Source organism: Saccopteryx bilineata, chromosome X (assembly GCF_036850765.1).
Source record: "Saccopteryx bilineata isolate mSacBil1 chromosome X, mSacBil1_pri_phased_curated, whole genome shotgun sequence".
NCBI lineage: Eukaryota > Metazoa > Chordata > Mammalia > Chiroptera > Emballonuridae > Saccopteryx > Saccopteryx bilineata.
Window position 1 is genome coordinate 82,309,029 of NC_089502.1, and position 72,089 is coordinate 82,381,117.

A 72,089-nucleotide genomic window follows, 5' to 3' on the forward strand; every position below is an offset into this window, starting at 1 on the left:
TTTAGCAAAAGGCCAAGGTTCCCTGAGTACCCATCCTCCTGCAGCCTCTGTCTGCTGTATGTTTGTTGGGCTTGGCCACTGAAATAAACCTCAGGTAGAGTCTAGATCAGGGATAGTCAACCTTTTTATACCTACTGCCCACTTTTGTATCTTTGTTAGTAGTAAAATTTTCTAACCATCCACCAGTTCCACAATAATGGTGATTTATAAAGTAGGGAAGTACCTTTACTTTATAGAATTTATAAAACATAGTTACAAAAGTTAAAGCATTTAACAATGATTACTTACTTTATGTTGGATTTTTGCTAAGTTTGGCAGAATAAATCTTTATAAAACAATTTATTATAGTTAAATCTATCTTTTTATTTATACTTTGGTTGCTCCACTAATGCCCACCATGAAAGCTGGAATGCCAACTAGTGGGTGATAAGGACCAGGTTGACTACCACTGGTCTAGAGCTTGAAGCAATTCAGGGATTAAGAAGGTTGGTAGGTGTGGATCCCAAACCTCAGCCCCAGGTGTCAGTATATCCAAACTATTTTTACAAATCTCCGTAAGATGTGGCTCCCAGGAGTATAGTGGGTGTGGCCTCTGAGACCTAGAGACTTGGTCTGTCTGAAGTCCCTACAGTTTCTACTGAATCTCCCATAAAATGGAAGCACCAATAATAGACTCGACAGCTTGCAGGGTCTGAAAGCTCAGGACTCAACACCAGAAAACTGAGTCATTGACATGCCTCTTGCTTTCTGGCTTTCTTCTCAGCAGGGCCTATTCTCCACTGAAAGGAGAGGAGAGACTCCTGAGGGTCTCTCCTGAGGGCAGCTTCTTTCTCCCAGGCTGATGCTGCATGGAGGGGACTGCTTTGCCCAAGAAATATAACAACTGAGGTATTCAAGAATGACTCAGCATAGTGTTTCTAATGGCTTTTCCCCTCAGTGTCTCTCCCTGGGCCACCAACTTCACACTAAACTTATGAAACTCTAGTCCTCTCAACTCTTCATCCACCAGAGCACCAGATAAGTGGCTCTGAATAAGATTGTCTGTGCTGGCCCTTTAAGGAGGAGCTTATGACTCCGAAAGCTCCCATCTCTCACAGACAGAAACGTCAGCTCTTTTCATCTCAAATACTATGTGGTTACCTTTTCTAGGCACTGGGGATTTAGGCTAGGGTGGCCAGCCTGAGGTTTAGGACCCATACCTCTCAGGGAGAACCTTTCCACAGTAAGTGTCCTTCAGGACTCTCAGACATCACTCACGTTTTGGGATTGGGGCTGCCTTTTCCACATTTCTGCTCTTCTTACTCATATAGATGTGATTTCTTCTGTGATTCTTGATTATGTATTCCTCTTCTTTTAATGCAAAGTTAGTTTATGGACAGTGGCCTCCACTGTCATGGCTATCTATGTGTTGGTCAAATAAGTTTGCAAATATAATATATATGTTTGCTTGCTTATAGTTCACATTCGGTATGGGGGACAGGCTGTATGCAGGCAGGGTTGTTATAGCCTAAGGCTTGGTTTTAAGACTAAGCTTTTCCCCACCCCCTTGACTGTTGCATGATGTGGGGTGGTGCACTCTTATGAGGAATCCCATTTATGCCTCAGATAAGTTACTTTGTATCAGAGACTTCTTTGTTTGTATATTGGATTAAAGGTTTTGATTTCTACATTACAAAATGGGGCAGAAGAGCCCATGCTGGAGGAGAGCAGAGAAAGACCATGTGGAAGAGAGGAGAAGCAGCTAAGATGGCAGAGTGCTGAAGGAGAAGCCAATTTGTGTAGAGTTTGTGCAGAGAGAAGGAGATAGGGAACAGAGGTGAATAAGGCTGGGTGAGGTAGAAACCTTTGATTCTAGAAAACTCGGGTAAGTCAGTAGCTTTGGGAGCCCTAAATGGAAAAAGAAGTGTTTTCCCACTGTGTGTATTTCTTGCCCACTGGGTGCAAGCTAAGATTAAAGGTAATGGGTTGGCCCTGGCTGGTTGGCTCAGCGGTAAAGCGTCGGCCTGGCGTGCAGGAGTCCCAGGTTCGATTCCCGGCCAGGGCACACAGGAGAAGCACCCGTCTGCTTCTCCTCCCCTCCCCCTCTCCTTCCTCTCTGTCTCTCTCTTCCCCTCCCGCAGCCAAGGCTCCATTGGAGCAAAGATGGCCCGGGCACTGGGGATGGCTCTGTGGCTTCTGCCTCAGGCATTAGAATGGCTCTGGATGCAACAGAGCAATACCCCAGAGGGGCAGAACATCGCCCCCTGGTGGGCATGCCAGGTGGATCCCTGTCAGGCACATGCAGGAGTCTGTCTGACTGCCTCCCGGTTTCCAGCTTCGGAAAAATGAAAAATAAAATAAAATAAATAAACAAAGGTAATGGCTCACCAGTTCTTGGCTCCATTGTTTCATTACCATCTGTCCAAATCAAATGCAAACCTGCACAGTCCAGGCAGCTATATTGGTGGCTGCAGCTACTGACTTTACACCATACAACTTCTCACTGGTTTGGGGCAGATGGTGTAGAAACAGTGGAGCCAGCAATTGGTGCCCATTCTATTTACTAAAGTCTCATACCAGCAGATGAGCAAATAGGCAGGGAAGACTGCTTCCTTCTCATTCTGAGCTCCCCAAATCTGATGCATTCTACGGTTCCACAACCTGGAAAATCATCCTTGGTTCCTCCTGTAATCAAAGGGCCCCATCAACCTCAGAGAAGCTACCAAAGCCCCTTACCTCCAGTTCCTCATCTCAGTCCTTCTGTTCCTGAAAAACCCCAGCTCTGAAAAAAATCTCTTCTCCTTCAAACATTACCAGTACCATGGTTCCTCTCAACCAGGACAGTAATTTCAATTTGCAGTATGCTTCCCTGAGGGCAAGCACCACAGCCTTTCACAGACTGCATATACATGGTGCTGCCCAGGCCAATGCAAAATATAAGTTAGCAAACCTAAAAATCACATTTTACAAACTTCCTTGCCCAACAGTTGGATTGTTTATTTCTGTTTTTTTTGGGGGGGTTGTTTTTTTTTTACAGGGAAAGAGGAACAGATAGTGAAAAAGAGACAAGGAGAGAGAGAGAGATGGGAAGCATCAATTCTTTCTGGCATCTTACTTGTTGATTGATTACTTTCTCATATGTGCCTTGACCAGGAGCTACAGAAGAGTGAATGATCCTGTGTTCAAGTCATTGACCTTGTGCTCAAGCCAGTGATCTTGGGCTTCAAGTCAGTGACCTTTGGGCTCAAGCCAACAACCCTACACTCAAGTTGGTGAGCCTGCACTCAAAATGATGAGCCTGTGCTCAATGTGTTGGCTTCGGGGTATTGAAACTTCACATCCCAGTCTGATGTTCTATCCACTTCGCCACTACCTGGTCAGGGAACATGATCATTCTTAAATAAAGTTGTAATCCAATTTGGTCCTGGGAGGTGGCAGTTGGAAAGTCTGCCTACTCAGACACTATTTTCAATAGTTTCTGTTGTGTACATTCTAAATCCAACTGTATTGCAGTAGTTGTGCAATTTATACTAATCAATTCCATTGGAGATTTTGGATGAGTAAAATGACCTTGCTGATTGTCAATAATAAATGCTGTTCATTAAGGATGCTCTTTTATTTCAAATGCACATCATTTCATTATTCATCTTAATTGTATGCACTATATGTATTTATCTCTTCAGATTAAACTACTTGGACAACATATTTGTAGCTTTAAATTTTTCCTATCACTGAATATGATTTTTCTTAAATTTTTTTCTCTAAAGATCCATTTACCATCTTGATTTTGCCAAGTGAAATATTAAGAAAGTAATATGAACATTTATTCAATACTTATCATGTTATAAATAACTACACACTAAGTGCCTTTTATGTGCATTGTTTAAATCCATCCAGTAGCTTATGAGGCCAGAAAGATTCATACCCTCAATTTGTAGATGAGAAACTGAGGCTTGGACTTCAAAATAAGTGATTAGACAGTCTCCATGATTAATAGTAACTATAATATTTATTTATTTATTATATATTTGTATTTTTCTGAATTGAGAAGCAGGAAGGCAGAGAGACAGACTCCCACATGGCCAGACTGGGATCCACCCAGCATGCTCACTAAAAGGCAATGTTCTATCCATCTGCAGCACTGCTCCATCACAACTGGAGCCATTCTAGTGCTTGAAGTAGAGGCCATGGAGCCATCCTCAATGCCTGGGCCAACTTAGCTCCAATGGAGCATTTGCTGTAGAGGCGAAGAGAGAGATAGAGAGGAAGGAGAGGGGGAAGGATGGAGAAGCAGATGGGCGTTTTCCTGCATTCCCTGGCCAGAAATCAAACCCAGGACTTCGACACACCAGGCCCACACTCTACCATTGAGCCTGCTGGCCATAGCCTTAGTAAGTTTATTTTTTTCTTTTTTTATAGAAAACTGTTTTTTTTTTCATTATACCAGATGCTCTTTCTATCCTTAAAAGTCATTATATTTTGATGGCATTATTAATGGAAACAGTGAAAAACTATCATCTTTTGCAGTCTCCCAAGTCTGTATAGAGTCCCTTTACTTAGTACAGATTTTAGTATGTCCTCAAGCAAACACCAGAGAATGGTTTAAATATCCTCTTTGGCAAACTTATCATTCCCTTCTTCTGACCATGGAGAACTTACATTCTTGGAGTTCTGGTTTGCTCACTCCCTCACTCAGCACTAAGTATTTTCTAAGCTTGTTGTCTACAGAATTACTTTAGAGATACAAAGGAGATAATGTAAAGGGCAGGTACAAACATACTTTTATCATTTATAAATAAGGCTACTGATGTCCACTTCACAGAATAGTTGTAATGTCTAAATTAGAAAACATTTTTGAAGTTTATTAGTCTATAAGTTTTGGAAAAGTAAAAAAGCCACTCATTTTAATGACACAACATGAGTTTGTTCAAAATGACATTAAATGCTTCTTGGCACATTTTCTTTAAAAAGTGACCATGTTTTTAAAACAAATCTGGCTTTTTTCTTAGGGTAAATGTTGAAAATAGTATCTATATAATGAAATAAAAACAGATTGCATTTAGTTAAGCAATTACATGAAAATTAAGATACAATATGCTTTTATATTGCTATAAAGTTATTTGCAACATTCATTTTGAAAAACAATGTAGCATTGAGTTTATTAAATCTAACTATCTCTGATTTGTTTGATAATTATGAAAATACTGTTTAAGAGAACTTGTAATACAAATAGATTTTCATTACTCCTATACCTTGTAGAAGAACAGTTGCTGATATAATTATTTACATTATTAGAGTAATTAGTATATGCCAGGTACTATTCTAAAGTCTTCCTGCTTATTAATTTCTTTAATAATTAAAACAACTTGTCAGGTATTGATCATTAGCTACATTTTCCAGACAGAAATAAGGAAGCTTTAAAAGTACTTAATACAAAAGTCACTCTAAAAAAAAGTGGCAAATAGAACTAAATTATATTTCATATTATTCCAGAACTCATTAACTACTAGATTATACTATCACTTAGAATTGATGAGTGGAACCCCTCCCATAATTTATTCCTTGAGTAAGTAGCAAGTTTCTACCTTTCAATTAGATCTTTGTCCCCCCATAAACTAAAGTAGAAAATTTCACTAAAGGTCAAATAAAATGATAACTTCTTCCTAAACATTTTTGAAGAAAATAAACTGAAAAGGCATGAGTCCTTACTCAATATAGCATAAGAAATATGTAGCCCAAGGAATATATATAGCCTATGGGAGAGACGCAGCCAAGAAAGATACGGGGTCCTTGAGAATAAGGAGCCCAAAGAATATATGTAGCCCATGGAAAATATGTAGGCAAAGAGAATATGTGGCCTAAGTGCCATTAACCAGTCCAACCCCATGCCCATGGCCAACATCTACTGTGATCGTGAATTTTTTCCACCAGAATCTGAAATTAACTTCATAATATTTCTATACACAGTGTTCCTAGTAAGAACTGCTGTTCATTTATTTAGATATAGTGAGGAGCCACTGAGCCATTTCACCTGCAGGTGTTGTAAAGTACCAAAAGCTGCAGAATTAATATTAATATTTTAAGAGGCTTGGAGAACATTTTATTAATTTGGGTTAAGGTGTGCAGAGAAATTGTGAGAATAGTCTCTGTACTGTGTGATTGGCATAACCAGGATGGCCCTTGGCATTGTATTGTAAATGCAAAGGGAAGGAAAACATGGATTCCCAGACATTCCACCACACCTGTGAGGAAAGGAGTGAATGGTGCAGGAAGCCAGGTGCAGGAAGGGAAAAGCCAAAATAAACCTTTTCTTATAGTAGTGAGCCATTTGCAGGCATTTGTCCCCATGGAAACTACGTCTCCTATGTATATGCATGTGGTTAATACGTCTGACTCTGGACAGTGAGATGGCACACTAGAAAATATAAGAAGGCCTTTTAATATGTAAAGAGACATCTTTCTACCATTGTGTTGACTTGTAAATTTTGTTTTCTCCAAAATGATGTATGGCTTGCAAATTGAACATGGTCCTATCATGTTAAAGGACATATGACTATAACCAATAGTGGTAAAGGGCTCCTAATTACAATTTTTGCTTTTGTACTTCCCACTTACAAAACTATAAAAACTAGGTAGAACAAAGGGCCGGCGCACTCTCCCTCAGATTTCTGTTGGAGGTGTAGCCGCTTGGCCAAGCTAGACAATAAAGCTTGATGTATAAACGACGGACCTTGTTCCTGTCTTTCATGTTTTGGGTCCCTCCGAATTTGACTTAACAATAGGATGACCAAGTATAAGTCTCTCTTCTCAGAGTTAGCATGTGAAATGAAACTATTTTCTTATTCCCTATAAAGAACTGAAAGTTGACTTAAGCAGTGTACACATTTCTAAGTTACAATGTTTCTTTCCAGAGTTTTAAGGAAACTATCAATTTTATTTATGGAGATAGAACCAAAACCACACCTTCTAAGTAAAAAGTAAATTTGTTTTATTCTTTTTTATTATTATTATTAAATTTAATGCAGTGACATTGATAAATCAGGGTACATATGTTGAGAGAAAACATCTCCAGATTTTTTGACATTTGATTATGCTGCATACACCTCACCCAAAGTCAAATTGTCTTCCATCAACGTCTATTTGGTTTTCTTTGTGCCCCTCCCCTCCCCTCACCCCCTGGGGCAAGGAAGGAGAGAGAGGGGATGGTCCTTTCTTTTAAGCAGTAGTTGGTCTTAAGTCCATGTTATCTTGCACAAATTATATTATTACTTTAGTTTGATCAGTTGGGTCTCTCTCCAGGTTTTGTCCATTTTGGACATTGGAAACCACTTGTCACCAGTATATGCCCTAACTTTTATACAGCAATTTGTGAGGTTTAAATGGTTACTTCATGGGTGACAGTTAAGCCCATAACAAGTCTATAGGTGATTTTTGAAGTGTAGTACAAAACGGTTCCAAAACTATGCTAAAATTTCAAAAAAAGAGGACGCATAGCTTCCCAAAGAACCATGTAATTTTATTGCTTTAATCCCACATGAAGCCCCAAAATATGTACTGAATAGATATTGAATACTAAACGTCATACCTAAATCTTTATACAGAGAGATGATTACAAAACAATTGCCAACCTAATGGAGTTCACATATGTCTTGACTCTCTGCTTTGCAGGCTTTGGTTCTCCACTAGCTAACAGTTGTTATTCTCTATGAGGCAAGAGTTTCCTGGAGTCATGTTAAGTTCCCCAGCCCAGCTTCCTAACCAGGCCATAAGAGACATTCTGCTGAGAGTCACTCAATGACATTTTTCTTCAGACCACACAGTCCTAGCTGCTTCTCATGAGAAATGGAAAATTGTCTTTATCTCTTCCTGAAGAGTTGCAGAAGCAAACAAAGCACTAAGTAATTTCTCAATAGGTTACCTTGCCACATGAAATTCTCAATAAATCACTCTGTTATATTGCTAAAGATTAGAGCTTGAAAAATGGTTTAGAACAAGAAGATATTTGAAGCAGAAAGACCAGTTAAGGGGATACAGTAGTAATCCAGGGAAGAGATTATGATGACTTGAAATAAGGAAGTGGCACTCACTGAGGACAAAGAGAAATAAAAGGATTTCCAGAGAAATTTTTGAAGGTAGAACTGACAGGAGCTGTGAGAAATGAGTCTCAAGATGTAGGCCTAAAAGAGCTAATAAAGGATTTTATATACCACAGTAAGGGACCCACTTTATCCTAGAGGAGAGAAGCTGAACTATATGGCACACAATCCTAGTAACCTACAGACATATTTTATTTTCCTTGCACAAAAGGAGTTAAGAAAATGAGTTAGTTGCTAACATTTAAAAATCAAGAGATTTAATACGCAAGTCTGGATTTTTAATTTCATTTTAGTAAAAATGTAAAAGAAATCAGGCGAATGTGACCCATTATTCTGCATGACAATAATGGGCTGTAGCTGAGTGATGACTACCTCCTTTACATAGTGGACTTTCCAGTTTGCTACATTCTCCTACTGGGGCCAGCTTCATTCATTTCTATTGCCTGCTTAATGCCTATAAACAATGGATATTATTCCTTTTTCTGTAAATAATGAAACGTCCCTTGATATTGTTGATGAAGAACAAAAGTGTTTTATGGAAAGTAATCTCACAGGGTGATGTGACCATACATTTTTAACTGAGCACATCACAGTAAGTAGTCACACTCACATAAAACTTCTTTAGTAAAAGGTTTATCTTTGCTTTAAGTAAGCCCTGTCCATTGAGTCTATGCATGTAGGCTTTGAAGTAAGGTATAACTACCCTCAAGATAGTAAATAATATTCCTAACTATCTTGTACTCTAATCTTCACCTTGCTTTCTTCAATCTTTCTTATGTCCCCTCCTTAATTTCAAATGAATAAAAGGAGATGCAAAACTGTTCTTCTCCAGAGCATTTGAAATCTTGTTCCCCAGCATATGTTGTCAGTTTGACTCAAATAAGCTCATAAAAATTCTCTACAGGTTTGGACATTTCTTACATCCACAAAATGTGTCATGAGCATTTTTAAAAAATAGATCACACTGAGTATGAATTGTAAAGACACAAGATTAAAGACAGGAAGAGTCATTCAGAGACTGTGGCAATATTACATCTGAGAGTGGAAGAGGCCTGAGCCAACATATTGGGTAGTCCCAATAAAAATGAGAGGTCAACCTCTAGGGATATTTAAAGAGCTGAACAAATGAGGCTTAGTGATTGAATAGGAGTGGAAATAGGATGCAGAGGAAAGGTAAAGCAGAGTCAAGGATGACCGTCTCTTGGGGTTTCTGGCTTTGAGTATTTATGTTTAGAAATACAGAAGAAAAACCTGGTGAAAAAATACAGATATCTATATTGAATTTTAATATATTTCTTATTTTCTGAGTGAAAACTGAGAGATGCTTAGTGAGTCATGGCCTATAGAAAAAAACTAATCCAAAGTGCTACCTGACACCTCAGAAAAAAAATTTAGAAGCCAACTACTTACTGATTTCAGGTACAACTGGGTGAATAATCAATACCTTTTCCTATATGGCCAAGATAGACATATAGATTTCAAAAGCATAGTGAATGAGGACAAGATAAACACTGACAAAAGGAGAATACAAATTCATACATTTACTCTCATTGTTCATAGTTCACTAAAGAAGCAGCTCTGTACTATCTATAAGATACCGATAGACTTTTATTAAAAGATCACTTACAAAGAGTTGACACATACATTTGATTCTGTTTTCTTCTATGTTAAATACATCTGCCAAAGCTGATAAATGGTATCCTGAAGGGAAGATGAGAGATTAAGCAAGTAAAATTACCATTAAGTCATTTATTTTTTCCACAGAAAAAAATAATATACAGCTCACAAAATTTAGGGGATATTTCAAAATGAATACAAAAGGATAAAATATCCCCTACTTTTTGTACATAGTGTATATTGTTCAGTGAAGATGAATAGTCACAATAATTACAGAAGTTCAAATATTTACCAATATGATTTAAATGTCCTCAGATTAGATGTAAATAAAGAACCTTCAGTCCATTATAAAAGAAAAATAAATCTTAATTTATATTTTCATCATTGTTTACTATTTATAATTTTAAGTCATTGTCAGAAGAAAGGCAGCTATCTAAACCTGAAAGATTTTGTAAAGCTGACTTAAAGTGTAATAAAGTATTTTCCTTATTATGACCTATTTTTCTGTTTTATTCACTTCTCAGAGGAGGAGATGAATGGACGTAGACTTGTAAAGAATTAAACAGATGAAGACAATTTATAGGCAAGTTGCAAACATCAAGACTTGATCATTTATATTAAAAACCAACACATCAAATTCTGTTTCTAAGTTCAATAAGCAACCAGAAAAAGTCACTAATAATTTGTCAGGAATACTTCAGATTGAATTTTTGTAGGTAGCAGAAAATGAAAATCTTATCATGATAAATTGGCAACTGATGTCTCCAAATTAAATTTGCCTCTTTTTAAATAGAAATTATGTGTTTTTGTCTAGTAGTTTTTTTCATTGTTATCTAGGTCTAGATGCTATTCTTTCATTTATATACAGTGTTGCATGTTAAAAGATTATATTGCCAGAAATCTAGCCCTTATTATCACCACCATGATCAACATGATTATGCTAATTTTATGGCTTTTAGATTCCAGAAAATCAGACTGAGGTGATGCAATTATGGCTTCTAAGTATTGACTTTAATTTCTTTCTTCTTATATACTGTATATCAAAACAACATATTCAAGTAAAATTATACCTTTCTATTAACTCTAACGCTTAATCCTTCTTTCACATAGGGTTATTTAACTCCAAAAGAAGTTAAAATTCCCTGTGCATGTGTCATGTTATATTACTTCCATTCAAATTTAATCCACTTTGAGCCACTTGTATGTATTTGGAGCCCTCATACTTTCCCTCAGTTCTCTTCACTAAAATGTTTGTAATATACCCCAAGAAACATCATAGCACTGTTTCGAAAGGAGAAATGCACACCTATGTTTATGGCAACATTGTTCACAATAGCAAAGATCTGGAAACAGCCCAAGTGTCCACCAGGGGATGAGTGGATTAAAAAGCTGTGGTACAATTTTCCAAGTACAAGTCTTTAGTCTCCTTGATTAAATTTACTCCTAGGTACTTTATTTTTTTGGGTGTAATAGTGAGAGGATTGTTCCTTAATTTCTCTTTCTGATTGTTCATTGTTGGTGTATAAAAATGCCTCTGATTTCTGAGTATTAATTTTATATCCTGCCACTTTGCTGAATTCATTTATCAAGTCCAGTAGTTTTTTGACTGAGACTTTAGGGTTTTCTATATACAATATCATATCATCTGCAAATAATGATAAAAGAAATCAAGGAAGATACAAAAAAGTAGAAGCACATACTGTGCTCATGTTTAGAAAGCATAAACATCATTAAAATGTCTATATTACACAAAGCAATCTATAAATTCAATGCAATACCAATTAAAATACCAATGACATACTTCAAAGATATAGATCACATATTCCAAAATATATATGGAACCAAAAAAGAACAGGAATAGCCTCAGCAATATTAAAAAAGAAGAATAAAGTGGGAGGTATTACACTTCCTGATATCAAGTTATACTACAAGGCCATTGTATGCAAAACAGCCCGGTACTGGCATAAGAACAGGAATATAGATCAACAGAACAGAGCAGAGAACCCAGAAATAAATGCACAGCTCTATGCACAACTCATATTTGACAAAGGAGGTAAGAGCATACAATGGAGTAAAGACAGCCTCTTTAATAAATGGTGTTGGAAAAATTGGACAGCTACCTGCAAAAAAAAAAAATGAAACTAGTCCACCAACTTATAACGTTCACAAAAATAAACTCAAAATGAATAAAAGACTTAAATGTAAACCATAAAACCATAAGCATCTTAGAAGAAAACATAGGCAGTAAGCTCTCAGACATCTCTCAGAGCAATATATTTGCTGATTTACCTCCATGGGGAAGTGAAATAAAAGACAGGATAAACAAATGGGATTATATCAAACTAAAAAGCTTTTGCACAGCTAAAGACAATAAGAACAGAATGAAAAGACAAACTTCACAATGGGAGAACATATTTGACAATATATTTGATAAGGGGTTAATAACCAAAATTTATAAACAACTTGTAAATCTCAACACCAGGAAGACAAACAATCCAATCAAGAAATGGGAAAAGGAAATGAATAGACACTTCTCCAAAAGGACATACAGATGACCAATAGGCATATAAAAAATGCTCAACATCACTAATCATTAGAGAAATGCAAATTAAAACCACGATGAGATATCACCTTACACCAGTCAGAATGGCGCTTATAAACAAAACAACACAGAATAAGTGCTGGCGAGGATGTAGAGAAAAGAGAACCCTCCTGCACTGCTGGTGGGAATGCAGACTGGTGCAGTCTCTGTGGAAAACAGTATGGAGATTCCTCTAAAAATTGAAAATTGAACTGCCTTTTGACCCAGCTATCCCACTTTTAGAAATATACCCCAAGAACACCATAGACCTGCTCCAAAAGGAAAAATGCACCCCCATGTTTGTGGCAGCATTGATCACAATAGCGAAGATCTAGAAACAGCCCAAGTGTCCATCAGAGGACAAGTGGATTAAAAAGCTTTGGTACATATATACTATGGAATAATATACCCAGCCATAAGAAATGATGACATAGGATCATTTACAATAACATGGATGGATGTTGATAACATTATACAGAGTAAAATAAGTAAATCAGAAAAAAACTAAGAACTATATGAATCTATACATAGATGGGGCATAAAAATGAGACTCAGACATGGACAAGAATGTGATGATAATGGGGGGGGGGGTGGGAGGGATGAGACGAGGAAGGAGATAGAGGGGGTGGGTGGAGGGGAGGGGCACAAATAAAACCAGATAGAAGGTAACAGAAGACAATTTGATTTTGGGTGAAGGTTATAGAGCATAATCAAATGTCAAAATATTCTGGAGATGTTTTTTCTCAACATATGTACCCTGATTTATCAATGTCACTGCATTAAAATTAATTTTAAAAAAAGCTGTGGTACATATATACAATGGAATATGATGAAGCAATGAAAAAAAATCTTGCCTTTTGTGACAACATGGATGGACATGGATACTATTATGTTAAATGAAACAAGCCAGGCAGAAAAAGAAAAATAACATATGACCTCATGCATTTGAGGAATCCAATGAACAATGTAAACTGAGGAATGGAATTGAGACATAGGAGAGATCAAAGGGACCAGAGAAAAAGAGAACAGAGGGAAAGGGGATGATAGGATGGGATAAACCTGAAAATGAGGGAGGGTACTTTGAGAAGGGGGACAAAGGTGATGTTGAGGGGAATAAGGGGGAAGGAGATGCATTCGGGGCAACACTAGAATCTATGTAATCACAATAAATTAAAATCAATAAAAAATCATCAAATGGTTTCACTTTCACTGTAGTTTGACCTTGACAAGACCACAAACAAATCTGCTAAAATTTTTCAACTAGTAACTGTAGTGCACTTACACCAGGGGTCCCCAAACTACGGCCCGGGGGGCCGCATGTGGCCCCCTGAGGCCATTTATCCAGCCCCACCGCACTTCTGGAAGGGGCACCTCTTTCATTGGTGGTCAGTGAGAGGAGCATAGTTTCCATTGAAATACTGTTCAGTTTGTTGATTTAAATTTACTTGTTCTTTATTTTAAATATTGTATTTGTTCCTGTTTTGTTTTTTTACTTTAAAATAAGGTATGTGCAGTGTTCATAGGGATTTGGTCATAGTTGTTTTTTTTTTATAGTCCAGCCCTTCAACGGTCTGAGGGACAGTGAACTGGCCCCCTGTGTAAAAAGTTTGGGGACCCCTGACTTTCGCTTCATAGTTTTCCTGAATTTCAGATCCAACCCAAACCACAAACAAGAAAGCATAAGTGTATAAGATTATTTTCTCTTGCACTATATGTCACTCATAAAACCATCAACAAAGTCTGAATAAATGTAATTTAAGACATTTGTAAAAAAAATATTCTCTTGATGGCTTTTATTCTGAAACAAATATATTTTTCTTCTCCTATTATCAGAAAAATTTGTTATGCACTATTTAAAAGTTTAGCAAATTAGGTGATTTCTCTCTAACCAACACGTGTCCCTTGTTTCTAATTTATGAAGAATGTTCCAAGGTGTCTTTCTCCATTAAGAAAACAGTTATAGAAAGAACTTGGTAAAAGTAAGTTTACAGTTGTAATACAAAAATAATGCAATAATTAATATATATTAATACAAGAATAAATTCTGTGTTTACTGTACTGTAAAGCTTACATTTGCTTAATCATGTATAGATTGACTCAATGAATGCTTCCCCCCCACTGTGTTTTATTCAGTAAGGACAACAGATAGACATTCAGTGCCATTAGTAAATGCAGACAAAACATAATATGCTAGCTGGTTGACTGACTGATAGGCTAGAAGGCTATCAGGTACATCAGTGGTTTTCCCAACCTGAAACAATGACTTAAGCCAACATGTTTAAATGTTCTTTAAATAGATGGATTAAAACTTAATTTACTAGGTAGTAAACACATGCAGTGTTAACTGGCAATTTATAAGCATTTAATAATCATATAAATCAAATCATTGCAGTTTTGATTTGCATTTCTCTAATAACTAATGAAGATGAGCATCTTTTCATATATCTGTTGGCCATTTGTATTTCTTCCTGGGAGAAGTGTCTGTTTATGTCCTCTTCTCATTTTTTTTTTATTGGATTGTCTGTTTGTTGTTGAGTTTTATGAGTTCATTGTATATTTTGGATATTAGGCCCTTATCTGTGCTGTTGTTTGAAAATATCATCTCCCATCTAGTTAGCTGTCTGTTTGTCTTGTTGTCAGTTTCTCGTGCTGTGCAAAAGCTTCGTAGTCTGATGTAGTCCCATTTATTTATATTTGCCTTCACTTCTCTTGCCTTTGGGGTCAAATTCATAAAGTGCTCTTTATTTCGAAGATCCACGAGTTTAGTACCTATTTTTTCTTCTATGTAATTCATTTTTTCAGGTCTTATATTTAGGTCTTTGATATATATATATAGTATTTTTCTGAAGCTGGAAATGGGGAGAGACAGTCAGACAGACTCCCGCATGCGCCCGATTGGGATCCACCCGGCACACCCACCAGAGGCAATGCTCTGCCCACCAGGGGGCGATGCTCTGCCCCTCCGGGGCATTGCTCTGCCGCGACCAGAGCCACTCTAGCACCTGGGGCAGAGGCCAAGGAGCCATCCCCAGCACTTGGGCCATCTTTGCTCCAATGGAGCCTTGGCTGCTGGAGGGGAAGAGAGAGACAGAGAGGAAGGAGGGGGGTGGAGAAGCAAATGGGCGCTTCTCCTATGTGCCCTGGCCAGGAATCGAACCCGGTCCCCCGCATGCCAGGCCAATGCTCTACCGCTGAGCCAACTGGCCAGGGCCGGATTTTCATTTTTAATACAGTCTGCTACTCTGTGTCTTTTTATTGGTGAGTTCAATACATTTACATTTAGTGTAATTATTGAGACTCGAGGGTTTCCTATTGCCATTTTATATATTGCTTTCTGATAATTTTTATCTTGTTTGATTTTTCCCTTTAGTTTTTCTATCATTTGTTTTTGTTTGGTTGTAATCCATACTTCTTACCTCGTTTTTTTTTTTTTTAAGCCATGTTCTTCTGTGGTGCTTTTTTCATGGTTGGTTACCATTAAGTAATGGAAAGGGTACCTATCATTTTCATTGTAGTACATTATCTCGTGAGTGCTTCTGCACTCCATCCTCCTTTGCTTCTCTTAATTTTTGTCCTCTCCCCCTTTTTTGTTTTTGTTCTCACAGATTAAATTTGATTTTACTGTGTTCTTGATGGAGCTTTTACTTGTGGTTTTGTTTTGTTCTTTGTATCTCGTCGCAAAACCCCCCTTAGTATTTCCTGAAGTGGGGGTTTTCTGGTGATGAATTCCCTCATCTTTTCTGTATATGTGAATGTTTTTATATTTCCTTCATATTTGAAGGATAGTTTTGATGGTTTATAGTATTTTTGTCTGGAATTTTCTCTTTCAGAATTTTAAATATTGGCGTCCACTCTTTTCTAGCTTGTAGAGTTTCTGCTGTGAAATCTGATGAAAATCTAATGAGCCTTCCTTTGTATTCTTCTTTTCCTGGCTGCCTTGAGAATTTTTTCTTTGTCGTTGGTTTGTGCCAATTTCATTATGATGTGCCTTGAAGTAAGTTTGTTAGAGTTAAGATAACTCAGTAGGCCCTGGCCAGTTGGCTCAGTGGTAGAGCGTCGGCCTGGAGTGCTGGAGTCCTAGGTTTGATTCCTGGCCAGGGCATACAGGAGAAGCACCTATCTGCTTCTCCACCATTCCCCCTCTCCTTCCTCTCTGTCTCTCTCTTGCCTTCCCGCAGCCAAGGCTCCACTGGAGCAAAGTTTGCCCGGGCATTGAGGATGGCTCTGTGGCCTCTGCCTCAGGTGCTAGAATGGCTCTGATTGTGGCAGAGCGACACCCCAAGATGGGCGAATCATCACCCCCTGGTGGGTGTGCTGGGTGGATCCCGATCAGGCGCATACAGGAGTCTGTCTGACTGCCTCCCCGTTTCTGGCTTCAGAAAAATACAAAAAAAAAAAAAAAAGATAACTCAGTGTTCTGTTTGCTTCTTGAATTTGAGGCTTTAGTTCTTTCTACATGCTTGAAAAATTTCTCATCTATTATTTGTTTGAATATGTCCTCCATTTCATTTTCTCTCTCTTCTCCTTCAGATATACCCATTATTCTTATGTTGCTCTTTTTGATGGAGTCAGACAATTTCTGTAGGGCTTTCTCACTTTTTAAAATTTGTGAATCTCTCTCCTCTTCTCTCTGTAGTGCCTCTAGTTGCCTGTCTTCTGTGTCACTAATTCTCTCCTCTATCTGGCCTGTTCTATTAACTAAGCTTGTTCTCTCATTTTTCAGTTTATGAATTGACTTTTTTATCTGTTTTATTTGTTTTCATAGTTTTAATTTTCTTGATGAATATTCTTTCTATTTGTTGAATTGTTTTTTGAGCTCCCTAAATTTTCTTTCTGTGCTTTCTTGCATATACCTGAGTATTTTTAGGACTTCAATTTTAAATTCTCTGTCATTTAACTCTAAGGTTTTCAAGTTATTAAAAAAAATTTATAGATTTTTTTCTCATCTATCTGAGCTACATCTCTATTTTTTATCCATTATATTTGATTTATTTTTCTTTAATGGCATTTGAGAGTGGTATTGTTAATAACACTAATGAGAGTTGATAAAAAATAAAAAATAAAGATAAAAAATAAAGAAAAATTTTTTGAGGAAATAGAGTGAAAAACTGAAAATTATATTGTGCTATATGGAACAAAAATGACATAGAATGAAGGGCCTTAGTGGGAGAGAGGTGACAAAGGGGCAAAAAATGAGGTAAAAACCCACAAAATGCTACAAGAAAAAAGTTGAATCAAGAATAAAATAAGATGACGTCACAGTGATGGCACGGTAGGAAGCGATACTGAAAATCTCCCCATAAACTCAACAAGTTCTTCAACCAGAAACAGAAAAACCTATCCTTGGAGTCTTCAGATGCTTCACAACACACCCGAAGGTAGGATCGAGCGAAAGATTGGCTAAATATATGGTCAAACTCCGGGGGAAATAAGGAGTAAGAAATTCTCCACCTTCCTCTCTAATCCAAACAGGATGGCTTTCACTGAGAACTGAGAATATAGAAACTAAGGTGGGCATAGGGAGTGAATAGTTCCAGGCTGCAGTACAAACAGCCAAACCAGGCTGTGGCACGGAGATCCAAGCCGTGGAAAAACCTGGGCAATTCAAGCTAACACGCGCGCGCCAAACCCAGACAAAGAAAGACAAGTGGGGCAGCCATTTTCCGCATCTCCTGGTTGGCGTGGTTAGTGGGCAAGAGATTCCTACGAACACTTCAGGGGTGGGCAAAGCCCATGCTAACCCACAGAGAAGCAGAGTCAGAGGCCTCTGTGTGGGCAAAAAGCAGCATCTCCTAGGAGCCCCAGCACCCTGAGGGGACCGGGCACGGGGAGGGAGCTGGAGCCAACTCCAACAGCGGAACTTTTCTGTGCGGGAGGAGGGCTTTCGCGGAGCGAGAGGCGGGACCTGAGCCTCATAATCTGGTCAGTGTGCACACATGCAGAGTGGGCAGGAGATTCCTCCGAACTCCTCAGGGGTGGGCGCCAGTGTTTTCCCTCAGAGGAGCAGTCAGAGGCCTGTGAGCGGGCCAGGAGCGGAAGCCCCAGCGCCCTGGGAAAGCCGCACGGGGACAGAGCGAAAGCCAATTCCAACCCAGTAACTTTTCCGTGTGGGCAGAGGGCTTTCTCGGCGTGAGAGTCGTCCCGCCTGAGCCTCATAATCTGGTCAGTGCTCACGCAGGAAGAGTGGACAGGAGATTCCTCCAAACTCCTCAGGGGTGGGCGCCCGTGTTTTCCCTCAGAGGAGCAGAGTCAGAGGCCTGTGAGCGGGCCAGGAGTGGAAGCCCCAGCGCCCTGGGAAAGCTGCATGGGGACAGAGCGAAAGCCAATTCCAACCCAGTAACTTTTCCGTGTGGGCAGAGGGCTTTCTCGGCGTGAGAGTCGTCCCGCCTGAGCCTCATAATCTGGTCAGTGCTCATGCAGGAAGAGTGGACAGGAAATTCCTCCGAACTCCTCAGAGGTGGGCACCCGTGTTTTTCCCACAGAGGAGCAGGTCTGTGAGCGGGCCAGGAGCGGAATCTCAGGCAGCCCTAGCCCCTTGGGAAAGCCGCACGAGGATAGAGCGAAAGCCAATTCCAAAGCTCGATCGTTTCCGTGTGGGTAGGGATTTCACTCAAAGTGTGACCTGTCTGGTCTGACATCCTGGTGGGTGCACACGGAAAGTGGGCAAGAGATTCCTCCGAATGCCTCAGGAGTGGGCACTCGAGTTATCCCACAGAGGGGCAGAGCCAGAGGTCTTTGAGTGAGAGGAAGTCACGCCTGATTATGCTGGCAGGTCTGACTGACTGAGCCTTACTCAGAGCCCTGTGCTGAGTGGAAATAGAGTGGGGAGTTGCCAGCTCTTTGAGACTCTTACTATCCAGGCAGAGGCAGCAGCAACCCCATAGCTGGATTATCAGGCTTCTAATTGTGGAAGGAAAGACTAGGAGAGAGGCTCCAGGAACACTCTCACAGTGAGAGATCCTCTCACTGTTGGAGCCTATAAACACTAATGAACCTCGACTGCCAACGAGACTGAAGCCCAATACATGACATTGCCATAGAGAATTATCAACTGCAAACCTCTTCCAGAGCGTGCCACAGGGGCAGAACCCAGGGTACAAAGTCACCGACCAGAAAGACAGAAAAGAAAAAGCAAGACGACAACCTCTCAAAATCAAGAATAATCTGCAGATTTTATAACCTATCCCATTTTATTATATTTGTTCGTCTGTGTCTCTTTTCTTCATTCTTGATTTTTTTTTCTACTCCAATTTGGTCATTTAATTCTCTCTCAGTCTTACTCTCACCTCTCTTTGAACTACACTACCCATAAGTGTTACATCTTCCATTATCTTTTCTTTCCTCCTCCTTTCTCTCTTTGAGGGTTGCAATCCAAAACCCCTAACTCTCTCTTTCTCTCTCCCCCTTTTTCTTTTTTCTTCTTTAAGTTGTTCCATCTTTTCTCTCTCTCTCTCTCTCTCTTTTCTCCCTCTATATTAGATCTCTTCCTCTCTCTTTTACGTCTTCTCTCATTCAAACTTCAATAATGAACAAATTATCTTATCTAGGACTCAAACTTAAGTTTGTGGCATTTTGGAGGGTTTTTACTTCACCTTTTTAACACATTAGCAGTGCTCCCATCCCTGGCTCTCCATTTTATCTAGTTCTTGTTCCACTAAATACAATAGTAATTTTTTAATATTCCAGCCATTTTTCCTGTTTCCCTCTTCTTCTTCTCATCATAACTCTGAGTCAGCCAACACCTAAAAGCAAATCATTTTATTCTTGATCCAAATTTTTTCCTAATTTGCTTTTTGTGGGTCTGTACTGATCCCGCCTTTTTTATATATAAATTTTTTTTCTTTTCTTTTTTTTTCTTTTTTTTCCTTTTCCTTTACCCCTATATTACTTCTCCCCAATTCAGGCCCTCCACTACAGGTATTGTTTGTTCTATTTAGTACAATATAATTCACAGTTCATCACAAGATTTTCTCAAAAAAGAGAGGAGAGGAGAGGAGAGGAAAAAAGGAGGGGAAGGAATTATTCCCTTTTTTTCCTCAAATTTTTATCTTATTTTATTTTTCTTTATTTAATGATTAATTTTTTTAAAAAAACACGCAATTTTTTATTTTTATTTTTATTTTTTTATCCTTTTATTCCTTATAAAATCTCATTAATACTATCAAGAAAACCACCCTCAGATGCCATTAAAGAAGAGAAAATCGAATATCATGGATACAAAAGAAAGAGAGGTAACACAGAGAGATGAGGAAAAATCTATGGAGAAAAAATTTAAGATATTGGAAACCCTGGAGTTAAATGACAGAGAATTTAAAATAGAAATTCTAAAAATACTCAGAGATATACAAGAAAACACAGAAAGGCAATTTAGGGAGCTCAGAAAACAACTCGATGAACACAAAGAGTATATCTCCAAGGAAATTGAAACTATAAAAACAAATCAAACAGAGATGAAAAACTCAATTCATGAGCTGAAAAATGAGGTAACAAGCTTAGCTAATAGAACATGCCAGATAGAAGAGAGGATCAGAGAAATAGAAGACAAGCAACTTGAGGCTCAATGAAGAGAAGAAGAAAGAGATTCAAAAATTAAAAAAAAATGAAATAGCCCTACAGGAATTATCTGACTCCATCAAAAAGAATAACATAAGACTAATAGGTATATCAGAGGGAGAAGAGAGAGAAAATGGAATGGAGAACATACTCAAACAAATAATAGATGAGAACTTCCCAAGCCTCTGGAAAGAACTAAAACTTCAAATTCTAGAAGCAAACAGAACTCCAAGTTTTCTTAACCCCAACAAACCTACTTCAAGGCACATCATAATGAAATTGGCACAAACCAACTGCAAAGAAAAAATTCTCAAGGCAGCCAGGGAAAAGAAGAATACAACATATAAAGGAAGGCCCATTAAATTATCATCAGATTTCTCAGCAGAAACTCTACGAGCTAGAAGAGAGTGGACCCCAATATTTAAAGTCTTGAAAGAGAGGAACTTTCAGCCACGAATACTATACCCATCAAAGCTAACCTTCAAATATGAAGGAGAAATAAAAACATTCACAGATACAGAAAAGATGAGAGAATTTATCACCAGAAAACCCCCACTCCAGGAAATACTAAAGGGGGTTCTCCAATCAGATACAAAGAATAAAAAAACAACAACAACAAAGCCACAAGTAAAAGCTCCAAGAAGAACATAACAAAACCAACTTTAAACTGTGACAACAATAAGAAAGGGGGGGAAAGGATGAAGATTAACAGTAGCAAAGGGCGATGGAGGGCAAAAGTACTCACAAAATAGTGCACTACAATGAACAGGGTAGGAACCCTTTTCATTACTTAATAGTAACCACCATTGAAAAAACCACCACAGAAGCACATGATTTAAAAAAGATAGCAACAGAGGAAAGATGTATGGAACACAACCAAATAAAAACAAAAGATAGAAAAACGAAAGAGAAGAATCAAAGAAGGCACAAAACTAACAGAAAGCAATCTATAAAATGGCAATGAGGAACTCACAAGTGTCAATAATTACACTAAATGTAAACGGATTAAACTCACCAATAAAAAGGCACAGAGTAGCCGAATGGATCAAAAAAGAAAATCCAACTGTATGCTGCCTACAAGAAACTCATCTAAGTAACAAGGATAAAAACAAATTCAAAGTGAAAGGCTGGAAAACAATGCTCCAAGCAAATAACATCCACAAAAAAGCAGGCGTAGCAATACTCATATCTGATGATGCTGACTACAAGACAGCAAAAGTACTCAGAGACAAAAATGGCCATTTCATAATGGCTAAGGGGACACTGAATCAAGAAGACATAACAATTCTTAATATATATGCACCAAACCAAGGAGTACAAAAATATGTAAGACAGCTACTTATTGACCTTAAAACAAAAACTGACAAAAATACAATCATACTTGGAGACCTCAATACACCGCTGACGGCTCTAGATCGGTCATCCAAACAGAGAATCAACAAAGACATAGTGGCCTTAAACAAAACACTAGAGCACCTGGATATGATAGACATCTACAGGACATTTCATCCCAAAGTGACTGAATATACATTTTTCTCCAGTGTACATGGATCATTCTCAAGAATTGACCATATGCTGGGCCACAAAAACAACATCAGCAAATTCAGAAAAATTGAAGTTGTACCAAGCATATTTTCTGATCATAAAGCCTTGAAACTAGAAATCAACAGCAAAAAAGAGGGAAAAAATTCCACAAAAATGTGGAAACTAAACAACATACTTTTAAAAAATGAATGGGTCAAAGAAGAAATAAGTGCAGAGATCAAAAGATATATACAGACTAATGAAAATGATAATACGACATATCAGAATCTATGGGATGCAGCAAAAGCAGTGATAAGAGGGAAGTTCATATCACTTCAGGCATATATGAACAAACAAGAGAGAGCCCAAGTGAACCACTTAACTTCACACCTTAAGGAACTAGAAAATGAAGAACAAAGACAACCCAGAACCAGCCGAAGAAAGGAGATAATAAAAATCAGAGCAGAAATAAATGAAATAGAGAACAGAAAAACTATAGAAAAAAATTAATAGAACAAGGAGCTGGTTCTTTGAAAAAATCAACAAAATTGACAAACCCTTGGCAAGACTTACCAAGGAAAAAAGAGAAATAACTCATATAAACAAAATCCAAAATGAAAGAGGAGAAATCACCACGGACATCGTAGATATACAAAGAATTATTGTAGAATACTATGAAAAACTCTATGCCACTAAATTCAACAACCTAGAAGAAATGGATAAATTCCTAGAACAATACAACCTTCCTAGACTGAGTCAAGAAGAAGCAGAAAGCCTAAACAGACCTATTAGTAGAGAAGAAATAGAAAAAACCATTAAAAACCTCCCCAAAAACAATAGTCCAGGCCCAGACGGCTATACCAGCGAATTTTATCAAACATTCAAAGAAGACTTGGTTCCTATTCTACAGAAAGTCTTCCAAAAAATTGAAGAAGAAGCAATACTTCCAAACACATTTTATGAGGCAAACATAACCCTTATACCAAAACCAGGCAAGGATGGCACAAAAAAAGAAAACTACAGACCAATATCTCTAATGAATACAGATGCTAAAATACTAAACAAAATATTAGCAAATCGAATACAACAACATATTAAAAAAATAATACGTCATGATCAAGTGGGATTCATCCCAGAATCTCAAGGATGGTTCAACATACGTAAAACGATTAACGTAATACACCATATCAACAAAACAAAGAACAAGAACCACATGATATTATCAATAGATGCAGAAAAGGCTTTTGATAAAATACAACACAATTTTATGTTTAAGACTCTCAACAAAATGGGTATAGAAGGAAAATATCTCAACATGATAAAGGCCATATATGATAAACCATCAGCTAACATCATACTAAATGGCAAAAAACTGAAGGCTTTCCCCCTTAAATCAGGAACAAGACAGGGTTGTCCACTCTCTCCACTCTTATTTAATGTGGTACTAGAGGTTCTTGCCACAGCAATCAGACAAGACAAAGAAATAAAAGGCATCCATATCGGAAAAGAAGAAGTAAAGGTATCACTTTATGCAGATGATATGATCCTATACATCGAAAACCCCAAAGAATCCACAAAAAGACTTCTAGAAAAAATAAGCCAATACAGTAAGGTCGCAGGATACAAAATTAACATACAGAAGTCAATAGCCTTTCTATATGCCAACAATGAAACATTTGAGAATGAACTCAAAAGAATAATCCCCTTCAGGATTGCAACAACAACAACAAAAATACCTAGGAATAAACATAACAAAGAATGTAAAGGACTTATACAATGAAAACTATAAACCATTGTTAAGGGAAATCGAAAAAGACATTATGAGATGAAAGAATATATCTTGTTCTTGGTTAGGTGGAATAAATATAATCAAGATGGCCATATTACCCAAAGCTATATACAAATTTAATGCAATTCCCATCAAAATTCCAATGACATTTTTTAAAGAAATGGAGCAAAAAATCATCAGATTTATATGGAACTATAAAAAGCCCCGAATAGCCAAAGCAATCCTAAAGAAAAGGAATGAAGCTGGGGGCATTACAATACCTGACTTCAAACTCTATTATAGGGCCACGACAATCAAAACAGCATGGTATTGGCAAAAAAATAGACACTCAGACCAATGGAACAGAATAGAAAGCCCAGAAATAAAACCACATATATATAGTCAAATAATTTTTGATAAAGGGGCCAACAACACTAAATGGAGAAAAGAAAGCCTCTTCAACAAATGGTGCTGGGAAAACTGGAAAGCCACATGCAAAAGAATGAAGCTGGACTACAGTTTGTCCCCCTGTACTAAAATTAACTCAAAATGGATCAAAGATCTAAACATAAGACCTGAAACAATAAAGTACATAGAAGAAGACATAGGTACCAAACTCATGGACCTGGGCTTTAAAGAGCATTTTATGAATTTGACTCCACAGGCAAGAGAAGTGAAAACAAAAATTAATGAATGGGACCACATCAGACTAAGAAGTTTTTGTTAAGCAAGAGAAATTGATAACAAGATAAACAGACAGCCAACTAATTGGGAAATGATATTTTTAAACACCTGCTCAGATAAGGGCTTAATATCCAAAATATACAAAGAACTCATAAAACTCAACGACAAACAAACAAACAATCCAATAAAAAAATGGGAAGAGGATATGAACAGACACTTCTCCCAGGAAGAAATACAAATAGCCAACAGATATATGAAAAGATGCTCATCTTCTTTAGTTATTAGAGAAATGCAAATCAAAACTGCAATGAGATACCACCTCACACCTGTTAGACTAGCTATTATTAACAAGACAGGTAATAGCAAATGTTGGAGAGGTTGTGGAGAAAAAGGAACCCTCATCCACTGTTGGTGGGAATGTAAAGTAGTACAACCATTATGGAAGAAAGTATGGTGGTTCCTCAAAAAACTGAAAATAGAACTACCTTATGACCCAGCAATCCCTCTACTGGGTATATATCCCAAAAACTCAGAAACATTGACTTGTAAAGACACATGCAGCCCCATGTTCATTGCAGCATTGTTCACAGTGGCCAGGACATGGAAACAACCAAAAAGCCCATCAATAGATGACTGGATAAAGAAGATGTGGCACATATACACTATGGAATACTACTCAGCCATAAGAAATGATGACATCGAATCATTTACAACAAAATGGTGGGATCTTGACAACATTATAAGGAGTGAAATAAGTAAATCAGAAAAAACCAGGAACTGCATTTTTCCATACGTAGATGGGACATAAAAGTGAGACCAAGAGACATTGATAAGAGTGTGGTGGTTATGGGGGGAGGGGGGAGAGGGAGAGGGAAGGGGGAGGGGGAGGGGCACAAAGAGAACTAGATAGAGGGTGACAGGACAATCTGACTTTGGGTGATGGGTATGCAACATAATTGAACTTTAAGATAACCTGGACATATTATCTTTGAATTTATGTATCTTGATTTACTGATGTCACCCCATTAAAAATAAACACAATAAAAACTTTAAAAAAAAAGATAAGTAAAAGGAAAAAAAAAGAATAAAATAATGTGTTTGTAAATGATGGTTGAATGAGAGATATAGTGAAAGAGAAAAGAAGAAAAAAGAAAAAAATATATACAGTGAAAGATGCAAATTCTTTTGTATTAAGTGGAACAAAAACTACATGGAATGGAGAGCCAGGGTTGGGGCAAGTGGTAATGAGATAAACAGCAAAATAAAAAGCACACAAAATGTGCCCATATCTCAACCTATGTGGAGCTAACACCAGCAGCAAACTCTCGCAGAGGTGGGCGAGCGGCCTGCCTGCAGAGTGAGCTTTCCTTACTCCTAGTCTCTGGATTGGTGAGTGTGGGCAGTGCATAAGTGGCTCCTCCTGGCCCCTCAGATGTGGGTGCCCGCATTTCTAGATGGAGGGGCTGGATTGGAGACAGTCAGCAGTGGCCTTCTGCGTGAGTTTTGTTTGATGTATGTGTATTTCAGATGCTCCTGGGATTGTTTCTCTGTCTCTAGTTGTTGAATTTGTTGAAATTTTAGGGAGAGGTATTGGGAGCCCCCATCACGCCATTTCTCTGACATTAACATCAACATTGAACATTTTATTGTTATCTTTAGTAAAGGGCTTTGGAGGCAGAATACATAATTTTTTTATAATTCCATTTGAAAGGATAGAGATCTATTAAAGCTCGTTGAGCATAAGAAACAATCCAATAAAGTGACAACACAACTGCTAATTTCCATAATCTATATTTCATATTCCAGCTTGAATCCTGGACCACAACTTTATTCTAAAATTCTATATTATGATAACCTCAGACAATCTTTCTAAAATATTTCCAGAAACAATTTTAAGGCAAAATGCAATATAAATACAAACAAAGCTTTAGACCAATAAGGATTATAGAAAAATAATGATTGTCTAATTAAAGTCTATTCAAGTTTAACAAATTTAGGCATGTCTATGGTAACTGAGTAGTTAATTGTCAAGGAAACGTAGCATTTCCAAATAAATTTTAGAATTAGGATCTAAAGTGTTTGGCAATACCTCATGAGCCATCATCAGAAGCAGTAAGGTTTTAAAATGAAACCAGGAAAATTCTATTTGAGATGCAGTTTTCTTGATTATTTTTAAATTTTCTACAGTATAATTTTCTTAATGAAAATGTCATGTGAATGAGTACTTTTTCCTTGTTTAGATTTGAAACTGATGGACTGTGACCAAATAACCAGACATCACTTTTTAAACATATTTCTTTTTTTTTTTTAATAAATTTTTATTAATGGTAATGGGATGACATTAATAAATCAGGGTACATATATTCAAAGAAAACATGTCTAGGTTATTTTGTCATCAAATTATGTTGCAAACCCCTCACCCAAAGTCAGATTGTCCTCCGTCACCCTCTATCTAGTTCTCTGTGCCCCTCCCCCTCCCCCTAACTCTCTCCCTCCCTCCCTCCCATGTCCTCCCCCCCCCCCCCCCACCCTTGGTAACCACCACACTCTTGTCCATGTCTCTTAGTCTCATTTTTATGTTCCACCAATGTATGGAATCATGTAGTTCTTCTTTTTTTCTGATTTACTTATTTCACTCCTTATAATGTTATCAAGATCCCACCATTTTGCTGTAAATGATCTGATGTCATCATTTCTTATAGCTGAGTAGTATTCCATAGTGTATATGTGCCACATCTTCTTTATCCAGTCTTCTATTGAAGGGCTTTTTGGTTGTTTCCATGTCTTGGCCACTGTGAACAGTGCTGCAATGAACATGGGGCTACATGTGTCTTCACGTATCAATGTTTCTGAGGTTTTGGGGTATATACCCAGTAGAGGGATTGCTGTGTCATAAGGTAGTTCTATTTGCAGTTTTTTGAGGAACCACCATACTTTCCTCCATAATGGTTGTACTACTTTACAGTCCCACCAACAGTGAATGAGGGTTCCTTTTTCTCCACAGCCTCTCCAACATTTGCTATTACCCGTCTTGTTGATAATAGCTAATCTAACAGGAGTGAGGTGGTATCTCATTGTAGTTTTGATTTGCATTTCTCTAATAACTAATGAAGCTGAGCATCTTTTCATATATCTGTTGGCCATTTTGAAATACTCATAATAATCTTAATACTTCTCTATGTTTAATTGGAATGATCATCTAGGATTCATAAAGGTCATCCCAAGAAGCTTTGTGGCCCTCTACATTTCACACATGTAGGTAAATGTTGAAAGTTTTATGACAGGTGCTTTCTCATAGAAGGTAATGACAGTTCTGAAGAATATCATTGATATTTTTTTTCTGACCTGAATTATTCAAAAGAGTTGAGAAGAATCTTCACAGTCAAAAGACTGAGATCTGGGGAAGGGTCTCATTCAGAGCAGGGCTGCATCAGTGAGAATTAGAATTTGCATCAGATGTCAAAAACCCCATCTCAGAACTATAGTAACTGATCTGCATCCAAGTTGAAAGAACCATTTCATAGGCCCCCAAGGAAATTAGAAATTGACACTGCTTTACTACAGCTGGGCTTTTTTTATTGTCCACAGAAAAGCAGGGTTGTGGTTTCCATTTGGTTTGGTTGTTTCCCATTTTTCTAGAAATAACCAGTTCTCTGTCATACTGACTTTCATAATTTTTTTAAAGGCAGAATAGTGTGTTTTAAGTCACATTATTAGTTCTTAAAGAACATCAGTATAAAAACCTATCTGTTAGAGATGCCCCAGCATTAAGTAAATTGGGAAATTGCTTTCAGGTTCAATGGCCTCAGACTGCTGATTTCTGCTGTTTTGCTTTATGGTCATAATACTTTTTGATCTCCCTCCTCCACAGGACTGACAGAGTTTAAGATTGCATTAGAATTAATTTACCCTTGTATGTTTTTTTTTCTTTTTCTCCTTTCCTGGAAAAGATGATATTCTTCCTATAAGTTTAAAAATATATACATGATAATTTATTTTCCTTTTCCTTAGACTCCAGAAAACATCTGCTTTGGTTCAAAATCACAATGGCCAGGTTGTAGAGTATTCTAAACAAAACAGGCTTCAGTTAGGTAAATATTTTATAAATAAAAAAATATATTTTCCATGTTAATCTTTTCAACAAGAGAACATTTTTCACAAGCCTGTCAATAAATTTAAAAAGGCAAATATCAGAGAACTATAAAATGTCAGAGCTGGAAAGAGCACTTGGGGTCATCTAAAACAATCTCTATATTTTTTCATATGATGAAACTAAGGCCCAGTGAGTGTGGGTTGCTAAAAAATTTATTGAGTTAAAAACAGAGCTGTATACTATTGGTTCCACCGGGTACGAAAACAAACGTTGGAGACTTTCAGGAGCTTAGATCGTACTTTATTGGCCAAGTTTAACCTGCGCAGGGGAGAACTCCCCAGTGTCCTGAGACACCATACTCACAGGGAGATGCAAATGGGAGTCACACCTTGTGCTTATAGCCAGGTCCTTATATATCCTAAGTAAGCAAGCATTCCACAGAAGCAGATGTGGCGGTTAACTATTCGCTAAGGGGTCCGCACGCAGCATAGCAACAGGGGCTGGGTTTAGCTTAGTGGTGAATTTCAAACATAAACTTCTGATAAGGGTCTCTGACCAATGGAATGCAAATGTTTTTCCTCCTTTGTGCTGATCTTCTTTGTTCTCAGCTTCAGAGGGGCTCTATCAGCACCTCCCTGTTCTGGCTCCTTCAATAATTTCTTCTAGCAGTCTCAGCACCCCTCCTTGAATCTAACATATACAAAGTATATAGCAGAAAATATAATAGTATCTGTAACTTAGTTTGAAATTTATCCAAAAATAAGATGGATTAAGCAATGGTTAGAGGGAAAGATATGATAAATCAAGTGCAGTAAAATATTAATGATAATATCTAGTTGCTAAATTTATGATTCTTTATTGAAAAAGTTTTCAACTTTTCTGTGTATGTTTGAATTCTTCTTTCTTTCTTTCTTTCTTTCTTTCTTTCTTTCTTTCTTTCTTTCTTTCTTTCTTTCTTTCTTCTTTCTTTTTTCTTTTTAAGGTGAAAGGAGGGGAGATGGTGAGGCAGACTCCCACATGTGCCTTCAATGGCCAGTAGTCGCAGGCATCATGGCTATGTACATGCAGGTTCTCACTGGATTCAAACAGATGGTAAATAAACAGTGAAGCCAAATAATTGTGGGCTATTTCTTAATTTAAGTCTCACACTGGCCAACAAGCAAACACACTGGGTTTCCAAAGCCACTGACACTTTCTTCAGTCCCACAACCAGGAGAATCTTCTCTGGTTTCTCTTAAAATCAAAGACCCCAAAAACCTCAATAGGGCTCCCAAAACCCCTCAGCTGTGGTTCTCCATCTTCACACCCTCTCTCTCTGCACATGGCTTCTTCAGAACTCTGCATTCCCTCTGCTCTCACTCTGCAAACATGGCTTCTCTCTCCTCTCCTCCTTCTTCTCTCTTTCCTCAAAATATTCTGGCATGAAAACCTGTCCTCCAACAAACATTAGCAAAACAGTGGCCCTTTCCAAGCAGGAAGGTAATTCTCAATTTCACAGATCACATAGACCTAGTGTTGCACAGTCCTCAATGCAAACTATAACTGAGCAAACATAAAAGCTGTATTTTACAAACTTATTTAACCAACATGCCCCAACCAGGATCTACCTGGAAACCCCATCTAAAGCCAATGCACCAGTATGGAGTTATTTTTAGCATCTGAAGCTGACACACTTGGACCAGCTGAGCTATCCTCAAGGCCCTGGACCATGCACAAACAAATTGAGCCACTGGCTGTGGGAGGGGAACAGGGTAATAATGGGGAGAGAAAAGGGAAATAAACAGATGGTCATTTCTTTTTTGCACCCTGACTAGGAACTGAACCTGAAATGTACATATGTCAAGCCAATACCCTACCCACTGAGCCACCGGCATGGTCTTAATACTCTCCTAATAAAATGTTAAGCATTTGAGCATTGCCACAACCTTATAAAGCTAGTAAATCAACAAAACTGAGGATAGAAGATTCATAATTGATTTGGTGAATGTATAGGTGACTGCATCTCAGTGGAGGTGAATTGCCAAAAGTTTCACTGATTAAAAAACAGAACTCTATGCAAAATATTTAGAATTAGGCTTTGCAGACTACTACCAGAAGAGTACATCTCTTAAGAGAGGAAAGAAGACCTGTAGCTAAAATCAGAACCACTGTATGAAAACAGAGGTTTTTGGAAATCCCACAACATTAGAGAAAGAGAGAGTGAGTCATAACTGGGAAATGCTGGTATCCACAGTTAAGATATATAACATAATGTGGACCTTTACTCAAAGAATACACTTCTTTAAGATGCATTGGAGGGATACAAATAGACTACATAGTTTTGATTTAGCCTGACAAGGCAGTGGCACAGTGGATAGAGTGTCAGACTGGGATGCAGAGGACCAAAGTTAAAGCCCCAAGGTCGCTGGCTTGAGCAAGGCTCATAGCTTGAGCCCAGGGTCACTGGCTTAAACAGGTGGTCACTTGGTCTGCTGTAGCCCCCCCCCCCAGTCAAGGCACATATGAGAGAGCAATCAATGGATGACTAGGGTGCTGCAGCAAGGAGTTGATGCTTCTCATCTCTCTCCCTTCCTGTCTGTCTGTCCCTGTCTGTCCCTATCTTGGTCTTTCTCTGTCTCTGTCAAAAAATAAATAAAAATATTTAATAATAAATAAATAAATAGTTTTGATTTAGTTAGGGTTCTTGCAATTTGATTTCTGAGAATGTTGCTTCAAGAGATACTATGATTTTAAGGACCATATGTGATACCCCACATTTATCATTTCTTCTATTTACCATACAAAAATTTATGATTCAAGTATTTCTAAGCAAATTTTAGAATACATAAAAGAAATACTTGCAGAAATAATGTGCTCAAAATTCACTCATCCATTAGAGGACAGAAACAAGATTCTAACTTAGCTTTGCCTGATTGACTTTGCTGCTCCTTTCTTTTACACCATGCTGCCTGCCACAGCCCTAGATAACTAAAATAAAATTCTTCCCTCTTGGAATATGTTCCATGGATTCCAATGTCCTGCCTGGTTTTTGTTCCCTGCTTGGTGACCTCTGAAACTGGTTTAACAAAATTTGAAATTTAACTATGGATAGTTAATCTATAATGGCTAATGAAGGAGAACTTAGTGCTTTCCACATTTTCAACTAGAATCTTTAAACATGACACCTAGAGAAGAAAGTTCTACACATTATTTAACATATTCATTATTTGTCTTTGGTTGGCACAAAGCATCCTTTCTATCTTTACTTGAAGCTGATGAGTCTGTATAATAAAAACATATATATGACTGATCTTGAAGATGTAAGAGTTACTAATTTTGGGTTGCTCTGTCTGTATGATACAGGAGCCTCTATAAACAGACTGAATTTTCTGTTAAGTCAAGTGGTTGGTTTATGTCCAAATGAATACTAAGCAAAGTAGGAAAATTGTTATAAAAGCCAATTAACTTTATGAAAGTTGCAAAAGTTTTATGCAGTTTATAGGAAATTAATCAGTAACATTTGTTTCTTTAATGAACTATATTGCTATTAATGCTGTATGTTAAATATCTATTACAGCCTCATGCTCTTCGGCAAAGTAAGTCAAAGATTTGACTTAGGATATAAAACCAGTGGGGAATATGGTAAAGTGGCAGAAGACTGTAAAACAGTATCGGCAATGCCATTTTCAGAGAAAAAGTCAGGCTTTCTGTCCTGTCCTTTCTGTAGAAAATGGAGGGAGAAGAATATAGAAGTCTCCTGACTTACAAGGACAAATAGGATCATTTATTTTTAGTTCTCTGAAAGAATTAAGGTTATCTAAAGAACATCCTTTCTCTTACAATAAGAGACAAAATTTACATACCACCCTACACTGATTTTAGCTCTCCCTCCCTTCCTGGAATCTTGAGATTAACATATACCTCTAAACACAGGAGAAGAGAATGATTCTGAAAGGTTTGTGAATGTCTTTGATTTTATTACCTTGAAAATTTTAATGTTTTATGAATCCCCTAAACAAAGGTTATAAGCCTATTAATAATTGTCATGATGTCACCCACTCCACAACTTGTATGTAATCAAAGGTATATAACCAGCCTCTGAAATGTATTTGGCACATGATTTGGGTCTGCTATGCCCCTTGTTAGCCATATGCTTCCAGAATATTAATAAATCTCCTCTTTTTAAAAAAACTTCAAAATTCAAAAAAAAAAAAGAAAGAAAGAAAGAACTGCTTAGATCAAGGTAAATATGGAGGGGTATTTTTTTATGGATCAAATTAGATTTATGAGTATGTTGCACACCCTATTGGAAACTGGTCAGAATTTTCTCTTAAATTAGCCGCTTTAACCAGTATATTCAATCAATTGTCAGGAACCTTACCTCTAGTAGTGTACAGAGCACCCTTCTTTGCTAGTCATGGCTCACAGTCTCTTTCTCTGATCTCTATTGGCTAAAATATTTGACTATTTAGTGGTTCTGTCTTTGGCTTCTGGTCTTCCTTCTGAGTGACATAATCTTCTGGTGGTAATTGGGGAGGCATTGTCCTCTGGTAGTAGTCTGGGAAGCCTCTTAAGAAGCTGTTTCATTCTTTTGCATGTAGCTTTCCAGTTTTCCCAGCACCATTTGTTGAAGAGGCTTTCTTGAGTTTGTCCCCTTGTACTAAAATTAATTCAAAATGGATCAAAGACCTAAATATAAGACCTGAAACAATAAAGTACATAGAAGAAGACATAGGTTCTAAACTTATGGACCTTGGTTTTAAAGAGCGTTTTATAAATTTGACTCCAAAGGCAAGGGAAGTGAAGGCAAAAGTAAATGAATCGGATTATATCAGACTAAAAAAATTTTTGCTCAGCAAGAGAAACTGACAACAAAATAAACAGACAGCCAACTAAATGGGAAATGTTATTTTCAAATAACAGCTCACATAAGGGCCTAATATCCAAAATATATAAAGAACTCATAAAACTCAACAACAAACAAACAAACAATCCAATAAAAAATGGAAAGAGGACATGAACAGACACTTCTCCCAGGAAGAAATACAAATGGCCAACAGATATATGAAAAGATACTCATCTTCTTTAGCCATTAGAGAAATGCAAATTAAAACTGCAATGAAATACCACCTCACATCTGTTAGATTAGCTATTAACAACAAGACAGGTAATAGCAAATGTTGGAGAAGCTGTTGAGAAAAAGGAACCCTCATTCACTGTTGGTGGGAATGTAAAGTAGTACAACCATTATGGAAGAAAGTATGGTGGTTCCTCAAAAAACTGAAAATAGAACTACCTTATGACCCAGCAATCCCTCTACTGGGTATATACCCCAAAACTCAGAAACATTGATACGTAAAGACACATGCAGCCCATGTTCATTGCAGCATTGTTTACAGTGGCCAAGACATGGAAACAACCAAAAAGCCCTTTAATAGAGGACTGGATAAAGAAGATGTGGCACATATACACTATGGAATACTACTCAGCCATAAGAAATGATGACATCCAATCATTTACAACAAAATGGTGGGGTCTTGATAACATTATACAGAATGAAATAATTAAATCAGAAAAAAACAAGAACTGCATTATTTCATACATAGGTGGGACATAAAAATGAGACTAAGAGACATTGACAAGACTGTGGTGGTTATGGTGGGGGAGGGAGAGGGGCAGAGGGAGGGGGAAGGGTACAAAGAAAACTGGATAGAAGGTGATGGAGGACAATCTGACTTTGGGTGATGGGTATGTAACATAATTGATTGACAAGATAACCTGGACATGTTTTCTTTGAACATATGTACCCTGATTTATTGATGTCACCCCAATAAAATTAATAATAGTAAAAATTAATTAATTAATTAATTTTTAAAAAGCTGTTTCATTGATGCACTCTGGCTCTTCATATAACAGCTGTGGGCAAGACTCTTTCCTGTTCCTAGAAGCCTTGACTTTGGGACTACCATTACTAAGTCCAATAGTTCTACCCTGGGAAAGTGAATAGAGAACTCTAATATCTTTATGACATTCACAGTTCTGTCTAATTTAATTCATGATTATAAATATATAAATGGTCTTGATTTGAATAGTGCATTTGATTATATAATCACTGAATCTGAATGAGTAGCTCAGATAATGTAATATTATTTAATAAAATATTTCACATCTACTCTTAAATTTATTTAGAAGTTCAATTATCCTAAGATAAGAACTGTAACTGGATTTCTTTCTAATCTAAATTTTTTTTCTAAAACTTGCTTAGAAATACTTGAACCACAAACTGTTGTATGGATAAAATTAGATAACTAAACATAGTTTCTTTGTATATCCATAATGAGTACAAAAGTACCTACTTTTCAGAACCATTTTTCGTTTGAAAGGTAAAATAATACATATAAAATATATGCCACACAAAACAAACAATAATTCAGAGCTATTGAGACAATGGAAATCCCTTGGGCTTGTTCTAAAAAAAAAGGATGACCAGGGGTGGTGCAGTGGATTTAGCATCAACCTGGGACACTGAGGAGCCAGGTTTTAAACCCTGAAGTTGCTGACTTAAATATGGGCTCATCTGGCTTTAACAAAGGCTCACTAGCTTGAGCACAGGGTCTCTAGCTTGATAATGGGATTAGAAACATGACCCGATGGTCATTAGCTTGAGCTCAAAATTAAATAGTTTGAAGTCCAAGGTTATGGAATAGAGCTCAGAATCACTGTCTTGAGCTAGGGGTTACTGGCTCATCTGGAGTCCCCAGCCAAGGCACAAATGAGAAAGCAATCAATGAACAATTATAGTGTCTCAACTACAAGTTGATGCTTCTCATTTCTCTACCTCTCTGTCTGTCTGTCCCTGTCTGTCTCTCTCACTCTCTCGCTAATATAAATAAACAAACAAACAAATAAATAAATAAAAATTCAAAAATAGAAAAAGAAATAATAGAACATCCAAGATAGTAGTGAAGTAAATAGATGTTACAAACACCTAATCCCAGGAACAATCTGGAGTTACAACTAAATTTTAGAACAATCATCTTGAATAACCAACTCATGACTAAATGAGGAGAATTCTTATAACAAAAGATTCACAGAAGAAGCCAAATTGAGACTGGCTGGAAAGGAAGACATGCAAAAAGGGCTGGTCCTGCATGCATAAGTGGTGACTGAGTTTCTGAAAGGATATCTCAACTGCAGATGGTTCCTTCTGAAAAATGTGAGGCCTATACCTCAAGCCGTGCTTCCTGGCCCAATACACCAGGGACAGGAAGAGGCACCCTCATATATTTGAGTGTGAAAAGCAGCAAGGTTTCTGTCTTCCAAAAAAAGAAAGGAGTACACAGAGACATGAACACCCTCATAAATTACCAATGGAAAAAATCTCATTTACAATCATTTACCCTGGGCTCTAGTGAATGGAGGGCTGAATGGGCTAAAGTCATATGAAGTAAATCTGTGGTTTGTGCCTCTAGCGAGAGTCAGGGGGTTGGAGGGTACATTCCCCAGGATTTCTTCATTGAGTCATTTTTGTATACAACAGTCTTTCTTAGGTATAGCATTTTACTCCACTCAACATCAACCTGGGGGAAAGCAATTTCCCCATCCTCTTGACTCCTTCTTGCCCTACCTGCAGAGATTAGGCCCTGCTTAAGGAATCAGCAGCCATGGTGAGGGAGTAGACATCTGGATAGATTCAGGGGGTAACAGGGAATCAGTTGTTTCACTTTAAAGCAGGAGCCATTCCCCTCATTTTCTTGTGAATCTGACTGGCACTTCCCTTTCAAAAGAGATTCCATGGAACCACCCTCCTGGTGATGAGCAACCCACCATTTTGGATCCAGAGGTTTCACCCACAACATTCCTTGTGGTGCCACCTTGCTGAAGATAGTGAAAATCCAGGACAGATTGAGATCAGAGGCTCTAAGGTGGGGGCACTACCACCATCTTCCCTGAAGCCTAACCAACACCTCCCTTTTAGGGGAAAATCACTAACTTCAACCTCCAACTCCATCAGAGGCTCTTTCAGTGACTGAACCTAACAGGCAACCAGCCAGCAGGCAGAACTTGGGTTGCTTGGGGATTTTGCTGACATGAACACAGGCCTGGTGCTGGTAAAAGCCTGCCTTGAAGTGCAGTTTGTCCTTCCAGCACACTCAAAAGGAAGGCCTGCATAACTCACACAAGGAACATTCTTGGAACACCCAGCTCAGGTGATCAAAGAGAGTGCACCACTGACACAACAAAACACCTATTACATAATGCCACCATATGAACACTGAGAGTCATAAAAGACTTATATAATATGGAGAAACAAACAAGAAGAGGCTGTTAAATAGGGAGAAAAAAATGGTCCCAAATGACAAAACAGAAGAAATCTATGTAAAGTTAGCTAAATAAAATGGAAATTTGCAATTTATCACATATAAAGTTCAGAATAATGGATGCTCAAGGAACATAGTAAGAACTTCAAGAAGGAGATAGCAAGTATAGAAAAGAACATAACCATAAAAATTAACAAGTAAGAAATGAAGAATACATTATCAACATCAAGAATACACCAGAAGAAATAAACAGTAGGTTTGATGAGAAAGAGGGTTGATTTAACAATTTAAAAAACATAGTTAAAAAAGCAGCCTGACCAGGCAGTGGTTCAGTAGATAGAGTGTCGGCCTGGGACACTGAGGAGCCAGGTGCAAAACCATGAGTGCAGGTTCATCTAGCTTGAACACTGGCTTGCCAACTTGAATGCAGGGTCACTGGCTTGAGCATGGAATCACAGACATGACCCCATGGTCTCTGGCTTAAGCCTAAAGGTCATTGGCTTGAAGCCCAAGTTTTCTGGCTTGAGTAAGTGGTCACTGGCTTGAGGGGACCCCCCTGGTAAAAGCACATATGAGAAAGCAATCAATGAACAACTAAGGAGCAACAACTAGAGTCAATGCTTTTCATCTCAATCTCTTTCTATCTGTCTGTCTGTACATCTCTCTCTGTCTCTCCTCTCTCTTTCTCTCTCTTGATAAAATATCCAATCAGAGCATCAAAAGGAAAAAAAACATTTTGAAAGAATGAAAATAGTTTGAGGAAACTTTAGGACAACATTAAGCACAAGAACAACCATATTATGGTAGTACCAGGAGAAGAGAGAAAGCAAAAGATTGGGAACTTATTTGAAGAAACAATGACTGATGCTTTTTCTAGTTTGGTTAAAGAAAAAGAAACACAATCCAGGAAGCACAGAGAACCCTAAACAAGAGGTACACAAAGAAGCTCATACCAAAATACATCATAATTAAAATGACAAAATTTAAAGACAGAGAGAATCTTAAAAGAAAGAGAAAAGCAGGTAGTTATTTATATGGGAGATCTCATAAGACTGTCAGATGATTTCTCAAGATAAATATTTTAGTCCAGGAGTGATTGGCATGAAATATTCAAAGTGATGAACAGCAGGAACCTATAAACAAGAATACTTTTAAAACTTAAGAAGAAATAAAGGACTTCTCAGAAAAAAATAAAGCTAATAAAGTTTTGTTGACACCAAACTAGTATTACAAAAAAATGTTAAAGGGCCTACTAGAAGGAGAAAAAAAAGTAAAAAAAAGAGGAGAAAGAGGACAAGGAAAGGGGAAAGAAGGAGAAAGAAAAGGAAAAGGAGGAGGAGGAGGAGGAGGAGGAGGAGGAGGAGAAGAAGAAGAAGAAGAAGAAGAAGAAGAAGAAGAAGAAGAAGAAGAAACTAGAGAAATATAGTTAAAAAGATAAAATGACAATAAATACAAACCTATTCATAATCATTTTAAGTGTAAATGGCTTAAATGCTTCAATCAAAAAACATAGGGTAGCTGAATGGATAAGAAAGCCAGGTCTTTCACTGTCTACAGGAGACCTACCTCAGAATAAAAGATACACAGAGACTAAAAGTAAAGTAATGGAAAATAATATTGCATGCAAATAGAAATGAAAAGAAATAAAACTGAGGTAACAATATTTAGAGCTGACAAAATAGACTTTAAAACAAAGGCTATAGTAGGACAAAGAGGGTACAACATAATGATAAAGGGAACAATTCAACAAGAGAATAAAACCATTTAAACTTTATGCACTTAATTTTGGAACAACTCATGTAAAATTTTTTTTTCTTTTCTTCTCATTTTATTTATTTTTTTATATAATCATTTTACTTTTTTGCTTTTAATATGATATATATATATTTTTTATAATTTTATTTTTTTAATGGGGTGACATCAATAAATCAGGATACATATATTCAAAGATAACAAGTCCAGGTTATCTTGTCGTTCAATTATGTTGCATACCCACCACCCAAAGTCAGATTGTCCTCTGTCACCTTCTATCTTGTTTTCTTTGTGCCCCTCCCCACCCCCTATCCCTCTCCCATTCCCCCCTCCCCCCATAACCACCACACTCTTATCAATGTCTCTTAGTTTCACTATTATGTCCCACCTACGTATGGAATAATACAGTTCCTGTTTTTTTCTGATTTACTTATTTCGCTTCGTATCATGTTATCAAGATCCCACCATTTTGCTGTAAATGTTCTGATGTCATCATTTCTTATGGCTGAGTAGTATTCCATAGTGTATATGTGCCACATCTTCTTTATCCAGTCATCTATTGATGGGCTTTTTCGTTGTTTCCATGTCCTGGCCACTGTGAACAATGCTGCAATAAACATGGGGCTGCATGTGTCTTTACGTATCAATGTTTCTGAGTTTTTGGGATATATACCCAGTAGAGGGATTGCTGGGTCATAAGGTAGTTCTATTTTCAGTTTTTTGAGGAACCACCATACTTTCTTCCATAATGGTTGTACTACTTTACATTCCCACCAACAGTGTATGAGGGTTCCTTTTTCTCCACAGCCACTCCAACATTTGCTATTACCTGACTTGCTAATAACAGCTAATCGAACAGGTGTGAGGTGGTATCTCATTGCCGTTTTGATTTGCATTTCTCTAATAGCTAAAGAAGATGAGCATCTTTTCATATATCTGTTGGCCATTTGTATTTCTTCCTGGGAGAAGTGTCTGTTCATGTCCTCTTCCCATTTTTTTATTGGATTGTTTGTTTGTTTGTTGTTGAGTTTTATGAGTTCTTTGTGTATTTTGGATATTAGGCCCTTATCTGAGCTGTTGTTTGAAAATATCATATCCCATTTAGTTGGCTTTCTGTTTATTTTCTTGTCAGTTTCTCTTGCTGAGCAAAAACTTCTTAGTCTGATGTAGTCCCATTCATTAATTTTTGCCTTCACTTCTCTTGCCATTGGAGTCAAATTCATAAAATGCTCTTTAAAACCCAGGTCCATGAGTTGAGTACCTATGTCTTCTTCTATGTACTTAATTGTTTCAGGTCTTATGTTTAGATCTTTGATCCATTTTGAGTTAATTTTTGTACAGGGGGAGAGACTGTAGTCCAGTTTCATTCTTTTGCATGTGGCTTTCCAGTTTTCCCAGCACCATTTATTGAAGAGGCTTTCTTTTCTCCATTTAGTGTTGTTGGCCCCTTTATCAAAAATTATTTGACTATATATATGTGGTTTTATTTCTGGACTTTCTATTCTGTTCCATTGGTCTGAGTGTCTATTTTTCTGCCAATACCATGCTGTTTTGATTGTCGTGGCCCTATAATATAGTTTGAAGTCAGGTATTCTTATGCCCCCAGCTTCATTCTTTTTCTTTAGGATTGCTTTGGCTATTCGGGGTTTTTTATAGTTCCATATAAATCTGATGATTTTTTGCTCTATTTCTTTTAAAAATGTCATTGGAAGTTTGATGGGAATTGCATTAAATTTGTATATTGCTTTGGGTAATATAGCCATCTTGATTATATTTATTCTTCCTAGCCAAGAACAAGGTATATTCTTCCATCTCATTATATCTTTTTCGATTTCCCTTAACAATGGTTTATAGTTTTCATTATATAAGTCCTTTACATTCTTTGTTATGTTTATTCCTAAGTATTTTTTTTTATTGTTGCAATTGTGAAGGGAATTATTCTTTTGAGTTCCTTCTCAGTTGTTTCATTGTTGGTATATAGAAAGGCTATTGACTTCTTTTTTTTTTTTTTTTTTTTAGAGGCAGAGATAGACAGGGACAGACAGACAGGAACAGAGAGAGATGAGAAGCATCAATCATCAGTTTCTCGTTGCGCCTTGCGACTTCTTAGTTGTTCATTGATTGCTTTCTCACACGTGCCTTGACCACGGGCCTTCAGCAGACCGAGTAACCCCCTGCTGGAGCCAGCGACCTTGGGTCCAAGCTGGCGAGCTCTTTGCTCAAGCCAGATGAGCCCGCGCGCGACCTCTGGGGTCTTGAACCTGGGTACTTCCGCATCCCAGTCCAACGCTCTATCCACTGCGCCACCGCCTGGTCAGGCGCTATTGACTTCTGTATGTTAATTTTGTATCCTGCAACCTTACTGTATTGGCTTATTGTTTCTAGTAGTCTTTTTGTGGATTCTTTGGGGTTTTCGATGTATAGGATCATATCATCTGCAAAAAGTGATACCTTTACTTCTTCTTTTCTGATATGGATGCCTTTTATTTCTTTGTCTTGTCTGATTGTTCTGGCTAGAACCTCTAGTACCACATTAAGTAGGAGTGGAGAGAGTGGACAACCCTGTCTTGTTCCTGATTTAAGGGGGAAAGCCTTCAGTTTAGTGCCATTTAATATGATGTTAGCTGATGGTTTATCATATATGGCCTTTATCATGTTGAGATATTTTCCTTCTATACCCATTTTGTTGAGAGTCTTAAACATAAAATTGTGTTGTATTTTATCGAAAGCCTTTTCTGCATCTATTGATAAGATCATTTGGTTTTTGTTCTTTGTTTTGTTAATATGGTGTATTGCATTAACCGTTTTACGTATGTTGAACCATCCTTGAGATTCTGGGATGAATCCCACTTGATCATGAGTAAAAAATTTTTGATGGACATAAAGGGAGAGATCAAAAGCAATACAATCATAGTTCAGAATTTTAACATGCCATTAAAATCAATGGAAAGTTCTTCCAGACATTCATTCTTTTCAAGTGTCACATTGAATATTTTCTGGGACAAACCACATGTTAGAACACAAAACAAGTCTCAGTAAATTTAAGATGACTGAAATCATATGAAACATGTTCTTTGACAATAATGGTGTAAAATCGAAAACAATAACAAGGAAAAAAACTGAAAGACATGGAAGCTAAGGAGCATGTCACTAACAATGGGAGTACAATAAGATTGAGAAACAAATCAAAACATACCATGAAAAAATAAAAATGAGAACACAACTCCAAATCTATGTGACACAGTAAAAGCAGTCTTCAGAGGGAAAGTCATAGAATTTAGAGGCCCAACTTAAGAAACAAGAAAAATTTCAAATGAACAATCTAACCTTAGATTTAAAGAAACTTGAAAAAGAATAATGAACAAAGATCAATGTGAGTAGAAATCAGGAAATAATAAAGATCAGAGCAGAAATAAATGCAACAGTGTTTTTTAAAAATCAGTACTAGAGTGATGTCAGAGAAATGGCACCCTGAGGAGTGCTCCTGATACCTCTCCTTGAAACTTCAACAACTAGAGACAGTAACACAATCTCAGGAGCATCTGAAATACACATACATTGAACAAAGGTACAATTTGGTGAAAAGGTGGCTGAATATATAATTCACTCTGAAGGAAATAAAACAGAGAATGGAGTATTTTGCATTCCTCACTGACCTGAACAAGGGCTGCTTTCACTTGTAACTGAGAGAACGTGAGGGCTGGGAGTGTTTAAAAAGATGGGCTAGGGCAGAGATGTTCAAGCCAAAGAGAGAGTGTGTCTCAGCCTATACAGAGATAATGCCAGAGGCAGACCCCGGCAAAGGTGGGCGAGCAGTTGCCTTGTTTACTCCCAGTATCCTGGTTGATGAATGCAAGCAGTGTGTGAGTGGATCCACCTGGCACTTCAAGCATGGGTACCCACATTCCCGGATGGAAGGGCTGGGTCAGAGAGTGTCTGTGTGGGCTGTGACCAGAGTTTCTGAATAATCCCAGCTTCCCAAACAAGTGTGTGGGAAGTGCATGAATGTCGGCTTCCCTACACATAAACCTGTCTGGGTGGGTGCCTCCGCCAGCCATACAGGCTAACAAAGCACACTCCTGGGGAAGCGAACTGCAGAAGTGGTGGGGGAAAGGGCATGCAGGCAGCTTGCAGACAGCCCCTGAAGAGCAGACCTGAGGAGTGCTGAGGCATACTAGACATGCCCGGAGGCTCATAGAAAGACATCTGAAAGGCAATCGTTTCCCAGATCTGCCTGATTACGCTGGCAGCTCTGGCTGGCAAAGCCTTACGCAGAACCCTGCATTGACTGGGGATAGAGAGAGGATTTGGCAGTTCTTAGAGCCTGTTGACCTCCAGGAAGTGGCTGGAGCAATATCACAACTGGGTCCCAGTTTGCTGGTTCAGGAAGGAGAGATTTGGGGAGACACTCCAGAAAAACAGACTCTCCCATTGTTGGAGCCTGCAAACACAAACAAGCCCTGCCTATCAAAGGGACTGAGGCCTAGTTTATGTCGTCACCATAGTGACACAACAGCAAATCTCTGCCTAAAAGTGCCACAGGGGTAGAACCTGGAGTACAGTGCCACCAGTCAAAAAGAGAGAGAAGAAAATGGAAGAAGATAACTTCTCAAAACCAGAAAAAATCCAGTCTTCATGACTTTTCCATTTTCTTCCTTGTATTTTTTATCTTTTTTTTCTTCCACCTTGGTCATCTAATCCTCTTTCCATTTTATTCTTTTCATTTTGAACATTATTACCCATAGGTGTTACATTTTTCATTCTTCTTTATTTTTCTATGTGTTACATTCCAAAAAACATAACTCAATTTTTCTCTCTCTCTTTTGGTTTCTTCTTTTCTCTTTCACTTTTTTTCTCATTCAAATTTCAACCACAAACAATTTTATTCTGGATTCAAGTTTTTTCTTTGTGGCATTTTGTGTGCTTTTTACTTCACATTTTATCTCTTTAGCATTTGCCCCAAATCTGGCTCTCCATTCTATAATTTTTGTGCCACTTAATACAATAGAATTTTTTTTATTTTTCACTGTATTTTTTCTTTCTTCTATTTTTCTTTTTTTCTTTTTTAGACTATTTCTTTCATTTAACCATCATTTAGAAAAAAAATATTTTATTCTTTATCTAAATTTTTTTCTTGTGTCATTTTGTGGGTTCTTGCCTTAATTTTTGCCTCTTTGTCACTCTCCCCCCCAACCCAGGCCCTTCATTCTATGTATTTTTGTTCCACTTTGCACAATAGAATTTTCAGTATTTCTCAAAATTTTTTTATCAACTCTTATTACTGTTATTAACAATACCACTTTAAAATGCCATTAAAGAAAAAGAAATTGAATACCATGGATACAAAAGACAGTGATATAGCTCAGATAGGTAAGGAAACATCTATAGAAAAAAATTTCAATAGCTTAGAAACTTTGGAGTTAAATGACAGATAATTTAAAATTAAAGTCCTATACTCAGTGATATACAAGAAAGCACAAAAAGACAATTTAAGAAGCTCAAAAAACAATTCAATGAACAGAAAGAATACTTCACCAAGGATATTGAAACTATGAAAACGAATCAAACAGAAATGAAAAACTAAATCCATGAACTGAAAAATGAGGTAAGAAGCTCAGAAAATAGAATAGGCCAAATAGAGGAGAGAATTAGTGACATAGAAGACAGGAAACTAGAGGTACTACAAAGAGAACAGGATAGAAACTCACAAATTAAAAAATTGAGATAGTCCTACAGGACTTGTCTGACTCCATCAGAAAAAGCAACATAAAAATAATGGGTATATCAGAAGAAGAGAGAGAAAATGGAATTGAGAACATATTCAAACAAATAATAGACAAGAACTTCCCAAGCCTGTGGAAAGAATTAAAGCCTCAAATTCAAGAAGTGAATAAAACACCAAGCTATCTTAACCCTAACAAACTTACTCCAAGGCACATCAAAATGAAATTAACATAAACCAATGGCAAAGAAAAAATTCTCCAGGCAGCCATGGAAAAGAAGAATACAACATATAAATGAAGGCCCATTAGATTATCAACAGATCTCTCAGTGGAAATTCTAAAAGCTAGAAGAGAGTGGAACCCAATATTTAAAGTTCTGAAAGAGAGGAACTTCCAGCCAAAAATACTATACCCATCAAAGCTATCCTTCAAACACAAAGGAGAAATAAAAACATTCACAGATAAAGAAAAGATGAGGGAATTTATCACCAGAAAACCCCCCTTCAAGAAATACTAAAGGGAGTTTTTCCAACCAGAAACAAAGAACAAAATAAAACAAAACTACAAGTAAAAGCTCCATCAAGATTGCAATAAAAACAAGATTAATATGTGACAAAGAAACTAAAAAGGGGAGAGGACAAAGATTAACAGTAACAAAGAAGGATACAGTGCAGAAGCACTCATGAGATAAAGAACTACAATGAACATGATATGTATGCTTTTCATTTCTTAATGGAAACCACCCCTGAAAAAAACCACCATAGAAGTATATGGCTTGAAAAAAGAAGTAACATAGAAAAGAAGTATGGATTACAACCAAACAAAAACAAATAATAGAAAAATAAAAGAGGAGAGCCAAATAAGATTAAAAAACTACCAGAAAGCAATATATAAAATGGCAATAGAAAACCCTCAAGTGTCAATAATTACACTAAACATAATTGGATTGAACTTACCAATAAAAAGACACAGAGTAGCAGAATGGATTAAAAAAGAAAATCCAACTGTATGCTGCCTACAAGAAACACATCTAAGCAACAAGGATAAAACAAATTCAAAGTGAAAGGTTGGAAAACAATGCTCCAAGCAAATAACATCCAAAAAACAGCAGGTGTAGCAATACTCATATCTAACAATGCTGACTACAAGACAGCAAAGGTAATCAAAACCAAAAATGGTCATTTCATAATGATAAAGGGGACATTAAATTTAGAAGACATAACACTTCTTAATATATATGTAACAAACCAAGGAGCACCAAAATATATAAGAAAATATAATCATATTTGGAGACCTCAATATGCCGCTGATGGTTCTAGACCATTCAACCAAACAGAAAATCAATAAAGAAATATTAGCCTTACACGAAACATTAGTACTGTTAGATATCATAGACATCTACAGGACATTTCATCCCAAAGTGCCAGAATATACATTTTCTCTAATGCACATGGAACATTCTCAAGAATAGCCCATATATTGGGCCACAAAAATAACTTTAACAAATTCAGAAAGATTGAAATTATATCAAGCATATTTTCTGATCATAAAGCCTTGAAATTAGAATTCAACTCCAAAAAAGAGATAAACAAACCCAAAGAAATGTGGAAACTAAACAACATACTTTTAAAAAATGAATAGATCAAATAAGAAATAAGCACAGAGATAAAAACATACATACAGGCCAACAAAAATAACAATATAACATATTAGAATCTCTGAGATGCAGCAAAAGCAGTAATAAGTGGGAAGTTCATATGACTACAAGCCCATATGAACAAACAAGAGAAAACCCAAGTAAACCACTTAACTTCACATTTTAAGGAACTAGAAAAAGAAGAACAAAGATAACCCAACACCAGCAGAAGAAAGGAAATAATAAAAATCAGAGCAGAAATAAATGAAATAGAGAACACAAAAATTAATAAAACAAGGAGCTGGTTCTTTGAAAAGATCAACAAAATTGACAAACCCTTGTCAAGACTCACCAAGGAAAAAAAAAGAAAGTACTTATATAATCAAAATCCAAAATTAAAGGAAGAAATCACCACAGATATCATGGATATACAAGGAATTATTGTAGAATACTATGAAATACTATATGCAACCAAATTTTACATTCTAGAGAAAAAAAATAAATTCCTAGAACAATACAATCTTTCTAGACTGAATTATGAAGAAGCAGAAAGCCTAAACAGATCCTTAAGCAGAGAGGAAATAAAAACAACTATTAAAAACCTCCCCCAAAATAAAAGTCCCAGGCCAGATGGCTACACTATTGAATTCTATCAAACATTCAAAGAAGATTTGGTTCCTATTCTACTCAAAGTCTTCCAAAAAACTGAAGAAGAAGCAATACTGCCAAACACATTTTATGAGTCCAAAATAACCCTCATACAAAAATCTGACAAGAATAACATGAAAAAAGAAAAATACTGACCAATATCTCTAATGAATACAGATACTAAAATACTAAACAAAATACTAGCAAATCAAATACAAGAACCCATTAAAAATAATTTATTCTGATCAAGTGGGATTCATTTCAGAATCTCAAGGATGGTTCAACATATGTAAAACGGTTAACGTAATGCACCATATCAACAAAACAAAGAACAAAAACTATATGATCTTATCAATAGATGCAGAAAATGCATTTGATAAAGTACAACATCATTTTATGTTTAAAACACTTAAAAATGGGTATAGAAAGAAAATATTTCAACATAATAAAGGCCATCTATGATAAACCATCAGCTAACATCATATTAAATGGCATAAAACTGGCCCTGGCTGGTTGGCTCAGCTGTAGAGCGTCGGCCTGGCTTGCGGGGGACCTGGGTCGATTCCCGGCCAGGGCACATAGGAGAAGTGCCCATATGCTTCTCCACACCCCCTTCCTCTCTGTCTCTCTCTTCCCCTCCTGCAGCCAAGGCTCCACTGGGGCAAAGATGGCCCGGGCGCTGGGGATGGCTCCTTGGCCTCTGCCCCAGGTGCTAGAATGGCTCTGGTCGCGGCAGAGCAATGCCCCCTGGTGGGCAGAGCGTCGCCTCTGGTGGGCGTGCCGGGTGGATCCCAGTCGGGCGCATGCGGGAGTCTGTCTGTCTCTCCCCGTTTCCAGCTTCAGAAAAAAAATACAAAAAAAATAAATAAAATAAATGGCATAAAACTGAGCACTTTTCCCCTAAAATCAGAAACAAGACAAGGTTATCCACTCTCTCTACTCTTAGTCAACGTAATGCTGGAAGTTCAAGCCAGAGCAGTCAGACAAAAGAAAAATAAAAGGCATCCATATTGTGAAAGAAGTAAAAGTTTCACTTTTTGCAGATGATATGATCCTGTACATTAAAAACTCCAAAGACTCCACAAAAAGACTACTAGAATCAATAAACCAATACAGTAAGATCCCAGGATACAAAACTAATATAGAAAACTTCATTGCCTTCCTATATGCCAACAATGAAATATCAGAAAATGAGCTGAAAAAAACAATCCCCTTCATGGTTGCAACAACAACAAAAAAATACCTAGGAATAAACATTACAAAAAATGTATAGGAGCTATATAATGAAAACTACAAAGCATTGTTAAGGGAAATAAAAAAAGATATAATGAAATAAAAAAATATTCCCTATTCTTGGATAGAAAAAATAAATATAGTCAAAATGACTATATTACCCAAATCAATATACAAATTTACTAATGTCATCCCATTAAAATTAATAAAAAATATATACAAATAATGGGTTAAGAGGAATTTATACACTGCAAAAAATATTCAATTTTAAGTTATATAATAGAAATTATCTAAAATAAAATACAAATTAAAATGAGAGAGAGAAAAAACCAATACTAAAGATTAATGAAACCAAGAGCTGGTTATTTGAAAAGACAAAGCAGATTCACAATCTTTAACCAGATTCATCGAGGAAAAAAATGATGGAGGATCTAGTTAAATAAAATCAGAAATAAAAGAATAGACACCAAAAGAGGGTAAGAAAATAATACAAAAACTGAATGCCAATAGATTGGACAATTTGGACCAAATGATCAAATGTATAAATTTATAAAAAAATAGTCTTCCAAAACAATTAAGAAGAATCAGAATATCTATATAGACAGATTAGAGCTAGTGAATTTTAGGCAGTAATTAAGAAAAAGAAAAACACAAGAAAAACTTTCAAACCAAGATAGCCCCAATCTGGAGGGCTTCAAATACGTATTTTTCCTAACATTAAAAGAAGAATTAATACTCATTCTTCTCAACTATTCTAAAAAATTTAAGAGGAAGTAACACTTCCAGGCTCATGTTACAAGGCCAACATTATCCTAATTCCAAAACCACATAAAGACAGTTTACAAAGAAAGAAAATTATAGTCCAATATCCTTGATGAATGTAGATTCTTAAATCCTCAAGAAAGTATTCACAAACCAGTCCCAGGTATATATTAAAAAGGTCATTCATAATAATCAAGTAGAAAATATTTTGGGGATTCAAGGTTGGTACAACATCAGCAAACCAATAAACATAATACACAACATAAAATGAAGGATAAAAATTACATAATTATATAAACAAATGCAGCAAAAGTATATATACAATGAAATACTATGGGGCCATGAAAAAGAAGGGAATCTTACCTTTTGTGACAACATGAATGGACCTGGAAACTATTATGTTAAGTGAAATAAGCCAGGCAGAAAAAGAAAAATATCATATGACCTCACTCATTTGAGGAATCCAATGAACAAAGTGAACTGAGGAAAAACAGAACTGAGACAGAGGAGGGAACAAAGAGACCAGAGGAAAAGAGTACAAAGGGAGAGGGGTTGATAGGATGAGATAAACCTGAAGTGAAAGGGGGAGGGTGCTGTAGGGAGGAGGGCAAGGGGAATGTTGAAGAGAATACGAGGAATGGGGAGATGCATTTGGTGCAACACTAGAATCTATAAACACAACAAATTAAAATCAATTAAAAAGCATTTAAAAAACAGCACTCATTTATGTTAAAATCTCTCAGCAAAGTGGAGAGAGTACATATTGCACTGTAATAAAGGTCATATATGACAAACCCACAACCAATCCAGCATGCAATGAGTAAGAACTATAAGTATTGCCTTTAAGATCAAAACAAAATAAGAATGTGCCCTATCACCATCCTTATACAGTATAGAACAGAAAGTCCTAGACACAGACATCAGACAAGAAGAAGAAATAAAAGGCAATCAACCTTGAAAGAAAGAATTAAAACTGTCATTATGTGCAGATGATATGATACTGCATATAGAGAACCCTAACAATTTTACCAAGAAGTGCTAGAACTGATAAACAAATTCAGAAAATTAGCAGAATATAAAATAAATATCCAGAAATCAGCTGCATTTTTATATACCAATAATGGTCTGTCAGATGTGGAAACTAAGAAAACAATACTATTCACAATTGCTCCATAAAGAATAAACTACTTAGAAATAAATTAATAAACTATGTGAAAGACCTGTACTTGGAAAAGTACAAGACACTGAAAAAAAGAATGAAGATGATATAAAGAAATGGAAATTAATATGGTGTTCATGGGTAAGAAGAATTAACATCACTAAAATATTCATATTACCCAAAGCAATCTATAGTTTCAATACAGTTTCTATCATGATACCAATGATGTATTGTACAGAGCTAGAAAAAATAAAAATATTTAAAAATTATATGGAACCACCAAAGACTGTAAATAGCCTCAGCAATCTTGAAAAAGAGCAAAGTTGGAATAATCACACTACCTGATATCTCATTATATTACAAGGCCAGAGTAATCAAAACAGCATGGTACTGACATAAAAAAAGACATATAGATCAATGGAACAGAATAGAGAGCACAGAAATTACCCATGCCTATATGGTCAATTAATATTTGACAAAGAAGACAAAAACATACAATAAGGTGAAAATAATCTCTTCAATAAAAAATAAAGCTGGACCACTTTCTTACACCATACAAAAGAATAAATTCAAAATAGATTAAACACTTAAAATATTAGATTCAAAGTCATAAAAATCTTAGAAGAAAGCATAGGCAGTAAATTCTCAAGCATTTCTTGAGGTAATAATTTTTCTGATGTATCTCCTCTGAAGGGAAATGAGAGAAAAGATAAATAAGTGAGACTACATCAAACTAAAATTTTTTTGCACAATGGAGAAAAACATCAAAAAGTTAGAAGACAATCAACTGAATGAGAGCATATTCACTGATACACCTGATAAGGGATTAATATCCAAAATGTATAAAAATTTATAACTCATCCCCCCCAACAGAAAACGTCTATTTTGAAAATAGGAAAAGCACCTGAATATACACTTTTCCAAAGAGGACAAACATATGGCCAATAGACATTAAAAATATGTTCAACATCAGTAATCATCAGAAAAATGCAAACTAAAACTACAATATGATATCGCTTTACACATTTCTTATCAATAAATTAACAAACAAGTGCTGGCAAGAGTGTGGAGAAAAGGGGACTCTTTTGCATTTTTAGTAGAAATGAAGATTGGTAGAACCACTCAAAAATTTTAAAATGAAACTACCTTATGACCCAGTGGTTCCACTTCTGGGAATTTATTTCAAGAAACCCAAAACACTAATTCACAAGAATATACTGTATGCATCCTTATGTTCATTGCAGTGATATTTACATAAGCCAAGATATAGAAACAGCTCAACTGCCTATCAATAGATGAGTGAATAAAAAAGTTTGGCACATTTATACAATAGAATACTGCAGCCATAAAAAGAAGACAGTCTTACCTTTTGCAACAAAATGGATGAACTTGGAGAATATTATGCTGTGTGAAATAAGCCAGACAGAGTAAAACAAATACCATATGCTTCCATTCATATGTAGAATAAATTGAACAAAATAAACTAACAAGAAAAGTAGTAGCAGACTCATAGAGAGCAGGTTGACAGTTGTTGGGATTTGTGGCTGGGTGAGAGAGGTAGAGGGAATGAGCAAAATAGAATAAAAGAAGAGAAAAATCTCATGGAGATGCACAACAGTGTGGTGATTGCAGGGGATGAGTAGTGGAGAAAGATATAGGGGCAATAAATGGTGATGGACAGAGACTTGATCACACAATACAGTGCACAGAGATCTAGAATTGGGCACCTAAAACCTGCATAATTATGTTAACCAGTGTCACCTCAATAAATTCAATTTAAATTTTTTATAAATAATTGAATAAATTCTTATTCAAAACTTTTGATGTAAAATTAGGTATTACTTCTTCAATAAAATTCTACTTTTTAAACCAATATTGTAAGCAGTCTTAAAAATAATGTGTTTTTAAAATGATTTTTTAATTTACAATGTGGTAATTAAACAGTAATGGTTTTAAATACTTTGGATTATCTTAAAGTCATGATATAAATTTCTCAAAATTTACCTGATTTTAAATGGTACCACATTGGAGGGGTCTCCTCATATTATCTTATGTATATAAACTACTACCTTTCCCTTTATCCAATACACAGATTGAATAACTTCATTACCATGATTCTTCTCACCCCCTTTATTGTTCTCCATAGCACCTATTGCCAACATCTGAAATACTGAGTAATTATTTGTTCAAGAAGGGTAGGACTGTTTTGTTAACTAACTTATCCTTGGCCTCTCATCTAGAACTACATCTTGCATAGTGTGAACACCAATAAATATACATTTTTAAATGAATAATAATATTTGTGTATACTTACCAAATAAAAACACATCTGTTTATGAGTTTATATAATAGTAAAGCTTTCATGCAATATACATGCACTTTATTTTTATTTATTTATTTATTTTTTAGATTTTCTTTAATTTTCTTTTAAAGAGAGGAGAGAGAATGAAGAGTGAGGAAGGAGCAGGAAGCATCAAACTCATAGTTGCTTATCCTATGTGCCTTGAATGGGCGAGTGTGGGGTTTTGAACTGGTGACCTCAGCTCTCCAAGTCAATGCTTTATCTACTGTACCACCACAGTTCAAGCATGCACTTTATAATTTAACATTTCTGTTCAACTCCCATTTCCTATAATGAGGCCAGAGAACGCTTTAACTCTAGTTTTCAGTCAAGTAAATGGAAGCTCAGACAAATTATGGGTGTTGTCTTATCACACATCTATTGTGTGCCTTTCTCATCATAACCTGATCTTAGAAGAACCAACAGTTGCAGTGTCACAAATGCAGAAGTTACTTTGAATATGCAAAAATATAGTGTCAGTTTGTATCTGCCATAAATGAGTTGCTTACTTTCTAAGTTGAATTTCAAGTTTCTTGTATTAATGAACATATGCAAATAGTGACTTTTTCCTCAACCTGCATTACAAAGGTTAAGGGCAAAGAATGAGCACCTGCTCTATGATACTACTTTTTGTAGATAAAGCAAAATGGTTTGGAGCTTTATTTATAAATACCTATATAATAATAATGCATGATAAATGAAAACAATGTGGCTCCCACCTGTCAGAGTAAAAGCTGCATGCTATGTTTGATTAAAGCAGGGGTCCCCAAACTATGGCCTGCAGGCCACATGAGGCCCCCTAAGGCCATTTATCCGGCCCCCACTGCACTTCCAGAAGGGGCACCTCTTTCATTGGTGGTCAGTGAGAGGAGCATAGTTCCCATTGAAATACTGGTCAGTTTGTTGACTTAAATTTACTTGTTTTTTATTTGAAATATTGTATTTGTTTCCATTTTTTTACTTTAAAATAAGATATGTGCAGTGTGCATAGGCATTTGTTCATAATTTTTTTATAGTCCGGCCCTCCAACGGTTTGAAGGACAGTGAACTGACCCCATGTGTAAAAAGTTTGGGGACCCTTGGATTAAAGTCTGTATTTTCTTTCAACACAGAAAATGTGTTTTGCTAAACAATGATTTAAGATTTCCTCATTGTTTGGTATTCAAATTATTAAGGCCACCTTAGAAAAACTGGGTAGCAGGCAAACCTTGATTTTTGTATATTGGCTGTCTTTCCATGTTATACCAACAACACTATGATTACTCCCAGGCAACAAGAACTCTTTTAAAACAGTCCTTTTTATTACCTCCTTCCACCACTGCAAAATGCCAATTGTGGCCCCTTCTCTCCACTGATAAAAACAAAAATAAGTTTAAAAGCTAGTTTAAGCTAAATTGTTAAAAATCTTAATAATTGCAGAATAATTTCTAATTCAGATCTTAGCACAAAATCAGGCCCCACCACTTACTAAGTGTCTGGCTTTGGACAAGTTACATAATTTTTCTTTGCTTCATTTTTCTCATTATAGAATGGAGATATTAATAGTACTTTACAGGATAGAGTGTGTGTGTGTGTGTGTGTGTGTGTGTGTGAGAGAGAGAGAGAGAGAGAGAGAGAGAGAGAGAGAGATTCAGAGTGCTTGAAACTTAATGTTATGTATTCGCTAAGTATTTTCTATTAAAGAGAGAGGTCATAATGTACTAAATAAAGAGACTGCTCCAAATTTGGGTTCTGTGATCTGAGCATGTTACATAATTTCTCTGAATTTCAGATTATTGGTAAAATGGGAACACTCCCTATTTTACATCGTTAGATTAAGGATTGCTAATATTGCACATAGAGCATATAGAATATTATCTAATGCAGAACAGATGTTTCATATAGTAATAAATATTATTTTTTGCAACATTTAAGTTGCAAAATTCTCTGATTTAAGAGAATTGTGGAATATAGTCATGGTTTTCTAAAGTAATCAATGGAATAGTGATCTTATGCAAGTGGTTTTATTGGAGACCTTCAAGGTATCTTTTAAATCAGACCACCATTAATGATAGAAAATTTTGTTTTTAACACTATATGTGCAGATTGTATTTTCCAAGGATGACTATAGCAGTATCATCTATTCCACATATTTTACATGGTCTTTTTCCTAAGTGACTTGGACATCTTGAACGTCTCTGCCCTTGAATTCAGGCTTTTTGGATGGCCTTGATCACTAAAGATGTTATATGACTTCCAAATTTAAGTCATAAAAATGCTGTGCACTCCTGCTTAATTTTATATATATATATATATTTTTTTTTTTCTGAAGTGAGAAATGGGAAAGCAGAGATAAAGACTCCTGCATGTGCCTGATTGGGATCTACCTGGCAAGCCCACTAGAGGGCAATACTCTGCCTATCTGGGGTGTTGCTCCATTGCAACTGGAGCCAATTCACTGCCTGAGGCAGAGGCCAAGGAGCTATGCTCAGCACCCATGCCAACTTTACTCCAATGAAGCCTTGGCTGTGGGAGGGGAAGAGAAATAGAAAAAAGAGGAGGAGGGGTGGAGAAGCAGATGGGTACTTCTCCTATGTGCCCTGGCCAGGAATCAAACCTGGGACATCCACCTGCCATGTTGATGCTCTATCACTGAGCTAACCGGGCAGGTCCAGTTCTGCTTTATTTTTGAGGGATACTTCTTCTACGGAATGCCAGCTACCATATAAATAGTGAAACTTCCCTGTTCCTGCCATACTGTGAGGAAACCCTAACTAGCCCATGTGCAGAGTGCATATGGAGATACCCTAAAATTTTGTGATAAACCCCAAATCACATGGCTCAGTTAAGTTTATCCTAAATTATGGAAATTTAGAAACAGTGAGAAATAGTAGAAGCATTGTTATTTTAAACCACTAAGTTTTAGAGTGATGTATTATGCAGTTTTAGGTAACAGATTTATTATGCCATGGTTTAATTGTGTATTACTGTGTGAAAAAAATGTTTATTATATCTCATTATTGTATCTCATTTGGCAAAACTGTCTCATAAAAGTAGATCATCTCTTTAATGGCTGAGGAAGTGGAAGATCTGAGAAGTTTAGTTATTTTCCAGAGGTCACATAGCCAAGAGTAGTGGCAGAGAAGGTACACAAACACAGATCCTCCAATTTTAAGTTAAAAAATTGGTATATTCATATCACCACCCTCAGAGTAAAAGACTTTGAGAAGAATGACATAAGAATTGCTGATAGCGCAGCATTTCCTTGGGTTTTAAACAATTTTTTTAAAAAAAACTGAGTTTGTGTAAGCATATGTGATTTACTTCAAATTTTGTCTGGTGTTTGGCTGAAAAATTTTCATAGTTTATACCATAGGTATGAGTTACTGTTGTTTTAAGTACTTGAAATAAAAAACTGATGCATGTTCAATACTTACATTTAATTTTAGTAGATCTTAGTCATTCATTTTATTGTTATTCAATTTCACATTGTAGTTTTATGAGATTTCACTTGCATGAATATTAATCTAAGTGAAAAATGTACTCAATGATTTAAACATGCACTTTTTAAGTATTAGGGAGGAACTTAATTAGTGTGATATGTCCTGAAAAACAATATTTCTACAAATATAAAAATATTACTGCCATGTCCTTATGTTCTCTGAAAATGCACAGTGAGCAAAGGTAGCCAATTAAAGAGCATGATAACTTATTTCCTGAAATTTCTACATGTAATTAAAAATTTTTGCTACTCTTTTATCCTGTATATTTTTAATATACAAAATGCTTATTCTTTCCTTCTTATAATTCTGATTACTTTGTGTTTTTGTTTGGTCAAGGCAACTGGAGGTTGTCTACAGAGCACTGTAAAATGAGCAACAAGAGTCATCCTTCCATACATTGTATCATGCCTCAAGCTTTCTCTTGGTTATAGCCTGGAGTGCTTCAGGGTCAGCATAGAGTAGAGCTTGGGACCAAACAACACTATTTTATGTTTTTGTCTAAAAGTTTCCCAACTCAGAATTCTATTACTTTGATACCTTAGATTTCCTTCCCTTTAGTGATCGTTTTAAAAAAAAAAAAGTTTTTTTTGAGGATTATATCAGTTGAAATTTTGGTTTTATGACTATTTTTAGAAATATATAACATTGCCAACCTAGGACTATAGAATATCCTTGCCAGTAGAGCCCCTTGAAGTCATTTAGTCCAAACTTTTTGACAAATAAGCCAACTGAGGCTACAAGAGAGGTAGAAACTGTGCAAGTCACTTCATAAACATGTAACTGGCTTCCCCTATGCCCAGAGTCCTTTTCTGCTAGATCTCCTTTGCTCAATGTGTCTCTTTCATCAACTTTTGCCACTGGGAAAGTTTTGCCCTTGCATTCCCACTTGAGCATATCAATATGACAATCACCAAATATATAATTCCCTGTTTCCTGTATAGTCCATAGTACTTCAAAACTTTTATTGGCCATATTACCATAACCATTATGGGAAGACAGAGATAAGACTTTGTGGAATTCATGGATTGACCTCCACGGTGACTGAACTCAAACATACATTAGCTCTACCATATGAAACACCTACCTTCTCTGAAAATTCTTTGATCACGTATAGGCAAGACTTTGGGTATTATAAAAAACTATCTTCTTCTAAGATTGAATACCTAAGGATTCTCCAGCCTCTGTCTCACCCTACCCCAAATAACCTCATACCCAAGCAACTTTCTTTTCTTCTTTATTTTCTACTTACTTCTCAGGCTCCTTTTAGTTGAAGAAGGGGAATAAAAATTTTGTGCAGGGACTGCCTTCCTCTCCTTCTAAGCTAAGGCTTCTTTTGATCTTTCTCTTTGCATCCTGACATGCTTCTTTTGTTTCTGGAATGACTAGTGGGAGGAATTTCTTGGCTCAACATGTGCTGTTGTGAATCAGACAAGACCCACTCAAGATTGAGTGAGAGCCTCAAGATCCCCCTTACTAGGGAAGGAAGTTTGGACATTTCTAAACTGAAAAAATAATGGTATTTTAATTAAAACTATTAGCTTAATTTTATTTTAATATTAAAAATACAAATGAGTCAGTAATTCTCACCAGTTACCTTAGCCTTTGGTATGATATATATAAGACAATAAAAATTTTAAATAATAAAATTAACTGGGTTATTTAGTATATAAAACATTGATCTGAGGAAAGAAATTGGTTTTATGGAGGCTCTAATTAGCCACATTGCTATAAATAGTACCTCATTTCTTCAATGTGTTTCAGAGTCATTATCTCAGGCCAAATGATATTAGCTTAGTTCTGTAGTAGCCACTAATGTGAACCTGCATGAGATGCCAAGTTTGCCGCCATTAACTGCAGCACTGAGATACACTATCACAGCTGTAAGGGTAAGCAATTGTCCCAGGCCAGTCATCATGTATAGACATGGCTACAGTGTGGGTATAAAGTGCCCTTGTAAAATGGAAAGCATTTTATTAAACAAACAATAACCCCTGGGGCTTTTTATACACTATAGAGAAGTCCTCTAATGCAAAAACAATCCAATTATAAATTTCACCATGTGACCACTACATAATAGATATAATATATATTGTGTTTAAAGCAAGGAGAAGAATAGAAATGATTGTCTCAAATTTGACAAATAACATATATGAGTTTTAAGATTAGCACAACAATCCTATCAATCAGTGTTTCTCAAATTTTAAGAAATAACCAGGGAAGTTAATAAAAATGTGGGTCAAATTCCATGGGCCAGAGATTCCGCATTAGAAAACTAGCTCCCAGTTGATGTCCCTGCTTTTGGTCCACTATACTTTAAGTATCAAGGCTCTAGGCTTCAACTTCTCAACCATGTGATGCAGTATTGTAATGAGAATTGATATCCACATCTCTTGGGGCAGCTGGGCAGAAAATGAATCAGAGTCTAGGGCAGTGAAGTTTATTTCAGTGTGTTGTGCAAATGTTATCATTTTTCTGTGTGCCACAATAGGGAAGAATTGGGGGGCACATCTCTAAGTATTAATGAAAGTTTACCATAATTCTTATTAGCAATAAATTATCCTTAATAATAATCATAACTATAAAGAGAGTCATAGTTTACTGCCCACTTACCATTTGCCAGGAACTGTGCCAAGTACTTTGTATGACTTGCTCATATAATCCTTGTAACAATCCTAAAATATAATGCAATTATTAGCCCCTAGGTGACCACAACCATTCCCATGGGTTTGCACTTTGGATATGATCTGTATAATAATGATTTTCAAATTTGTATCTGCAACTCTTGACTTCTCTCTGAACTCCAGTTGCATTATCCAACTGCCTACTTGATGAGTCCACTAGAACATGCTCAAAATCCATAACATGTCCTAAAATGAATACATGCTCCTCTTCCAAGTTGCTTCCATCCAATTGCTCCAGCTAGAAACTTAGGTGTCTTTTTTTTTTCATTTTTCTTTTCTTCCCCCTACATGCACATATAATCCACTAAGAAACACTTTCAGCCCAATTTTCAAACTATAATCTGAAGGAGTCTGGTTCTCTCTATCTCCTCTGGCACCATCAACTGTGTTTTGTATCACAACAGGCTTCTGGCTGTTTTCTCTTTCTCGGTTCTACTCTTTGAGCAGCTTTGGTTGTCTGAAGGGAGGTGGTATATTTGCAAGTGATAGCTGGTAAGGCCATACCAGTGGAGTTGAGGAAGATAATAATAGCAAACGTCTATGTTCTAGACAACTTTCTAAAACCCTGAAGAGAATGCCACATTTAATGCTTGCAATGACACCCGAGTCATGTTTTATTATTCTCTTACTTTACATATGAGGGCACTTGCCCAAGGTCATCCAGCCAAAGAGCAGTGGAACCAGGATTAAAACAGAATCACTTTGAGTCTAGAGTATGTGTTTTGAATTCCTCTGCTTTACATCCTCTGTGAAAAGTTTTGTGTGTCACTCTAAGAAGTATGCACTGTGACCTAAAACCCAGGAGAAGAAGCATTAATATTAACAAAACCACCAAGTCAATTATGTAGTTGTTTTGTCTACACACACATAAACAAAAACAAGCAAATTATTATTTTAACTTAATCATTTTAGTAAACTAAATCAAAGTAGTCTAGTTATTTTAGCAAATAGTCAGCTTCCCTTGGGAGTTACATATATTGCTATTTCTGTTGGTCTGTTCTTACAGCCTCCAGAAAGTGTTTTTAAGGAATCCCATTGCTGTACATACAGAACATCTGTCTGATGCTTTTATATAGGCCAGTATATATATTTTTACACTTTTCCTCAATGTATAACTCTAGTTTGAATAGGAAGTAGAAAAGTATAAATACCAATCACTTTCATGATTATAACAATACCTTGCCTGTTCTGAAAATATCTCCCAAGAGATTTGGATTATACAGAACTCACCTCTTAGAAAATAAAACATGGAATATCATTCAGTACAACTCTGGCAGTGATCAGTAAATGCACAATGCTAATAATAAAGATTGATTTGTGTCAATCACTTGCTTCAAAAAGTTTAAAGGGAAAAGTCACATATAGAGAAGGTACATGTTTCTATGGTACTTCATACACGTGACTCTTAGAACTGACCACGCTATATTACCATGGTCTGCTTACTTGGCCATCTTCTCCACAGGACTATAAGCTCCTTCAAAGCAAGAACCATATTTTGTTCGACTTTGGATTCCAAGCACCTAGCATAGCACTCAGAAAAAAAAGTGACCTTACATTAAATGATTATTAGATAAAAAAGTGTTGCTTGACTGAAATGATCACACCACTCTTTTTTTTTTTTTTAACAGAGAGGGGGACATGTAGGGACAGATAGATGGGAAGGGAGAGAGATGAAAAGCATCAATTCTTTGTTGTGGTACATTAGTTGTTCATTGATTGTTTTCTTATACATGCCTTGATGGGGGTGGAAGGAGGGTGGCTACAGCAGAGCAAATGACCCCTTTATCAAGCCAGTGACCTTTGGCTTAAGCCAGCTACCTTAGGCTTCAAGCCAGAAACCTTTGGGCTCAAACCAGCAACCATAGAGTCATGTCTACAATACTACCCTCAAGCAAAAGACCCCATACTCAAGCTGGTGAGCCTGTGCTCCAGCCGGATAAACCCATGCTCAAGCCAGGGACCTCAGAGTTTCAAACCTGGGTCCTTTGCATCCCAGTTCGATGTCCCATCCACTGCACCACTGCCTGGTCAGGCCACATCTTTCTTCTTAAATACCATTTTCAGTTGGCATCTGAGATGTTCCTCTTTCCAGGCTTCTCTCCTACCATTATTGGCTATTCTTTTTTAGTCTCAAGGTTCTACACTAAATCATTTGTTGAATTACCAGTCTCATGACATTAAATGTCATCTATAATTTGACAATTCTCAAATCCAGTGGCTTCCAAGCACACTTTTAGAATAAAATTTAATTTCTATACAATCACTTATAGAAATTTTACAACATTCCTTTTCTCCCGACTTCTGACTTCCTTTCTAATTGACAATCACTTTCTATTTTGCTCACTCTGTTCCAGCTACACTGGCATCCTTGCTGTTTTGGGGAATATACCATCCATGTTTTTGTTGCTTGGAATGCTCTTACCGTACATGAAGACATGCATTCCAGTTGCTTTTTTTTTTTCCCCGGTTCTCCTTTGAAGGAAACTTTCCTTGACCACCCAATATCTCATCCAAATCAAATTCTACTTTTTTACTTTAAATTATTTTCTTTTAAAAGCACTTATCATCATTGGATATGTATAGCTGTTTGTTGTTTTGGTTTCTTTTTTCTCATTAGCCCTCTCTAAGCTATAAGCACCATGAGGGCAGGGACTGCTTGCATTACTGGTTTCTAGAATAGTTCCTATAACAGAGTAGACAGCCCATGAATATTTTTTTGTGTGTGTGTGTGTGACAGAGCCAGAGAGCCAGAGAGAGGGACAGATAGGGCAGACAGACAGAAAGGGAGAGAGATAAGAAGCATCAATTCTTCATTGCAACACCTTAGTTGTTCATTGATTGCTTTCTCATATGGGCCTTGGCCAGAGGGATACAGGAGAATGCGTGAACCTTTGCTCAAGCCTGTTGGGAGCCAATCCACAAATGCTGGCTAACAAGGTCACAGCAGAAGAATATTCACAACTGCTGGCTGACAAGGACAGAGCAAAAGAAGAACAAAAACTGCTGGTTGACAAAGTCACAGCAGAGAAGACCAATGGCTGCTGGTTGACAAAGTCACTGCAGAGGAAAGGCACAATGATACTTCCCCCTTTGACCTTTGAATTAATTTGGCCTTATATCCCCCCTTTTCTGGGTGTGTGCTATCATTTATGGCACAGGGATAATAGTACCATGCTTTCCCTGTAGATTCGTAGTAATTTCTTTGGAAATGAGACAGAGGGTGTGAGTTCCACAGAAAAGACTGTAAGCCCCTTGGACTGGGCTCATAGACATAAGAGGCTGGCTATGATATCCCTCATAAAGGGTTAAGTTTGTAGAAGAATTTCTTCTTATTAATCATGTTAGAAAAAATAAATTGTGATTTATGAATAGGTAGGAAACAGTAACTATACACAGAAGCACCTTTCAACCTTCACTTAATTCATTACTTTACCTCCCTAGCCTTTTCATGTGGTAGAGTAGAGAAACTTTCCTTTCTTCTTGCATACCTGACCTGCAGGTGGTGGAACACTCTGAGAATAATAAAGTTAGAACTTAACTAGTGTATGAATATAGTAAATTAATAAAATTTGACTAGATAATAGAATCTTAGGTAAGATAGAGTTATTAATCAGTACTGACCTTTTAGAAATTTGTACCAATATTGTTATTGCTATTCAAGTTATTGTATAACTGTACTTTGTATAACTTACCACCTGATTTATAGCTTATAGAAATGAATTAACTGTTACCTAGAGATATGTAACCATAGTGAAACAAAAACAATGATTAATTAATGTATTCTGAATACCATGTGATTGTAACTTAGTGTGTGTGTATAAAAATAAAGCTAGACCAGCCATTGGCAGAGATGCCTGGCAGTAAATGCTAATGAGAGAATAAAGAGAAAAAAAGAATTCGGCTCTCTTGCTGGATTCATGCTGATGCCGTCTCTTCCTGTGGGACCCCTGGATTCCCCCCGGGGCTGGACCCCGGCACAAGCCAGCAACCATGAGTCATGTCTATGATCCCACACTCAAGCCAGCCACCCCATACTGAAGCTAGGGAGCCCACAATCAAGCTGGATGAGACCATGTTCAAGCTGGCAACCTTGGGGGTTTGAATTTTGGTCCTATGCATCTGAATCCAATGTTCTGTCCACTGAGCCACCACTTAAGTCAGGCGATTTCTTAAAAAATAAAATGGCTGAGTAAAAATGGCATGTTCTAGAAGGAAAATGATAAATTGTACTTTATAGTTGTAGCCTGTGAGACCAACTCCAAATACCCTGAGACTCTGAGTTCAAACTTTTCTCCTCATTTAACTTTGTGACCAGGTAAACCATTGACTCTTTCTTACATATCTTTGTGATAGGGTTGCAGGTGGGGACCATGACTTTCTGACTCCCACATCTCTTCAGTGGACGAAAGGCCACTGACAAACTAGATGTTCAAGATCCCCTTCCCCCAGGCATTTGGGTGACTAACCTGGGCGTAGAAGGTCTCCTAGTTTATTTACAGTTAATCATATAAATCACTGAAAGCTATATTTTTCTTTAATGATTACCAGCACCCACCCTCAAACCCCCTATTTAACCCTACTTATTAGATAACCGGGGGATGGCTATCCCTTATGAGACAGCCTGGCAGGTTTTCTTTCATTAAATCCTGTTACACTGGTCTTTCAGACTCTGATTTTATTGTATGGTGCTAAAGCCCAGGATAGGGCTCTGGCTGCCTGGATGATCCCTCAGCTCTCATCCAAGCTTACTACCAAGGAAGCAGTGGACAGCGGCCGCTCATTCTGGGCTTACTCCCCAATTCTGCTTGGTCTTGGGAGTGGGGGTAGATTGGCTGGCTCCGTGATACTGTTCTAATCCCCTACTGGACCAGGATTAGAGATACTTCTTTACCTTACCTTCTTCTGGTAGGTGCTCTTCCAAATTTTTTACCCCCCAAATCTGGTAAGGTAGACATCATGGTTTCTTGTCTACTCAAACTATGTTTTTAGAAGCCCAGGCACCTGGCCAAGAAACTTCCTAAACTTACTCACTGGGAGTGAATTCTCATGGGTGATGACCCCAACAATTCTTCCCCTTCCTTTCTTTATAGTTGGAAGAGGAAGAAAGGGGATGCTCGTCCTTCCTCCTCAACTTTCATCTATGTCCTTTACCCATCATGGGGACCTACAACGTGGCCCCAATATAAACTCCTTTTGATTACAATACACTAAAAAAAATCTCAATAATTTTTGCATTGGACAGGGAAATCCTCAAAAATTCCCTATTGTTGGGCAGATAAAATGTATTATGCTCACTTTGTTAAAGATGGAGGCTGTCGCCCAGGTGATATTAATGTGTGTTGGGGGCAGACAGGATCATTGTAGCCTGGGGCTTGGTTTTGGGATTAAGCCTTTCCCACCCTTTTTTGATGTAGGGTGGTACAATCCAATCATGCCTCAGAGGTGACTTTGTATTTGAGACTTCCCTACTTTGTATATTGGATTGGAGGTTGTGAAGCTACAGTATAAAGTGGGGGCAAAACCGGAGTTTGCGCTCTTGGTTCCTGAGGTTAGCATGAGAGAGCAGAAGGAGGCCATGTGGAGTAGGCCAGGAGAAGCAGCCAAGATGGCGGAGTGCTGAGTGAGATGCCAGTTTGTGTAGAGTTTGTATCTGGGATAAGGAAGGAGATGGGGAACAGAGGTGAATAAGTCTGGTGAGCTAGAAACCTTTGATTCTAGGAAACTTGGATAAGTCAGTGGCTTTGTGAGCACTGAATGTGACTGGGTTTTGGAGCCCAGTGTGTGTTTTTACTTGCCCGCCGGGTGCAAGCTAGAATTAAAGACTATGGCCCATCAGTTTTTGGCTCCGCTGTTTCTTTACCAACTGTCCGAATCCAATGCGAACCTGCATGGGCTGTGGGCGGCTGCTGTGATGGCGGCCCTGGCCCTGGCTGATGGCTTTACACCTATGTACAGGCTTTCTTCTTTCTCTGATCTCAACCCTCCTTCTCTTCCTCTTGCTCGAGCTACCAAATACTTTTAGCAAAAACCCCTTCTCCTCTGTTCTCTTCCAATTCTCCTCGAAGCTCTGCTCTTTTTGACCCCTCTGTGTGGCACAACCACCAGTACCTCAAACTCCTCCTCCATACAACCCTGACATAGAGCCCAAAACCACTTTGCTAATTTCCCCTTCCCCTCCATTTTACCCTCCTAACCTCCACCCTCAACCTCGTGATCAGCTTCATCCATAACCCTCCCCTCAAACTCTTCAATAAGATCTCCTGAGCATAGCTTTTAAGGTCTATAATAACCAAGAGGCATACAGAGCCCAAAGAGATCAGGCAAAATACTAGCACTTGGCAGCTGCCCTTAAAAGCTCCAAGGCCCCTAAGGGCCTCGTCAGACTCCATCTGGGCTGTGGATCAAATGGGTTTGCAAATATGATGTATATGTTTGCTTGCTTATAGTTTGCATTGGATGTGGGAAGACAGGCTGTAAGCAGGCAGGATCCCTAAAGCCTAGGGCTTGGTTTTAAGACTAAGCCTTTCCCACCCTTTTAATACTAAGACCTTATCAACACAAAGCTTTTCCCCACACCCTTGACTGTTGCATGATGTGGGGTTATCTGAGGAATCCCATTATGCCTCAGATAAGTGATTTTGTATCAGAGACTTCCTTGTTTCAATATTGGATTAAAGCTTTTGATATCTACACTATAAAGTGGGGCAGAGGAGCCCATGCAGGGAGAGAGCAGAGAAAGGCTATGTGGAGAAGAATAGAATCAGCTAAGTTGGCAGAGTGCTAAAGGGGAAGCCAGTTTGTGCAGAGTTTGTGCAGAAAGAGGGAGATGGGGAACAGAGTTGAATAAGACTGATGAGGTACAAATTTGATTCTAGGAAAACTCGGATAAGTCAGTGGCTTTGGGAGCCTTAAATGGAAAGGGAAGTGTTTTCCCACTGTGTGTATTTCTTGCCCACTGGGTGCATGCTAAGATTAAAGCTAATGGCCCACCAGTTCTTCGCTACTTTGTTTCATTACCTCTGTCCGAATCAAATGTGCATGGGCCAGGTGACTGTGATGGTAGCCGCGGCTACTGGCTTTACATCCTCTCCCTCAGAACTTCGCCATCTTGGCTGCCTCCTCTCTCTTCCATGTGGCCTTTCTCTGCTCCTCCCTGCTCTCCTCTGCTTTATTTTATAATGTAGAAATCAAAACTTTAGTCCAATATACAAACAAGGAAGTCTCTGATACAAAGTCACTTATCTGAGGCATAATGGGATTCCTCAAAAGCTTAATCTTAAAACTAAGCCTTAGCCTGTAATGACCCTGCCTGCTTACAACATGTCCCCCACACCCAATGCAAACTATAAGTGAGCAAACCTATATATCATATTTACAAACTTATTTGACCAACAGAGATGAATAAGGCTGGTGAGGTAGAAATCTTTGATTCTAGAAAACTTGGTTAAGTCAGTAGCTTTGGGAGCCCTGAATGGAAAAGGAAGTGTTTTCCCACTGTGTGTATTTCTTGCCCACTGGGTGAAAGCTAGGATTAAAGCTAATGGCCCACCAGTTCTTGGCTCTGTTGTTTCATTACCGTATGTCTGAATTAAATTCAAACCTGCATCGGCCAGGTGGCTGTGATGGTGCCCATGGCTACTGGCTTTACAGGGGCCCTTCTTCAAGTGTGGAAAAGAAGATCATTGGGCTTAAAGCCTGTATGGCTCCTTGGCCCTGCCAGGGCCTTGCCCTTGCTGTGGGAAAAAAAGGACACTGGTAGTGTTGGGCAGATAAAATATATTATGCTCACTTTGTTAAAGATGGTGCTGCTCACGTGGAGGCCATTGCCCAGGTGATATTAATGTGTGTCTCTGTGGGCTGTGGGCAGGCAGAATCCTTGTAGCCTGGGGCTTGGTTTTCGGATTAAGCCTTTCCCACCCTTTTTGATGTGGGGTGGAAGCCTGGCCTGTGGTGGTGCAGTGGATAAGGTGTCAACTTTGATGTGGGGTGGTACAATCCTATCATGCCTCAGAAAGTGACTTTGTATTAGAGACTTCCCTATTTTGTATATTGGATTAAAGGTTTGGATTTCTACACTATAAAATGGGGACAGAACGGGAACTTGCTCGCTCTTGGTTCCTTAGATTAACATTAGAGGAGACAGCAGAGAGCAGAGAAAGGTCACCTGGAGGAGGCCAGGAGAGGCAGCCAAGATGGCAGAGTGTTGAGTGAGAATCCAGTTTGTGCAGAGTTTGTGCAGCGAGAAGGAAGGAAGGAGATGGGGAACAGAGGTGAATAAGTCTGGTAAGCTAGAAACCTTTGATTTTAGGAAACTCGGATAAGTCAGTAGCTTTGTGAGCACTGAATGTGAGTGGGTTTTGGAGCCCAGTGTGTGTTTTACTTGCCCACCGGGTGCAAGCTAGGATTAAAGATAATGGCCCATCAGCTTTTGGCTCCATTGTTTCTTTACCGACTGTCCGAATCCAATGCGAACCTGCATGGGCTGGGCTGCTGTGATGGTGGCCTTGGCTTCTGGCTTTAGAGGTAGGTAGACTGCTCCCTTGCTCCTCCAAAGGAGGGTTCAGTCTCTTCCATCCCTACCATCAACTTCCAATCTAACCTTGCCCAGTCTACTGGGACTTGACACTGAAGACTGAAGGTGCCCAGGGCTGTTGGCCCCATCTCACATCACCATCAAAAAGCCTAGGGTAGCCATCCAAATGGCAGGTAAGCCAATCTCATTTTTAGAGAAACAGAGGCCACTTACTCTGCCTTGCTCAAATATTCAGGTCCTGCTCATCCCTTAAAGATCTCTGTTATGAGTGTTGATGGTCTTATTTTCTCCCTGGATCCACTTCCATGGATCCACTGCCTTGTATAATACATGGTGTATCTTTTGCACACTCTTTTCTCTTCCTACCTCGATGCCCTATGCCTATTTTAGGCGAGGACCTACTCTCCAAATGCAGAGCCACTCTCTTCTTTCACATTCTGTCCTCAGATTCGGCCCTGTTACTGCTTCTCAGACAGCCAGGTTTGCCCAATTCTGTTATAAGTTTACCTCTACCACACAGCATAGTGAATCCTAAGGTTCTCCTCACCACCCCTATGGCTGCAAAACTCCAGGAAAAAGAACCCTAGTTTCATGTCTCCAGGTTAAAAAAACAGAAGCTCCATCTCCACACATGTCTACAGGTGACCCTTCCAGTCAACCTGAATCACCACTCAGATATGCCTGCTCATCCTTAGGGCCCACCAAGGTCAGTCTGACTAAAATCCCAGAGGAAGAAGAAAAACATGAGCTGTGAGTAACTATGATTAACCCCTGACAACAGACAGGATGGAGATTCCAGCTTGCTCTATTCTTTCTTATATCCTTACCCTTAAAGGCATACTCTACCCCCATACCCTCACTCTTAAAATTCTCACATCTAGAAACCTCTCTTTATCTTATTTAATATCAAGACTAACACCTCCTATGCAGCCGACTGCTACATATGTCTGTTCCTGTTATCTTCAGTTTACTCATCTCTCCCTATTCCACTTAATAATACTCATCTCCTTCACACCACTCTTATGCACAAGACTCAGAAAGGGGTCACCTTCTTTGAGAGAGCCAGCACTCTCATAGGAGACTACCCCACACTAGCTGCAAACTGAGCAAACAAGCTATACTAAAATTACTATTCCCAGCTTAAAAAATTAAAACCCCAACCCCCTCCTTCTCAAGGACCAGTAACTTTAAATACCCCTCTCCTTTCACCTTCTTCAAGGCTCAGGGTGACATCCCAGTAGTCAACTCCTTGTTAACCTATGCAACACCACAATAGCTGTTCAATTTCCCAAAGACCATCAGAACCATTGAGTTAACTATCAAGTCTCGCCAGAAGCAAACAGATTATTTTGTAACACTGTTCGATTCACAGGATGCCCTACTCTTACAGCTTTACACTATATATGCTCCTATCCCACCTCACGACTATATCCCTGGCTGACTACCCATTCCACATGGTTGCAATGCTCGAAACAGGCCTCTTACCATGTCTCCCCCCTATTTGGGGCTGCACTTTCTTCCACTTTGACTCTCTGGAGTTCAGAGATGGATGGACGAAACTGACCCCTTGTCCATCTATTCTCTATTCACCTCTTAGCCTATTTTGTGGTAAGGTACCAAAAAGTTGCAAAAATTAATATTGATATTTTAAGAGAAAAGGTCAGGCTTTTTGTCCCATCCTTCTTTTGGGGAGGGGAGGGAGAAGAATGTAGAAGTTTCTGGCTTGCAAGGACAATGGGTCATTTAGTTTTAACTATAGAATGAAGGTTGTCTGAAGAACTTCTTTTCTCTTTCAATAAGAGACAGAATTTACATACCACTCTACACTGATTTTGGCCCTCCCTCCTTTCCTGGAACCCTGAGAGTAACATACCTCTAGGCAAAGGAGGGGAGATAGATACTAAAAGATTTGTAAATATCTTTGATTGTATTACTTTGAAAGTTTTAATGTTTTTGTGAATTCCCTAAACAAATCTTGTAAGCTTGCTAATAATTGTGTCATGATGTCATGCTTCCCCCAACCTGTGTGTGATCAAGGGTATATAACCAGCTTCTGAAAAATGTATTGGGCATTCACGATTGGGTCTGCAATGTCCCATGTTAGTCATATGCAGCCAACATATTTAATAAATCTCCTCCTCTAATAAAACCCTTAAAATTCATCTGGACTTGGTGTCTCTACATAAACCCACGGAAGTGAGGTACAGGTACTCTACAACAGTTTCACCTAATGAGGGGTTTTCTATATGTGTGGAACCAAAAGCTGTATGTGCCTCCCAACTAATTGAATGGGAACCTGTATCCTAGTCTATCTCAGCTCGAATATCATCATAATCCAAGTCTTGAGATCAGTGGCTCTGCATAAACAGAATGTCTTGGTTACTACCATTTATTGGTCCACTCACTCTCATATTTTTTCATTTTAGCTTTTGGGTCCTGTCTCCTATGCCTATTCTCTAGCTTCTTACAGAACCATATGTAGGCCTTCACCAACCAGAAAACTAGAGAAATCTACCTAGCTCTATACACTAACCCTGAAACCTACAATTACCAGGGAGAAAAATCTGATCCCCTATGACTATGCCCTTAAACAGCAGAAAGAAGTTATAGAAGAGAGACCACCACCCCTATAACCCTACCTTGCCTTCTGCCTTCTCAGCATGTGGTCTGTCTCCTGCAAATTTTCTCTAATTTCCACCAGGACCACCTAAAGGCCTTCACTAACTGGACTGTCCATGAACTCCTGTTATTTCAAGCCACCTACCAGAAGGTTCTTACTTTGCCACCACAGCCCGAGGCCAGCCATCCCTTCCCCAGACTGGCTACTCCTTACCAGCAGGAAGTAGCTACAGATAAATGATCACTGCCCCTCAACCATAGAACAAAATGCTGGAATGATAGGGTTGCAGGTGGGGGCCATAACCCCCTCCTCCCTTAAGTGGATGAAGGGACACTGACAAACTAGATGTTCAGATCACCTTCCCCCAAGCATCCAGGTGACTAACCTAGGTGTGGAAGGTCCCCTAATTTATTTATGGTTAATCACATAAATCACTGAAAGCTACATTTTTTCTTAATGATTACCTGCCCCACCCTCAAATCCCCTATTTAACCCTACCTATTAGATAATCAGGGCTGTTCTTCCTTACAAGATAGCCCAGCAGGTTTTCTTTCATTAAAGACTATTATACTGGTCTTTTAGACTCTGATCAATTCTATCACTTTGTATCTATAATGCTTAGCACAGAACATGTGACAGGTAAGACACTAAATAAATGTTGAATAAATTAACATACTTTACTATTAAGAAAAAGCCTAATAATTTCAGCTTGAGCTCCCTGGTAGATGTAAGACAGGCATGTTAAAGGTAATTGTATGCCCTGGCCAGAAAGCTAGTTGGTTAGGCAACTGTGTAAGACCAGTGGCCACTGCCATGGCCATGCAGGTTCCCAATGAATTCAAGGAAAATGTAAAGGAACAGTGGAGTCAGAAATTGATCCATTCTGTTTATTAAAGTCTCATAACAGCAGAGGCAGACAAACAAAGAGGCAGGGAAGACCTCTTTCCTTTCACTCAAGGCTCCCAAGTTCTAGACTCATTCTTTGAACTCTCCCAAATTCACAGGCTCCCACCAGCCTCATCACCCCAAGCCAAAGAGGCTGGGCTGAAATCTCAGGGCTCCCAAGTCCCTCAATTCTCTCTCTCTCTCTCTCTCTCTCTCTTTCTCAGTTCTCTCCAGCCAAAATTATAAAAAACCTTTTCCAGCAAACAATAGCAGACAACAGCCCCTCCCAAGCAGAAAGGAAATCTGCAATTTGCCATCTTTCACCCTGAGGGCAAGCACCAGCAGCAGCCATCCATAGACTATTGGCACATAGCACTGCCCCAATACAAGCGAGCAAAACTAAAAACTCTTGTTACAAACTTGTTTGCTCAACAGCCTCATATGCAAAGGTTGACAATTTGATCCCCAGTCAGAGCACATACAGGAACAGATCAGTGTTTCTCTCTCTCTCTCTTTCTCTCTCTCTCTCTCTCTCTCCCTTGCTCTTTCTAAAATCAATTAAAAAATAAACACTTTAAAATTATCAGGAAATAGGGCCATAAATAGTAGCAATTGAATTTTTAGCTCAATGAAGAAGCCATTAGAACTGTGGTTGTATCAGTGATTTGATTTGTCTACAAAGGCTCTTCCATGTGGTTCAAAAAGCCCTTCTCTTCTGAGAAAGTTAACCTGTTTGCCTTTGCAGAATAGGAGAATAGGGGCATACTTGATGAAATCACAGCACTGCTACAAGTTAAGTCCTGTAAAGCTTTATATTTGTAAATGACTAAAATCATTTGGCAATGACTTAGAAGCATAAAATCTGTTCTGAAACACATACAATATTATGAATGTCATAAAAATTCAGTTGACATATAAAAATGCTATTTAAAAAAATTGTTCATCAACATGGAAAAGTTCATGCTTTTAAAAGAAACATGTAATTTGTATTGTATTTTATTTCCTGAATATCGTTTTCTTAACCTTCAATATATCCTATATAAATGGTGACTATAAAAGGTGTTATTCAAACCAGAATTCTTTGCAAATTAAGGGAAGCTCTAATAATAATTTTGTTTGAAAATAGGAGCAAACTGAGAATGCCTCAGGTCTCTGAGACATTGGATCATTTTGTACAAATGTATGTTGATAAGCTCTTATGTGGATAAACTTACTTTAAAAATCCAGTTTTCTTGTTGTCTAATTTATGTTCAAGTTGTAAAAAAAAATGAATAGTACAATTAATTCAATAACCTGGATCTTATTTATTTATGTTCCATTTTTTATGTATAATTTTATTTATGACTTACAAACACTTTATCATTTTAGATAGGGCAAAGTAGCAGCAAAAAAGGAGTCACAGTCAGTGTTCCCATAGTCTTCCATCAGCTCACTATTGG